General features: G+C 42.9%; 1 protein-coding gene across 6 annotated transcripts; it reads left to right on the forward strand.

The window, feature by feature from the left end:
• The first annotated feature begins 25,044 nt into the window (after window positions 1–25,044).
• On the forward strand, window positions 25,045–52,947 carry ZNF326 (zinc finger protein 326). 6 transcript variants are annotated; one of them, XM_038744563.1, is made up of 12 exons: window positions 25,045–25,159; window positions 34,884–34,919; window positions 35,018–35,129; window positions 35,463–35,549; window positions 37,422–37,827; window positions 40,175–40,370; window positions 43,961–44,072; window positions 47,376–47,523; window positions 47,771–47,870; window positions 48,593–48,723; window positions 51,412–51,507; window positions 52,236–52,947. In XM_038744563.1, exons 1-12 carry the CDS (start codon window positions 25,144–25,146, stop codon window positions 52,440–52,442), a joined length of 1,647 nt encoding a protein of 548 aa, XP_038600491.1. In that variant the 5' UTR covers window positions 25,045–25,143; the 3' UTR covers window positions 52,443–52,947. The 6 variants fall into 6 exon arrangements, with proteins under 6 accessions (XP_038600491.1, XP_038600494.1, XP_038600492.1 ...); XM_038744566.1 differs by lacking the exon at window positions 52,236–52,947 and adding an exon at window positions 49,821–49,864 and having other exon boundaries at window positions 51,412–51,502; XM_038744564.1 differs by lacking the exon at window positions 35,463–35,549.
• The last annotated feature ends 19,142 nt before the right edge of the window (window positions 52,948–72,089 follow it).

Below are 72,089 nucleotides of genomic sequence, written 5' to 3' on the forward strand. Positions count from 1 at the left end.
CTCATCTGTAAAATGGGAATTAAGACTGAGAGTCCCAAGCGGGACTGTAACTGTGTCCAACCCGATTTGCTTGTATCCACCCCAGCGCTTAGTACAGCAGCGTGGCTCAGTGAGAAGAGCACGGGCTTGGGAGTCAGAGGTCATGGGTTCTAATCCCGGCTCCACCACTTGTCAGCTGTGTGACTTTGAGCAAGTCACTTCACTTCTCTGTGCCTCAGTTACCTAATCAGTAAAATGGGGATTAAAAGTGTGAGACCCTCGTGGGACAACCTGATTACCTTGTATCCCCCCAGCACTTGGAACAGTGCTTAGCACATAGTTAGCGCTTAACAAGTGCCATCATCATTATTATTATTATTACAGTGCCTGACACATAGTAAACATTTAACAAATACTATTATTTCCCTTCTAGACTGTGAGCCCACTGTTGGGTAGGGACCGTCTCTATATGTTCCCAACTTGTACTTCCCAAGCACTTAGTACAGTGCTCTGCACACAGTAAACACTCAATAAATGCGACTGAATGAATTGAATGAATGAATGAATATTATTATTAATATTGTTGTTGTTGTTGTTATTATCGTAAACTGGGATGCACCCTGTCTTGTTAATAATAATAATAATAATGGCATTTATTAAGCGCTTACTATGTGCAAAGCACTGTTCTAAGCACTGGGGAGATTACAAGGTGAACAGGTTGTCCCACGTGGGGCTCACAGTCTTAATCCCCATTTTACAGATGAGGTAACTGAGCCACAGAGAAGTGAAGTGACTTGCCCAAAGTCACACAGCCGACAAGTGACGGAGCCAGGATTTGAACCCATGACCCCTGACTTCGAAGCCCGGGCTCTTTCCACGGAGCCACGCTGCTTCTTGTTATAACGCTGAATGTGACTTCCAGGCTGTAGATTCCTGTGGGCAGGGATCATGTCTACCCACTCTATTGTATTATACTTTTACAAGTGCTTAGTACAGTTCTCTGCATACAGAAAGTGCTCAATAAATACCACTGATTTATTGGCTGATTTGATTATCAACCTTAAAGAAAAAAGGGAATTTATTGAACAAAGGGAATGAAGATTTTTTTCTTAATTATATATACCACTTAGTAAATGTTAAATCCAACCAACCTGCACTGTAAATGTATGATTCATTATAATCTATGTACACAGATAATAGATGATTCTGCTTGGCTGAAGCCAGTGAAGGAAGCTGTGGAAGTGATTAAGCACTTAGTACAGTGCTCTGCACACAGTAAGTGCTGAATAAATACATCTGACTGACTGACTGAATGAATGAATAACACTCTCCCTCCTCATATCCAACAGACTACAGCGTGGCTCAGTGGAAAGAGCACGGGCTTTGCAGTCAGAGGTCATGGGTTCGAATTCCGGCTCCACTGCATGTCTGCTGTGTGACCTTGGGCAAGTCACTTAACTTCTCAGAGCCTCAGTTACCTCATCTGTAAAATGGGGGTGATGACTGTGAGCCCCGCGTGGGACAACCCGATCACTTTGTATCCCCCCCAGCGCTTAGAACAGTGCTTTGCACATAGTAAGCGCTTAACAAATGCCATTATTATTATTATTACAACAGCTCTCCCCTCTTTCAAAGCCAAGTTGAAGGCACATCTCCTCCAAGAGGCTTTCCCTGGCTAAACCCTCCTTTCCCCTTTCCCACTCCCTTCTGCCTGGCCCTGACTTGCTCCCTTTATTCATCCCCCTCACCCAGGCCCTCAGGATTTATGTACATATCTGTAATTTCATTTATTTATATTAACGCCCGTCTCCCCCTCTAGACTGTAAGCTTGTTATGGTCAGGGAATGTGTCTGTTTACTGTTATACTGTATTCTCCCAAGCACTTAGTATAGTGCTCTGCACATGGTAAGTGCTCAATAAATACATAAGACTGAGCCATTGACTGGAAGTGACTAGTTCACCTTGAAGATCAAAGTTTGCACAAGATAAAGGTTTCCGGTCCATATAATTTGCTCTTCCATTAGAGGAGAAGGGTAGCACAGCTATCTTTATTTTTATTGTTATATCGTACTCTCCCAAGCACTTAGTGCAGTAGAGAAGACGAGAGAGTAGAGAAGCGGCGTGGCTCAATGGAAAGAGCCCAGGCTTGGGAGTCAGAGGTCATGGGTTCAAATCCTGGCTCTGCCAATTGTCAGCTGTGTGACCTTGGGCAAGTCACTTAAATGATCTGGGCCTCAGTTACCTCATCTGTAAAATGGGGATTAAGACTGTGAGCCCCATGTGGGACAACCTGATCACCTTGTATCTACCCCAGTGCTTAGAATGTGAGATCTCCTCCCTCCTCTCAAGTGCTACTCCATCCACCTGTGCTTCAGACCCCATTGCCTCTCATCTTATCAAATCTCTCGCCCCTTCCCTCCTCTCCTCCTTCCATCTTCAACCACTTGCTCTCCACTGGTTCCTTCCCCTCTGCCTTCAAACATGCCCACATCTCCCCCATCCTGAAAAAACCCTCTCTTGACCCCACCTTCCCTTCTAGTTATAGCCCTATCTCCCTCCTACCATTCCTTTCCGAACTCCTAGGACGAGTTGTCTACACACGCTGCCTCGAATACCTCAACACCAACTCTCTCCTTGATCCCCTCCAATCTGGCTTCCATCCTCTGCACTCCACGGAAATTGCTTTCTCAAAGGTCACCAATGACCTCCTTTTTGCCAAATCCAACGGCTCCTACTCTATCCTAATCCTCCTCGACCTCTCAGCTGCCCTCGACACTTTGGACCACCCCCTTCTCCTCAATACGCTACCCAACCTTGGTCGCTATATGTTGCCAACTTGTACTTCCCAAGCACTAAGTACAGTGCTCTGCACACAGTAAGTGCTCAATAAATGTGATTGAATGAATGAATGAATGAACAGTGCTTTGCACATAGTAAGCACTTAGCAAATGCCATTATTATTATGATTATTATTATTACTTTGCACACAGTAAGCTCTCAATAAATACGATTGTACGAATGATTATGTTAAATTATAATTGTGACATTTGTTAAGTGCTTACTTTGTGCAAGCACTTTAACAAGCCCTGGGGTAGATTAAAGATAACCAGTTTGGTCACAGTCCCTGACCCAAGTGTAGCTCACAGTCTAAGGGGGAAGGAGAACAGGTATTTAATTTCCATTTCACAGATGAAGGCATTAGATTGTTAACTGCTTGAGGGCAGGAAACTGGTGTCTTGATTCTATTATTATTATTACTATTATTATTAATCGCATTTATTTAGCACTTACTGTGTGCAAAGCACTATACTAAGCACTTGGGAGAGTATAATACAACATCAGACACATTCCCTGCCTACAATGAGCTCACAGTCTAGACGGCGAGACAGACATTAACATAAATAAGTAAATTACAGATATATACAGATATATACATTTGTGCTTTGGGGAAGGGAGGGAGGATGAATGAAGGAGCAAGTATGAGCAGTGCAGAAGGGAGTGGGAAAAGAGGAGAGAAGGTCTCAGTCAGGGAAGGCTTCCTGGAGGAGATGGGCCTTCAATAGGGCTTTGAAGTAGGGGAGAGCAATTATCAGTCTAAAATGAGGAGGGAGGGCATTCCAGGCCAGAGGTAGGATGTGGGCGAGAGGTCGATGGTGAAACAGATGAGAATGAGGTTCAGTGAGAAGGTTAGCATCAGAGGGACAATATGTGTGGGCTGGGTTATTGTAGGAGAGCAGTGGGTTGAGTTGGAGAGGGTGTCCCAAGGTGACCCTGGGGAACCGGCCATCTAATAATTATAATAATAATAATAATAATAATAATAATAATAACATTTGTTAAGCACTTACTGTGTGCAAAGCACTGTTCTAAGTGCTGGGGAGGTTACAAGGTGATCAGGTTGTCCCACAGAGGGCTTACAGTCTTTATCCCCATTTTACAGACAAGGTAACTGAGGCCCAGAGAAGTGAAGTGACTTGCCCAAAATCACACAGCTGACAGTTGGAGGAGCCGGGATTTGAACCCACGACCTCTGACTCCAAAGCCCGGGCTCTTTCCATTGAGCCACGCTGCTTCTCAAGGTCAAGGTCTCAAGGTCTCAAGGTCAGATGCTATCTTGTGGCCGCCTGAGCCAGCAGGTGGAACTCAGAAGTGAGGGTCAGATACCGCCCCCCACAACCAAAACGGTTAGATTGACAGCCCAAGCTGGGAATACAGAAGGTGTCTCTTGCCCCCATGCCAATCAAATTAGGTATGGAGGAGTGGGGGAGGACAGAGATTGGACAAACTGAGGCCAGAAGCTGGAGTGGCCTAGGAGCACGGGTGATAAATACCTGCAGCCTCTGATACTCTGTGCAGAGGATTGAGACTTGCAGCAGGGTGCCTCTGTCCAGAGCATGAGAAACCCGCTCTGCCTGCACCAAGTGAGGAGCTGAGGGATGGACAGGTGAGGATCCCATCCCGCTGGACGCTCGTAGGGCTGGAAGCTAGGTGCTTTTCCCTGGGTATGGACTGTGTGAATGGATTCCTCTCAAGGGGAAAATACTCGTGGGTGGGAGCTAGGGGCTTCCCCATGGGGGTGTAACTTGAGTGGATTCCTCCCAAGTGGGAAGTTTACGTGGGTGAGACCTATGGGGGTGCCACCCCACCAGGTACAAACAAACTTTCAGGAAATTCCTGACAGTTCCCTCATCTGTAAAATAGGGATTAAGACTGTGAGCCCTACGTGGGACAACCTGATTACCTTGTAGCTACCCCAGTGCTTAGAACAGGGTTTGGCTCACTGTAAGCACTTAACAAATACCATTATTATTATGGGAAGCAGCATGGCTTAGCGGCAAGAGCCCGGGTTGGGAGTCAGAGGTCGTGGGTTCGAATCCCAAATCCGCCACATCAGCGGTGTGACTTTAGGCAAGTCACTTAACTTCCCTGGGCCTCAGTTACCTCATCTGTAAAACGGGGTTGAAGACTGTGAGACCCACATGGGACAATCTAATTACCTTGTATCTACACCAGTGCTTAGGACATTGCTTGGCACATAGTAAGCTCTTAACAAATACCAACATTATTATTATTATTGTTATTAACTCCGCATGGGTGGGACCTGGGGGTTCTGCCACATGCGACTAATGTATGAGTGTGATCCATTAGGAAAGCTCTAATATTACTAATTAATCACATTCCTCCCGAAAGTGGAGCTCAATTCACTGCACCTAAACAATTCAATAATTCAATCCGCAGGACTGTGAGCCCACTGTTGGGCAGGGACTGTTTCTATATGTTGCCAACTTGTACTTCCCAAGTGCTTAATACAGTGCTCTGCACACAGTAAGTGCTCAATAAATACGATTGATTGATTGATTGATTGATTTCACAACACTGGCCAATTCATTCAAACATAACTCATCCTAAACACACTTTCACACCGACGCAGGGGTAGAGCCAATTCCCCCGTATCAAGATGTTAATTTCCGCCCACCTTCAGGACAAATGCCTAAGTCTTTCTTCGTTTCTGCTCCCCCAGACTCTTTGTATAGGCATCAACTCAAATCTCAACTCTTTGGCGTTCCCAGAACGTCCTCCATTCTATGCACACAAAACCTAAGGGGGACGTGTTCCTGCAATCATTTCAACTCTTAAAGCAGAACACTCTTACTCGAAGAGGAGGGTGCACCCAACCCCACATTCACACAATGTTTTCAGTACTTTGAAACAGAACGGAGATGTTTTCTGGTCATCATCATCATCATCATCATCATCATCATCATCATCATCATCAATCGTATTTATTGAGCGCTTACTATGTGCAGAGCACTGTACTAAGCGCTTGGGAAGTACAAATTGGCAACATATAGAGACAGTCCCTACCCAACAGTGGGCTCACAGTCTAAAAGGGGGAGACAGAGAACGAAACCAAACATACTAACAAAATAAAATAAATAGAATAGATATGTACAAGTAAACGAAATAAATAAATAAATAAATAGAGTAATAAATATGTACAAACATATATACATATATATAGGTACTGTGGGGAAGGGAAGGAGGTAAGATGGGGGGATGGAGAGGGGGACGAGGGGGAGAGGAAGGAAGGGGCTCAGTCTGGGAAGGCCTCCTGGAGGAGGTGAGCTCTCAGCAGGGAGCATCATCAGGAACTTCTTTATTGGGGGCGTTAAAAATCAGCTTCCAGCACACACAGATCTCTCATGTAAGAATGGTTTGGTGCCTGCAACTTGAAACTAGATAACTTGGTTAGTGCTGGATTAATGGAGTGGGATTATTCCATAGGAAGGCACTAATCTCCTTCCCTGCAGGCTCCGGTGGATCGTCTGAGCCAAGTGCGCCACGAGGTCCAGAGGTCACGACCTTGACCATGAGTATGGGTCACGTCCACCCCTGGGCCCAAGTCTAGGTGGCTGCTTTCATGTGAACTCCCGCCCACCTGGCCGGCTGGCCCACCTCCATGCTTTCCACTCCTGATCCGCAAGGAGAGAAGCAGCATGGTTCAGTGGAAAGAGCATTGGCTTTGGAGTCAGAGGTCATGGGTTCAAGTCCTGGCTCTGCCAATTGTCAGCTGTGTGACTTTGGGCAAGTCACTTAACTTCTCTGTGCCTCAGCTACCTCATCTGTAAAATGGGAATTAAGACTGTGAGCCCCCCGTGGGACAACCTGATCACCTTGTAACCTCCCCAGTGCTTAGAACAGTGCTTTGCACGTAGTGAGCGCTGTGAGCCCACTGTTGGGTAGGGACTGTCTCTGTATGTTGCCAACTTGTACTTCCCAAGCGCTTAGTACAGTGCTCTGCACACAGTAAGCGCTCAATAAATACGATTGATTGATTGATTGATTGATTGATAAATGCCATAAAAAAGGAATGCAAACAGCCTCCCAGCTCTCTGTCAGAAAGCCTGAGTTTTATATAAAATGTATTCTGCGAGGCAAACTGAATTACTGAGGTGTTTAGGTGCAATGAATTGAACTCTCCCTTTTGGGAGGACTGTGATTAATAAATAATATCAGAACTTCCCTAATGGGAGGAACACACTCATATGCTACTGGCACGTGGCAGAACCCCCAGGTCCCACCCAGGTAGAATTCCCTGACAGCTTGTTTGTACGTGGTGGGGTGGCACCCCCATAGCTCTCACCCACGTGGACTTCCCACTTGGGAGGAATCCACTTGAGTTACACCTCCGTGGGGAAGCCCCTAGCTCCCATCCACAAGTATTTTCCCCTTAAGAGGAATCCATTCACACATTCCATACTCATGGCGAAGCACCTGGCTTCCAGCCCCATGAGCATCCAGCGGGACGGGACCTTCACTCCCCCATCTATCTCATGGCTCCCCACTTGGTGCAGGCAGAATGGACATCTCACACTCTGGACAGAGGCACCCTGCAGCTGTTTGCTGCAAGTCTCAATCCTCTGCACAGAGGGTCAGAGGCTGCAGGTATTTATCACCTGTGCTCCTAGGCCATTCCGGCTTCTGGCCTCAGTTTACCCAATCTCTGCTCTCCCCCAATTTGATTGGCAAGGGGGTGAGGAACACCTTCTGTATTCCCAGCTTGGGCTGTCAATCCAGCAGTTTTGGTTGTGAGGGGTGGTATCCCACCCTCACTTCCCAGTTCCGCCTGCTGGCTCAGGTGGTCACAAAATAGCATTTGACCTTGAGATGGCTGGGCGACGGGTGACAGGGGCAAGGTGGCTAACTGCTTTAAAGCCAATGGTGAGGAGTTTTTTGCTTGATGTGGAGGTAGATGGGCGACTACTAAGGAGTGAGGAAACGGTCTGAGCCTTTTTGAAGAAAAATGATTCAAGCAGCAGAATTCATTCATTCAATCATATTTATTGAGCGCTTACTGTGTGCAGAGCACTGTACTAAGCGCCTGGGAAGTACAAGTTGGCAACATATAGAGATGGTCCCTACCCAACAGCGGGCTCACAGTCTAGAAGAATGGAGTATGGATCGGAGTGGAAAGAGACAGGAGGCAGGGAGGTCAGCAAGGAGGCTGATACAGTAATCAAGGTGGGATAAGAAAAGTGCTTGCATTAATGTGGTAGCAGTTTGAATTGAGAAGAAGGGGCAGTTTTGGGCGATGTTGGGAAGATAGAACTGATAGGATTTAGTGATGGCATAAATATGTTTTACTCCCTTGTACCGCCCAGCAATTTGGTACAGTGCTACTCCAGAGGTGCTCAAATACCATTGATCGATTGGTTGATTGATAGAGAGGGACTTTGCTTCTGGGTTCCGAGGAGATAGTAAGCCTTTTGAAGCCATAGATCCTGTCCATTACATCTACTGAACTCTCCAAAGCATTCAATACAGTCTCCATATACAGTGATGCTCAATAAATCCTATTAATTGATGGATTGAGTGGGTTCCTTTCATGGGAAAAACAGGAGAGCCATGAGACTGTTTCAGTTCCTTGTACAGATGGGTAGAGTGGGCCCTGTCACTTACAAGTTTGGTCTGTGTTAGGGCTGTGTGGCAATAAAGTGTGTTTGAGGAATGGAAATAGTTTCTGGACTATAAGCTTGTTTTGGGCAGGGATTGTGTCATATTTTGTTATATTGTTGTGTTGTACTCGCCCAAGCACTTAGTGTCGTGCTCTGCACACGGTAATGATAATTATAATGTGGTATTTGTTAAGCACTTACTATGTGCCAGGCACTGTTCTAAGCAGTAAGCACTGTTCTAAATAGATATAAGATAATCGGGTTGGACATAGTCCCACATGGGGCTCACAGTTTCAATGCCCATTTTACAGATGAGGTAACTAAGGCCCAGAGAAGTTAAGGGCCTTGCCAAAGGTCACACAGCAGACAAGTGGTGGAGCCAGAACTAGGACCCAGGTCCTTCTGACTCCCAGCCTGGTGCTCTATCCACTAGACCACACTGCTTTGCTTAATAAATCCCATTGATTGATTGATTGATTGATTGGAATGAAGTACAGTAGTTCTGCACTTTCTTTTCCTTTCCTCCTCTGATCTCTGGGACAGACAGTTGAGTCAGTGGGTCCAGGATCTTGGCAGTAATCACTGACTTGGAATAAAATAAAAGCCCCTCCGTTTCTCTCCATCCAAACCACTACCACATTAACAAAATCACTCATCCTATCCCACCTGGATTTCTGCATCAGCCTCCTTGCTGATCTCCCAACCTCGTCTCTTGCCAATGTAGTCTATACTTCACCCTGCTGCTATCCGGAACATTTTTCTACAAAAATGTACAGGACATGTCACCCCCTCAAAAAGTTCCAGTGATTGCCATAGTAATAATAATGATGGTTTTTGTTAAGCGCTTACTATGTGCCAAGCACCGTTCTAAGCACTGGGGTAGATACATGGTAATCAGGTTGTCCCACGTGGGGCTCACAGTCTTAATCCCCAGATGAGGTAACTGAGGCACGGAGAATTTAAGTGACTTGCCCAAAGTCACACAGCTGACAAGTGGCAGAGGCGGGATTAGAACCTTAAACTCCTAAACCCATGTTCTTTCCACTGAGCCACACTGCTTCTCGTCCACCTCCATATCCAACAAAAACTCCTCACTCTTGGCTTTCTGTCACCATGCCCCCTCCTAACTCACTTCACTTCTCACCTTCTACAACCCAGCCCACACATTTCACTCCTCTAGTGCTAACCTTCTCACTGTGCCTCGAAATCGCCTGTCTTGCCACCAACCTCTAGCCCACGTCCTGCTTCTGGTCTGGAACACCCTCCCTCCTCTAATATGATAGACGATTACTCTCCCTGCCTTCAAAACCCTATGGAAGGCACATCTCCTCCAAGAGGCCTTCCCAGACTAAGCCCCACTTTTCCTCCTTTCCCACTCCCTTCTTTGCTCCCTTTGCTCTTCCCCCATCCCAGCCCATGACACCTATGTTTATATCTGTAATTTTATTTATTTGTATTGATATCTGTCTCCCCCTCTCTAGACCCTGAGCTCATTGTGGGCAGGGAATGTCACTGTTTATTTTTCTGTTGTGCTTTCCCAAGTGCACATACTAAGCACTCAATAAGTACGATTGAATGAATGAATACAAGTGTCTGAGGATTATATATATTTGTGCTTTGTATTAGAAGAAGATACCGCTAATAGCAAAGGTCACCCGTGAATGTGTGTATAGCTGATATTGCCAATGTGGGATTCACAGTCCCAACCACATCATGAATACATAAAGGTTGTCTCTTGTTGTGTTCGTCTGTTGAATATACTATCTGGCACAGTAGTCCTCTAGTCTGGAAGATCATTGCGGGCAGGGAATGTATCTGTTTATTGTTGTATTCTCCCAAGCACTTAGTGTTCTGGAGTGTGAGCCCGTTGTTGGGTAGGGACCGTCTCTATATGTTGCCGACTTGTACTTCCCCAGTGCTTAGTACAGTGCTCTGCACACAGTAAGTGCTCAATAAATACGACTGAATGAATGAATGAATGAATTCAAGTGTATTTATTCAGTAGGCGCTCAATAAATTCATTTGAATATTGTTCTCACTTTTGCTTCCTTGGCTTTCATTTCTTACAAAGTTTTTGGTCAAAAAGAGCTACTCCTTTCTTGAAGGTGGAACCCACGCTGGTCTCTCCTCAGCGATTGCTCAGCTGTGAGGCAGCATTATTTGATATTATTTTGGGTTTTTTTTCTTCACTTTGTCTTTACAACTACTACCTCCGCCCTCCTTGCTTTCACTTTCTCAATTTCAACTCTTCATAGTGCAGTTGGGTATCCGACTATTGTTCCTTGGCCACACGTGGGTCACCTATGGTAACTGTGTTGAGGTGAGCGTAACTTTGATGCTGGGAGAATGACTATGTCCTGGAAACAAGTTCGGCCCAGTGGATGGAGCACCAGGCCTGGGAAGCAGAACGACCTGGGTTCTATTCCCTGCTCCGCTATGTGTCTGCTGTGTGACCTTAGGCAAGTCACTTCACTTCTCTGGGCCTCATTTACCTCATCTGGAAAATGGGGATTAAGACTGTGAGCCCCATGTGGGACACGGACTGAGTCCAACCTGATTACTTTGCACTTACCCCAGCGCTTAGAAGAGTGCCTGCCACCTAGTAAGTGCCTAACAAATGTCATTAAAAAAACGGGAAAAAAACTTCACTGTTTGGGGCTTGTCTTGCCATTTGGTATTGCATATGGTCCACAAATAATAATAATAATGGCATTTATTAAGCGCTTTCTATGTGCAAAGCACTATTCTAAGCGCTGGAGAACTGCTGGAAGAGTCTGATGTGTCAGCATGGCTCAGTGCAAAGAGCACGGGCTATGGAGTCAGAGGTCATGGGTTCAAATCCCGGCTCCGCCAATTGTCAGCTGTGTGACTTTGGGCAAGTCACTTCACTTCTCTGGGCCTCAGTTCCAAGACTGTGAGTCCCACGGTGGGACAACCTGATGACCTTTTATCCCCCCCAGTGCTTGGAACAGTGCTTGGCACATAGTGAGTGCTTAACACATGCCATCATCATCATCATTATTACTATTATTAATAAATACGCTTGAATTCATTCATTCATTCATTCAATTGTATTTATTGTGCGCTAACTGTGTGCAGAGCACTGTACTAAGCTCTTGGGAAGTACAAGTCAGCAACATATAGAGATGGCACCTACCCAACAACGGGCTCACACTCTAGAACGAATGAATGAATGAATGGGCCTCAGTTCCCTCATCTGTAAAATGGGGATTAAGACTGTAAACCCCCCGTGGGGCAACCTGAGCAACTTGTAACCTCCCCAGTGCTTAGAACAGTGCTTTGCACATAGTAAGCACTTAATAAATGCCATTATTATTACTATGTGTCACCTTTGTGTGGTCCTGATCTCATAGCCATAGAGGAGGCTGGACAACAACTCACACCTAGTCCCATGCTCTAGCAACTACACCACACTGCTAGTTGTGTAGTTCCACATGGTGCCATTGCTGTGGACTCACACAAGGACACTACTGTTCTTGAGGAGCAGCGTGGCCTAGTGGAAAGAGCAAGGGCCTGAAAGAGGACTTGGGTTCTAATTCTGGCTCTGCCACAAATCTGCTGTGTGACCTTGGACAAGTCACTTATCTCTCTGTGCCTCACTTACCTCATCTGCAAAGTGGAGATCAAGACTGTGAACCTTAACTGTGAGCCCGTTGTTGGGTAGGGATTGTCTCTATTTGTTGCCAAATTGTACTTTCCAAGCTCTTAGTATAGTGCTTTGCACACAGTAAGTGCTCAATAAATATGATTGAATGAATGAATAAATGTGGGATAGGCACTATATCCAATCTAATTACCTTGTATCTACCTCAACACTTAGAACAGTGCTTGCCACATAGTAAGTGCTTAACAAATACCACAACTATTATTATTTTTATTACTACTGGGGTTCTATGAGGGGAGGAACTCCATGAAATGCTGATGCTCCCAGGGTTGTGCTAAGGGAGGGTTTCCAGAATCCAGTGCCATAGTGGACTTGCTATTTAGAGGAGAAGAGAGTAAGGGTGTCATTACTCTATTTATTTTACTTGTACCTATCTATTCTATTTATTTTATTTTGTTTATTTTATTTTATTTTATTTTGTTAGTATGTTTGGTTTAGTTCTCTGTCTCCCCCTTCTAGACTGTGAGCCCACGGTTGGGTAGGGACTGTCTCTATATGTTGCCAGCTTGTACTTCCCAAGCGCTTAGTGCAGTGCTCTGCACACACTAAGCGCTCAATAAATATGATTGATTGATTGATTGATTAATGCTGCCCTGCACCTGTGCCATGGACAGGGTCACATCAGATTGTGTCAGATGACTGGGTTGGGGGGAGAGGAATAGTGCCATATTGGATCAGTTCACTGTGGGCAGGGAACGTATCTAACAACTCTGTTATAGTGTGCTCTCCTATGCGCTTAGGACAGTGCTCTCTCTGCACTCAGTAGGTGCTCAATAAATACAATTGATTAATTGAATTCCACCTCTTTGCCTCAGGATTGGTAGGATTGATAAGATGTCCAGATAACTTCGTAAGTCAACCATCATCATCATCATCAATCGTATTTATTGAGCGCTTACTGTGTGCAGAGCACTGTACTAAGCGATTGGGAAGTACAAGTTGGTAACATGTAGAGACAGTCCCTACCCAGCAGTGGGCTCACAGTCTAAAAGGGGGAGACAGAGAACAAAACCAAACATATTAACAAAATAAAATAAATAGAATAGATATGTACAAGTAAAATAAATAAATAGAGTAATAAATATGTACAAACATATATACATATATACAGGACATATATACATATATACCACATTCATTCATTCAATCATATTTATTAAGCACTTACTGTGTGCAGAGCACTGTACTAAGCACTTGGGAACCGCATGCCTCTTATGCAAGTCACACCAGCATCACTTCTGTCTTGGACGTCCTACCAACACCTCAAACTTAACATGTCCAATACAGAGCTCCTTGTCTTCCCACCCAAACCCTGTCCTCCCCACAACTTTCCCCTCACTGTTGACAACACAACCATCTTCCTTGTTTCACAAGCCCGTAACCTTGGCATATGCTTGACTCATTTCTCTCTCATTCAACCCACATATTCAATCTGTCATGAAATCCTGTTGATTCTACCTTCACAACACCTCTAGTATCTGCCACATCCTCTCCATCCAAACTGCTACCCTGTGGTCCCAGCATTTATCGTGTTTCCCCTCTACTACTGCACCAGCCTTCTCGCTGACCTCCCTGCCTCCAGTCTCATTCCATTCCACTCCATACTAAATTCAATTGCATTTATTGAGCGCTTACTGTGTGCAGAGCACTGAACTAAGCTCTTGGGAGAGGACAATACAGCAATAAACAGATGCATTCCCTGCCCACAACAAGCTTGCCATCTTGATGCCAGATAATTTTTCTAAAAAACTGCTTTGTGCATGTTTCCCCCCTCTTTGAACATCTCCCGTGGTTGCCCATCTATCTCTGTATCAAACAGAAACTCCTTACCTTTGGTTTTAAGGCATTCAATCAGCTCTCCCCTTCGGATTTATGCATACTTTTGGAGCAGTTTATCTATTATTAGAACCGAGTCCACATGCTTTCATGTCTCTAACACCAACCTACTCACTGTACCTCAATCACATCTGTTTCATTCATGTCCTCCTTCTTGCCTGGAACTCCCTCCTTCATATCAGATAAAACACCTTTTTCCCCTCCTTCAAAACCCTACTTAACTCATATCTCTTCCCTGACTAACCTCATTTTGACATCCCTTATGCCTTCCCTCTTATTTTGTCTTACAATTGGGTCTTTACCCCTAAAGCAATTTGCTACTCACCTCACCCCCACAACGCTTATGTACATGTCTCTATACTCTGCAACTTCCTCTATGTGTAATTTATTTTAATGTCTGCCTCCCCCACTCTACTGTAAGCTCCTTGAGGGCAGAAATTATGTCCCTCAGCTCTTTTGTATTGTACTCTCCCAAGCACTTAGTACAGAGCTCTCCACACACCAAGCCTCAATAAATACCATCAACTAATTGATTGGGTAATTTTGAAGCAATTGTAAGGAGAGTTGGCTTAATGCAGGGAGAATTGAGTCGCCATTGGAGGGTTTAGAGGAGTTAGAGGTGAGTGCCAGATTCATTCATTCATTCATTCAGTTGTATTTATTGAGTGCTTACTGTGTGCAGAACATTGTACTAAGTGCTTGGGAAGTACAATTCGGCAACATATAGAGACAGTCCCTACCCAACAGTGGGCTCACAGTCTAGAAGGGGGAGACAGACAACAAAACAAAACATGTAGACAGGTGTCAAAATCGTCAGAATAAATAGCTAGATAATAATAGTAATGTTAGCATTTATTAAGCGCTTACTATGTGCAAAGCACTGTTCTAAGCACTGGGGAGGTTACAAGGTGATCAGGTTGTCCCACTGGGGGCTCACAGTCTTAATCCCCATTTTACAGATGAGGTAACTGAGGCCCAGAGAAGTTAAGTGACTTGCCCAAAGTCACACAGCTGGCTATTGGCAGAGCCGGGATTTGAACCCACGACCTCTGACTCCAAAGCCCGGGCTCTTTCCACTGAGCCACGCTGCTTCTCTTAAACTAGATGTTTAAGTTTAACATCTCAGCTAGATGTTTCAGAAAGTTGATGTTAGAGCCTTAAGGTACTAACATTTGGGTAAAAATAAGCTTATTTATTCGATGCATCCCTTTCCTCAAGAACCTAAGGGTTTAAGATGTAAAAAGTTCAAAGGAAGCAATGTAATCTAGTGGAAAGAGCAAAGTCTTGGTAAACAGAGGACCTGAATTCTAATCCCAGTTCTGCCACATCTGCTGTGTGAACTCAGGAAAGTCACTTCACTTCTCTGTTCTTCAGTTGCCTCACCTGTAAAATGGGGAATAATAATAATAATTATGATGGCATTTATTAAGCACTTACTATGTGCAAAGCACTGTTCTAAGTGCTGTGGAGGTTACAAGGTGATCAGGTTGTCTCACAGGGGGCTCACAGTCTTAATCCCCATTTTACAGATGAGGTAACTGAGGCACAGAGAAGTTAAGTGACTTGCCAAAAGTCACACAGCTGACAACTGACGGAGCTGGGATTTGAACCCATGACCTCTGACTCCAAAGCCTGTGCTCTTTCCAATGAGCCATGCTAAGACTGGAAGCCACAAGGTGGATATGGACATTGCCCAATCTGATTATCCTGTTTCTACCAAAGTGCTTTGTACAATGCTTGGCACATAATAAGTGCTTAACAAATATACTTACAAAAGTTACACAGTGAACTGCTTGAACAAAATCATGGGATAAGACTTTACAGTGAAAGGTGCTGGCAAGTGATTAACCATGATGCTATTTGTACTGCCCAGATCATGAGAGAAGCAGTGTGGCTTAATGAAAAGAGCACAGGCTTGGAAGTCAGAGGTTGTGAGTTTTAATTCTGGCTCTGCCACTTGTCAGCTGTGTGACTTTGGGCAAGTCATTTAACTTCTCTGTGCCTCAGTTGCCTCATCTGTAAAATGGGGATTAAGACTGTGAGCCCCACATGGGACAACCTGATTACCTTGCCCCAGCGCTTACAACAGTGCTTGGTACATAGTAAGCACTAACACATACCATCCTTATTATTATTATTGTGGGCATTTTTTTCCTTATTTTTTTTTAAAGTTACAATTTTTACTCATGTCCCCTGGCCAGGAACCGTATCACCCAAGGGCAATTCTGAGGGCTGTCCAAATAAACCAAAACCAAATCAAGCCCTTAGGCTAATTATCTACCTATCTATCTAATTATCTATCTATCTATCTATCTATCTATCTATCTATCTATCTATCTATCTATCTATATCATCTATCTATCTATCTATCTCTATCTATCATCTCTATCTATCTATCTATCTATCTATCTATCTATCTATCTATCTATCTATCTATATCTATCGATCTATCTATCTATCTATCTATCTATCTATCTATCTATCCATCCATCCATCTATCCACCTATTTCTCTATCGAGATATAGATGCTCCTTAGCCCCACTGAAGCTCATTAAAAGCACATCTCCTCTAAGAGGCCTTCCCCAACTGAGAACTCATTTCCTCTTCTCCCACTCCCTTCTGTATCGCCCTTGCATTTGGATTTGCACTCTTTATCCATCCATCAATCATATTATTGAGGACTTACTGTGTGCAGAGCACCATATTATGTATGTATATATATATGTACACTATCTACCTATATGTACATATATGTGTATTTTTTTTGTTAAGAACTTACTATGTACCAGGCACTGTGCTAAGCACTGGGTAGATATAAGATAATCAGGTGGGACACAGTCCACATCCCATGAGGGGCTCAAAGTCTTCCATGCTGACTTTTTTTCATTTTTCTTTTTGTAATTGTGATATTTGTTAAGTGCTTACTGTGTACCAGACACTGTACTAAGAGCTTGGGTGTATACAGACAAGTTGGGTTGGACACAGTCCCTGTCCCACATGGGGCTCCAAGTCTCAACCCCCATTTTACAGATGAGATAACTGGGGCACAGAGAAGTGAAGTGACTTGCTCGAGGTCACACAGCAGACAAGTGTGGCTTAGTAGACTCCTTCTGGGAATTAGAAGGACCTGGGTTATAATCCCAGTTCAACCATATGGCTGCTGAGTGACCTTGGGCAAGTCACTTCACTTCTCTAGGCCTCATTTATCTCATCTGTACAGTGGGGTAAGAGTGTGAGCCCCAGGTGGGACAGGGACTGTGTCCAACCTGATTAACTTGTATCTATCCCAGCGCTTAGAACAGTGCCTGGCACATAGTAAGTGCTCAACAAGTACCATAATTATTAATAAGTGCATGGCATGGTGGATAGAGCATGGGCCTGGGAATCAGAAGGTCATGAGTTCTAATCCTAGCTCTGCCACTTGTCTGCTGTGTGACCTTGGGTAAGCCACTTCACTTCTCTGTACCTCGGTTACCTCATCTGTAAAATGGAGATTGAGACAATGAACCCCATGTGGGACTGGGACTGTTTCTAACCCAATTTGCTTGTACCCACCCCAGTGCTTAGTACAGTGACTGGCACATTCATTCATTCATTCAATCATATTTATTGAGCACTTACTGTGTGCAGAGCACTGTACTAAGCACTTGGGAAGTACAAGTTGGCAACATATAGAGACGGTCACTACCCAACAGTGGGCTCACAGTCTAGAAGGGGGAGACAGACAACAAAACAAAACATATTAACAAAATAAAATAAATAGAATAAATATGTATAAATAAATAAATAGAGTAATAAATATGTACAAACATATATACATGTATACAGGTGCTGTGGGGAGGGGAAGGAGGTAAGGCGGAGGGGATGGAGAGGGGATATGTTTTGTTTTGTTCTCTGTCTCTCCCTTCTAGACTGTGAGCCCGCTGTTGGGTAGGGACTGTCTCTATATGTTGCCAACTTGGACTTCCCAAGCACTTAGTACAGTGCTCTGCACACAGTAAGTGCTCAATAAATACGATTAAATGAATGAATGAATGTATATATGTTTGTACATATTTATTACTCTACCTATTTTATTTGTACATATTTATTCTATTTTATTTTGTTAATATGTTTTGTTTTGTTCTCTGTCTTCCCCTTCTAGACTGTGAGCCCACTGTTGGGTAGGGACCATCTCTATATGTTGCCAACTTGTACTTCCCAAGCGCTTAATACAGTGCTCTGCACACAGTAAGCGCTCAATAAATATGATTGAATGAATGAATGAATGAAAGGAGGGGGAGAGGAAGGAGGGGGCTCAGTCTGGGAGGAGGGGGCTCAGTCTGGGACACTAACATAGTAAGTGCTTAACAAATACCATTATTATTATTATTATTATTATTATTATTATTATTATTATTATTATAAGTGGTGGAGCCGGTATTAGAACTCCCAGGTTCATGATCTATCATCACGCCACACTGCTTGTCTGTTCACCCCATATTAGAAACGTCCTCGTTAATAGATTAGTACAGTGCTCTGCATTCATTCATTAAATTCATTCAATCGTATTTATTGAGCACTTACTGTGTGCAGAGCACTGTTCTAAGCACTTGGAAGGTACAATTTGGCAACAGATAGAGACAATCCCTATGCAACAGCGGGCTTACATTCTAGAAGGGGGAGACAGACAACAAAACAAAACAAGTAGATAATGATGGCATTTAAGTGCTTACTATGTGCCAAGCACTGTTCTAAGAGCTGGGATAGATACAAAATAATCAGGTTGTCCGACTTGGGGTTCACAGTCTCAATCTCCATTTTCCAGATGAGGTAACTGAGGCACAGAGAAGTTAAATGGCTTGCCCAAAGTTACACAGCTGACAACTGGTGGAGCTAGGATTAGAACCCACGACCTCTGACTCCCAAGCCCATACTTTTCCCACTAAAACACGAAAGCGCTCAATAAATATGATTGAATGAATGAATGAAATCCGGTTTAGGCCCCGGCTTGTGGGTCACAAAATGAGGAGTCATCATCATCATCATCATCAATCGTATTTATTGAGCGCTTACTATGTGCAGAGCACTGTACTAAGCACTTGGGAAGTACAAATTGGCAACATATAGAGACAGTCCCTACCCAACACTGGGCTCACAGTCTAAAAGGGGGAGACAGAGAAAAAACCAAACACACTAACAAAATAAAATAAATAGAATAGATATGTACAAGTAAAATAAATAAATAAATAGAGTAATAAATATGTACAAACATATATACATATATACAGGTGCTGTGGGGAAGGGAAGGAGGTAAGATGGGGGGGATAGAGAGGGGGTCGAGGGGGAGAGGAAGGAAGGGGCTCAGTCTGGGAAGGCCTCCTGGAGGAGGTGAGCTCTCAGTAGGGCCTTGAAGGGAGGAAGAGAGCTAGCTAGGCGGATGTTGGGAGGGAGGGCATTCCAGGCCCGGGGGTTGATGGCGGGACAGGCAAGAACGAGGTATGGTGAGGAGATTAGCGGCAGAGGAGCGGAGGGTGAGGGCTGGGCTGGAGAAGGAGAGAAGGGAGGTGAGGTAGGAGGGGGCGAGGTGATGGACAGCCTTGAAGCCCAGGGTGAGGAGTTTCTGCCTGATACGCAGATTGATTGGTAGCCACTGGAGATTATTGAGGAGGGGAGTAATATGCCCAGAGCGTTTCTGGACAAAGATAATCCGGGCAGCAGCACGAAGTACGGATTGAAGTGGAGAGAGACACGAGGATGGGAGATCAGAGAGAAGGCTGATGCAGTAGTCAGAGTCAAAGGCGGCCAACCATTTAGGCCTCGATAAGTGGGCTGGTTCTCCATCTCCTCCCTCTGCCCTACTCCCTTCCCGTCCCCAAAGCACTTGTGTATATTTGTACATATTATTACTCTATTTATTTTATTAATGATGTGTATATATCTATAATTCTACTTATCTATTTTGATGGTATTGACACCTGTCTATGTGTTTTGTTTTGTTGTCTGTCTCCCCCTTTTGACTGTGAGCCCTTTGTTGGGCAGGGACTGTCTCTGTTGCCAAATTGTACTTTCCAAGTGCTTAGTCCCGTGTTCTGCAAACAGGAAGCGCCCAATAAATATGATTGAATGAATAAATACGATTGAATGAATAAATACGATTGAATGAATAAATATGATTGAATGGGAAGCAGTGTGGCTTAGTGGAAAGAGCATGGACTTGGGAGTCAGAGGTTGTGGGTTCTAATCCCGCCTCTGCCACTTAAGCGCTTAGTACGTGCTCTGCACACAGTAAGCGCTCAATAAATGCGATTGAATGAATGAATGCCACTTGTCAGCTGTGTGACCTTGGGCATCTCTTAACTTTTCTGTGCCTCAGTTACCTCATCTGTAAAATGGGGATGAAGACTGTGAGCCCCACGTGGGACAACCTGATCACCCTGTATCCCCCTAGCACTTAGAACAGTGCTTGACACATAGTAAGCACTTAATAATAATAATGGTCTTTGTTAAGCGCTTACTATGTGCAAAGCACTGTTCTAAACACTGGGGAGGTTACAAGGTGATCAGGTTGTCCCACGGGGGACTCACAGTTTTAATCCCAATTTTACAGATGAGAGAACTGAGGCCCAGAGAAGTGAAGTGACTTGCCCAAAGTCACACAGCTGACTGTTGGTGGAGGCAGGATTTGAACCCATGACCTCTGACTCCAAAGCCCGGGCTCTTTCCACTGAGCCACGCTGCTTCTCACTTAACAAATACCAGCAGTGTGTCTCAGTGGAAAGAGCCCAGGCTTAGGAGTCAGAGGTCATGGGTTCTAATCCCAGCTCCACCACTTGTCAGCTGTGTGATTTTGGGCAAGTCACTTAACTTCTCTGTTGGGTAAGGATCATCCCTGTATGTTGCTGACTTGTACTTCCCAAGTGCTTACAGTGCTCTGCACACAGGTTAAGCACTCAATAAATATAGCTGAATGAATGAAAGAATGGGCCTCAGTTATCTCATCTGTAAAGTGGGGATCAAGACTATGAGCCCCATGTGGGACAACCTGATGACATTGTATCCCCCCAAGCAATTGGAACAGTGCTTGGCACACAGCACCTAACAAATGTCATCATTATTGTTATTATTACAATTATTAATAAATACGGTTGAATGAATAAATACTCTTGAATGATTGAATGAATGGGCCTCAGTTCCCTCATTTGTAAAATGGGGATGAAGCCTGTGAGCCCCATGTGGGACAACCTGATGACCTTGTATTCCCCCCCCCAGTGCTTGGAACAGTGCTTGCTTGGCACATAGTAAGCACTTAATAAATGCCATCATCATCATTATTATTATTATTATTAATAATAATAAATACGATTGAATGAATAAATACTCTTGAATGAATGAATGGGCCTCAGTTCCCTAATCTGTCAAATGGGGATAAAGACTGTGAGCCCCCCATGGGACAACCTGATCACCTTGTATCTACCCCAGCACTTAGAACAGTACTTGGCACATAGTAAGTGCTTAACAAGTGCCATCATTATTATTATTGTTATCATTATTATTAATAAATTCGATTGAATGAATAAATATGCTTGAATGAATGAATGAATGGGCCTCAGTTCCCTCATCTGTCAAATGGGTCTGAAGCCTGTGAGCCCCATGTGGGACAACCCGATGACCTTGTATCCCCCCCAGAGCTTGGAACAGTGCTTGGCCCAGAGTAAGCGCTTAAGAAATGCCATTATTAGTGTTATTATTATTAATAAATATGGTTGAATGAATAAATATGCTTGAATGAATGAATGAATAGACCTCAGTTCCCTCAACTATAAAATGGGGATGAAGCCTGCGAGCCCCACATGGAACAACCTGATCACCATGTATACCCCCCAGCACTTGGAACAGTGCTTCACACATAGTAAGAGCTTAAGAAATGCCATTATTAGTGTTATTATTATTAATGAATACAGTTGAATGAATGAATGGACCTTAGTTCCCTCATCTGTCAAATGGGGATGAAGCCTGTGAGCCCCACGTGGGACAACCTGATCACCTTGTATCCCCCCCAGCACTTAGAACAGTGCTTCACACATAGTAAGAGTTTAAGAAATGCCATTATTAGTGTTATTATTATTAATGAATATGGTTGAATGAATGAATGAATGAATGGACCTTAGTTCCCTCATCTGTCAAATGGGGATGAAGCCTGTGAGCCCCACATGAGACAACCTGATCACCTTATATCCCCCCCAGCGCTTGGAACAGTGCTTGGTACATAGTAAGAGCTTAAGAAATGCCATTATTAGTGTTATTATTAGTAGTAAATACGGTTGACTGACTGAATGAATGAATGGACCTCAGTTCCCTCATCTGTCAAATAGGGCTGAAGCCTGTGAGCCCCACGTGGGACAACCTGATCACCTTGTATCCCCCCCAGTGCTTGGAACAGTGCTTGGCACATAGTAAGAGCTTAAGAAATGCCATTATTAGTGTTATTATTATTAATAATTACGGTTGAATGAATGAATGAATGGACCACAGTTCCCTCATCTGTCAAATAGGGCTGAAGCCTGTGAGCCCCATGTGGGACAACCCGATGACCTTGTGTCCCCCTCAGAGCTCGAAACAGTGCTTGGCCCAGAGTAAGCGCTTAAGAAATGCCATTATTAGTGTTATTATTATTAATAAATACGGTTGAATGAATAAATAGGCTTGAATGAATGAGTGAATGACAGTTCTGAGGTGAGGCGAATGAATGAATGGACCTCCGTACCCTCATTTGTCAAATGGGGATGAAGCCTGTGAGCCCCATGTGGGACAACCCGATGACCTTGTGTCCCCCCCCAGAGCTTGGAACAGTGCTTGGCCCAGAGTAAACACTTAAGAAATGCCATTTTAGTGTTATTATCATTAATAAATACGGTTGAATGAATGAATGAATGAATGAATGTACCTTAGTTCCCTCATCTGTCAAATGGGGATGAAGCCTGTGAGCCCCATGTTGGACAACCCGATGACTTTGTGTGTCCCCCGCCCCCAGAGCTTGGAACAGTGCTTGACCCAAAGTAAGCACTTAAGAAATGCCATTATTAGTGTTATTATTATTAATAAATATGGTTGAATGAATAGCTTTATTTCTATTTGTTCTGACGACTTGACAACTGTCCACATGTTTTGTTTTGTTGTCTGTCTCACCCTTCTAGACTGTGAGCCCGTTGTTGGGTAGGGACCGTCTCTATATGTTGCCAACTTGTACTTCCCAAGCGCTTAGTACAGTACTCTGCGCACAGTAAGCGCTCAATAAATACGATTGAATGAATGAATGAATAAATATGCTTGAAAGAATGAATGGACCTCAGTTCCCTCATCTGTCAAATGAGGCTGAAGTCTGTGAGCCCCATGTGGGACAACCTGATCACCTTGTGTCCCCCCCAGAGCTTGGAACAGTGCTTGGCCCAGAGTAAGCGCTTAAGAAATGCCATTATTAGTGTTATTATTATTAATAAATACGGTTGAATGAATGAATGAATGAATAGACCTCAGTTCCCTCATCTGTCAAATAGAACTGAAGCCTGTGAGCCCCATGTGGGACAACCCGATGACCTTGTGTCCCCTCCCGCCCCAAGCGTGGAACAGTGCTTGGCCCAGAGTAAGCGCTTAAGAAATTCCATTATTAGTGTTATTATTATTAATAAATACGGTTGAATGAATAAATAGGCTTGAATGAATGAGTGAATGACAGTTCTGAGGTGAGGCGATTGAATGAATGGACCTCAGTTCCCTCATCTGTCAAATGGGGATGAAGCCTGTGAGCCCCATGTGGGACAACCCGATGACCTTGTGTCCCCCCCAGAGCTTGGAGCAGTGCTTGGTGCAGAGTAAGCGCTTAAGAAATGCCATTATTAGTGTTATTATCGTTAATAAATACGGTTGAATGAATGAAAGAATGAATGTACCTTAGTTCCCTCATCTGTCAAATGGGGAGGAAGACTGTGAGCCCTAAGTGGGAAACCCTGATCACCTTGTATCCCCCCCCGCAGCCAATCGTATTTGGCACATAGTAAACGCTTAAGAAATGCCATTATTAGTGTTATTATTATTAATGAATACGGTTGAATGAATGAATGAATGGACCTCAGTTCCCTCATCTGTCAATTGGGGCTGAAGCCTGTGAGCCCCATGTGGAACAACCCGATGACATTGTGTCCCCCCCCAGAGCTTGGAACAGTGCTTGGCACATAGTAAGAGCTTAAGAAATGCCATTATTAGTGTTATTACCATTAATAAATACAGTTGAATGAATAAATAGGCTTGAATGAATGAGTGAATGACAGGTCTGAGGCGAGGCGAATAAATGAATGGACCTCAGTTCCCTCATCTGTCAAATCGGGCTGAAGCCTGTGAGCCCCATGTGGGACAACCCGATGACCTTGTGCCACCCCCCCAGAGCTTGGAACAGTGCTTGGCACATAGTAAGAGCTTAATAAATGTCATTGTTAGTGTTATTATTATTAATGAATACGGTTGAATGAATGGACCTCAGTTCCCTCATCTGTCAATTGGGGCTGAAGCCTGTGAGGCCCATGTGGGTCAACCCGATGACATTGTGTCCCCCCCAGAGCTTAGAACAGTGCTTGGAACATAGTAAGAGCTTAAGAAATGCCATTATTAGTGTTATTATTATTAATGAATACGGTTGAATGAATGGACCTCAGTTCCCTCATCTGTCAATTGGGGCTGAAGCCTGTGAGGCCCATGTGGGTCAACCCGATGACCTTGTGTCCCCCCCCAGAGCTTAGAACAGTGCTTGGCACATAGTAAGAGCTTAAGAAATGCCATTATTAGTGTTATTATTATTAATAAATACGGTTGAATGAATAAATAGGCTTGAATGAATGACGTTCTGAGGGGAGCCGGGGAGGGGGCGGGGCCTGTCCTTGGGGCGCCCGATGATTGGCCCTCCGCCCGACACCGCCCCCTCCCCCTCCGCGTGGTGCCCTCCTCCTCGGGGTGGAGCCGGGCCGGGGCACGTGACCGCCGCTTCGTGCCAATCACGGGGCACGTTCCGGCGGGGGCGCGCACGCAGACGGCGGGCCGCGTGAGGGGGAGAGGAGGACGACGACCGCCGCCTCAGACGCCTCAGACGCCGCCATTGCCGTGGCTTGGCGGGGAGCCCGTCCCCTCAGGCCGCCGGCCCTCTCCCCTCTCCCCAAAATGGACTACGAGGAAGGTGAGCGCGGTGGGCGGGGGTTCGCGGCCCGCCCCCGGGCCCCCGCTTCATTACCGACCCAAAATGGCCGAGCCCTGCTTTTGTTCCTCCCCGGGGCCCACCCTCCTTTGCCCGCTCTAATAATAATAATAATGATGGCATTTATCAAGCGCTTACTGTGTGCAAAGCACTGTTCTAAGCGCTGGGGAGGTTACAAGGTGATCAGGTTGTCCCACATGGGGCTCACAGTCTTAATCCCCATTTTACAGATGAGAGAACTGAGGCACAGAAAAGTGAAGTGACTTGCCCAAAGTCACACGTGTGACAATTGGTGGAGCCGGGATTCGAACCCATGACCTCTGACTCCAAAGCCCGTGCTCTTTCCACTGAGTCACGCTGCTTCTGTAATAATAATAGTGATGGTATCTGTTAAGCGCTTACTGTGCGCCAAACACTGCGGTAGAAGAGAAGCAGCGTGGCTCAGTGGTAGGGACTGTCTCTGTATGTTGCCAATTTATAATAATAATAATAATGGCGTTTGTTAAGCGCTTACTATGTGCAAAGTACTGTTCTAAGCGCTGGGGAGATACAGGGTGATCAGGTTGTCCCACGGGGGGCTCACAGTCTTAATCCCCATTTTACAGATGAGGTAACTGAGGCACAGAGAAGTTAAGTGACTTGCCCAAAGTCACACGTGTGACAATTGGTGGAGCCGGGATTCGAACCCATGACCTCTGACTCCAAAGCCCGTGCTCTTTCCACTGAGTCACGCTGCTTCTGTAATAATAATAATAATAATAATGGTGATGGTATCTGTTAAGCGCTTACTATGCGCCAAACACAGTGGTAGAAGAGAAGCAGCGTGGCTCAGTGGTACGGATCGTCTCTGTATGTTGCCAACTTGTAATAATAATAATAGTAATAATAATGGCATTTGTTAAGCGCTTACTATGTGCAAAGCACTGTTCTAAGCGCTGGGGAGATACAAGGTGATCAGGTTGTCCCGTGGGAGGCTCACAGTCTTAATCCCCATTTTACAGATGAGGGAACTGAGGCCCAGAGAAGTGAAGTGACTTGCCTAAGGTCACACAGCTGACAAGTGGTGGAGCCGGGATTTGAACCCATGACCTCTGACTCCAAAGCCCAGGCTCTTTCCACTGAGCCATGCTGCTTCTCTAATTCAGTCTTGTACTTCCCAAGCACTTCGTACAGTGCTCTGCACACAGTGAGCGCTCAATAAATACCACGCTGCACCGAACGTACTCATCGATTCACTGGACAGAGGCAGGCCTCCTTCCTCAAGTGCCTCACTTCCTACCAGAGAATAGTAATAATGTTGGTATTTGTTAAGCGCTTACTATGGGCCAAGCACTGTTCTAAGCTCTGGAGTATATACACCTGCCCAAAGATACACTTGCCCACAGCCACACAGCTGACAATTGGCAGAGTCGGGATTTGAACCCACGACCTCTGACTCCAAAGCCCATGCTCTATTCCACTGAGTCACACTGCTTCCCTACTGTGTGCAGAGCACTGTACTAAGCGCTTGGGAAGTACAAGTTGGCAACATATTGAGATGGTCCCTACCCAACAGCGGGTTCACAGTCCAAAAGACACTTACTATGTGCAAAACACTGTTCTAAGTGCAGGGGAGGTTACAAGGTGATCAGGTTGTCCCATGGGGGGCTCACAGTCTTAATCCCCATTTTACAGATGAGGTAACTGAGGCACAGAGAAGTTGAGTTGCCCAAAGGCACACAACTGACAATTGGCGGAGCTGGGATTTGAACCCATGACCTCTGACTCCAAATCCCGGGCTCTTTCCACTAAGCCGCGCTGCCACTTGTCAGCTGTGTGACTTTGGGCAAGTCACTTCACTTCTCTGGGCCTCAGTTATCTCACCTGTAAAATGGGGATTAAGACTGTGAGCCCCCCGTGGGACAATCTGATCACCTTGTAACCTCCCCAGCGCTTAGAACAGTGCTCCGCACATAGTAAGCACTTATTAAATGCCATCATCGTTATTATCATTATTACAAGGTGATCAGGTTGTCCCACGGGGGGCTCATGGTCTTAATCCCCATTTTACAGACAAGGGAACTGAGGCCCAGAGAAGTGAAGTGACTTGCCCAAAGTCTCACAGCTGACAAGTGGCAGAGCCAGGATTAGATTGTGTGTCTCACCCTTCTATTCATTCATGGATTCAATTGTATTTATTGAGCGTTTACTGTGTGCAGAACACTGGACTAAGTGCTTGGAAAGTACAATTCGGCACACATATTCGTTCATTCAGTCGTATTTACTGAGCGCTTACTTCACTCTAGACTGTGAGCCCACTCTTCTAGACTGTGAGCCCACTCTTCTAGACTGTGAGCCCACTGTTGGGTAGGGACTGTCTCTATATGTTGCCATCTTGTACTTCCCAAGCACTTAGTACAGTGCTCTGCACACAGTAAGCACTCAATAAATATGATTGATTGATTCTCTGTGCTTCAGTTACCTTGTCTGTAAAATGGGGGTTAAGGCTGAGCCCCACGTGGGACAACCTGATCACCTTGTATCCACCCCAGTACTTAGAACGGTGCTTTGCACATAGTAAGCGTGGCTCAATGGAAAGAGCACGGCTGTGGAGTCAGAGGTCATGGGTTCAAAATCCTGGCTCCGCCAATTGTCAGCTGTGTGACTTTGGGCAAGTCACTTAAATTCTCTGTGCCTCAGTTACCTCGTCTGCAAAATGGGGATTAAGACTGAGCCCCACATGGGACAACCTGATCACCTTGTATCCACCTCAGCACTTAAAACAGTGTTTTGCACATAATAAGCGTGGCTCAATGGAAAGAGCCCGGGCTTGGGAGTCAGCGGTCATGGGTTCTAATCCCGGCCCTGCCACTTGTCAGATGTGTGACTCTGGGCAAGTCACTTAACTTCTCTGTGCCTCAATTCCCTCATCTGGAAAATGGGGATGAAGACTGTGAGCCCCAGGTGGGACAACCTGATGACCTTGTATCTACCCCAGCACTTAGAACAGTGCTTGGTACATAGTAAGTGCTTAACAAATACCATCATCAGTTGTCATCACTGTTCTAAGTGCTGAGGGGGTGGGGGGAATACAAGATAATCAGGTTGCCCCATGTGGGGCTCACTGTTTTAATTCCAGTTTTACAGATGAAGTCAGAGGCACAGAGAAGTTGTGACTTTGCCAAAGTCACACAGCTGACAAGAGGCGAAGCCAGGATTAGATCCCATGACCTCTGATTCCCAAGCCTGTGCTCTTTACACTGAGCCATGCTGCTTCTCTAAAGCTTAGTACAGTGCTCTGCACGCAGTAAGCACTCAATAATTACGATTGAATGAATGAATCTTCTGTTTCCCAGGGCCGGGGTCCTCCTTTGCCTTGGCAACACTTCCTGAAAAGCCCTTCTCCTCCAAGAGGACTTCCCCTCTTTAAGCCCCCTTTTTCCCTTCTCCCACTCCCTTTTGCATCATTCATTTAGTCGTATTTATTAGGTGCTAATTGTGTGTAGAGTGCTGTACTATACTTGTGTAAAATACAGCCATAAACAGTGATATACCCTGCCCAAAAGGAGCTCATGGATTTGCACCCTTTATTCACCCATCAATCCCATTTATTGAGTGCTTACTCTGGACAGAGCACCGTACTAAGCGCTTGGGAAAGTACAGTGCAGGCATAAACAGTGACATTTCCTGCCCACAACGAGCTCATGGATTTGCACACTTTACTTACCCGTCAATCATATTTATTGAGTACTTACTGTGTGCAGAGTACTGTACTAAGTGCTTGGGAAAGTACAATACAATAATAAACAGTAACATTTCCTGCCCATAACAAGCTCATGGATTTGCACCCTTTAGTCTCCCATCAATCATATTTATTGAGCACTTACTAAGTGCAGAACACTACTAAGTGCTTGGGAGAGTCCAGCGTGACAGAGTTGGTAGTCAGTTGTCCTGCCCACGGCGAGTTTACAGTCTAGAGGTCTGTCAGCCTCTCCCTCATCCCCACAGCACTTATGTATGTATCTGTAATTTATTTATATTAATGTCTGTTTCCCCTTCTAGACTGTAACCTCGTTGTGGTCAGGGAACCTGTCTACCAACTCTTTTATGTTGTACTCTCCCAAGCACTTGCTAAATACAAAGTAAACTCTTAAGATTCCCCCCCCCCCCCCCCCCCCCAGCCCCAAACCTCCCAATCCCTGAGCCCTTTCCCCTAATTTGGCCTCCAGCACTAGCATTGAGGGCAGGGCTTGGGTCCCCCCTGTTGCCAGCTCTCTGCAGAGGACAAGCCCTACCTGTTAAGTTCCTGCAGGTGATTATCATCCCGTTGGTGTACTGCTTTCCAGAAGCTTTTCCAAACTAAGAGTTCTGGGAGCCCCAGGCTTAGAAGGGGGGAAAACAGAATCCCAAGATAGCAAGATAAAGAATAGTAAGGCATGGTTATAAATCTGTCACTAATTTGTAATCATTTGCATACATCAGGGGAACCTTCATTGGTCCTGGTTGCTTATCTCAGTCCGATCTCCAGTCGAATTGCTGTCCAGGAAGGGTGAAATGTCCTTCAAAACTAGATTTGCCTGCAGATATGCCACTACAGTCCTGATAGGTGGAGTGTGATACAAACAACTCTGATGTAACCAGCCAGTGGAGGACATGGAACTTCACCCAAATCTCATTTTTAGCCCCACTTTTCCCTCCAAATGTCCTACTAGAATAGCTAAAAACTAGCAGCATTGGTAGGCTTGAGTTTTACTCTGTTTAGCTCAGTTGAAGGGGCAAAGAGGCTTTAAACCATTTGAGTGTGCCCATGTGGGGCAGAAACTCTTAAGATCATCATGTATTGCATCAACCCTGGGGTTTGGCAGAATGGTTGGCATATTCTATGTGCTTAAAAAATGCCATTATTATAAATAATGAAAGGCCACATGTCCCGACCCCTAGAGGTTGTGTATATAAACTCTATGGGGACAGATCCTGTTGTTTACTTGTATGTTCCCAAACACACCTCTACACGGCCCTTCTACTGGTGTCTAATAAATACTCTTGATTGGAAGAGGAAGAATAACTAGGTGATCTGACCCAGAATATTGGTAGCTGTACTTTTTTAGAAATAAGATTTCTGGAGTAGCTAGTTGGATCTGTTAAGATAGGCAAATTCATTTTCTGAATATACCACTAAATGATGAGGCACAGAACCATATTTATTGTTATTTAAATGCTTATAATGTATTTGTTAAGCGGTTACTAAGTGCCAAGCACTGTTCTAAGTGCTTATTCATTCAATCGTATTGAGCTCTCACTGTGTGCAGAGCACTGTATTAAGCGCTTATGTGCTAAGCCTTGGGGTAGTCAGCTCAGAGTCCCTGTCTCACCTGGAGCTCATAGTTTAAATGGGAAGGGAGAATAGATATTTAGTGCCCATTATGTGGATGAGGAAGCCAGAAATTTGGGCACTTACCCCAAGATACATTACAGGAAATTGGCAGAGCTGGGACTAGATCCCAGGCTTCTCAAAGTTCTGTCCAGTACCTTATCCACTAGACTGTGCTATTTCTCCCAAGGGATACAAGGTGTGTTCTTAGCAGTCAGCAATCATCAGTCAACCTTTGTTCCTTAGAAGAAGAAAAATGCTTTAAAGTGGTATAAATCCAAGTCTTAAGGGATATGGATTTGCTAACAATGCAGCAAATTACTCAAACCAATTTTGAGGGCCAGTTTTTTAGTTGATTCCATGTTCCTCTTTTAGATGTAGGATATCACATGTTTGTTAATGGCACAGCTCATGATTGGATTTGTGTATTAAGACCTGTCTTGATATATCATGAAAGAGGTGGGTAGAGATACACATTCATTCATTCAGTTGCACTGAGTGCTTACTGTGTGCAGAGCACTGTACTGAGCACTTGGGAAAGCACAATGCAACAATAAAACTGACGTGTTCCCTGCCCACAAGGAGCTTACAGTTTGGGGGTGGAGGCAGACATCAATACAAATAAATAAATTACAAATATGATTGATTGATTGATAAGTGCTGTTGGGCTGGGAGGGGGAAAAACAAAGGGAGCAAGTCAGGGGTTTGCAGAAGGGGCTGGGAGAAGAGGAAAGGGGGGCCTAATCTGGGAAGGCCTCTTGGAGCTGTGCCTTCAATAAAGCTTTGAAGTTGGAGAGAGTAATTGTCAGTTGGGCGGGAGAATGTTTCAGGCCAGAGGCAGGATATGGGCTATGGGTCAGGGGTGAGATAGAGGAGAGATTGAGTTACTGTGAGAAGGTTAACATTGGAGTAGAGAAGTGTGTGGGCTGGGTTATAAAATCTTACACAGCAGCAGATACAGGAAGCAACAGCTAATGATTTAATATACCTTTCACACAATTCTGACTTTAGAATGTATTTTTGCAGAGCCTGCATCCCATCTAGTTGTTGAATTTTGCCCGTTGCTTATCTATAGGACCCCGTATTATAATTTTAGACTTTTAGACTGTGAGCCCACTGTTGGGTAGGGACTGTCTCTATATGTTGCCAATTTGTACTTCCCAAGCGCTTAGTACAGTGCTCTGCACATAGTAAGTGCTCAATAAATACGATTGATGATGATGATGATAATGGCCCTTCAAATTAAAAGAAGATACAAACAGTTGGGAAAGAAAAGGTATATTTGCAACTGGAGCAGATTTCATCAGCCAGATGGCATCCTAGCTTTGATTTATAAACTATGCAGATTTCGAATCCTGGCTCCACCACATGTCTGCTGTGTGACCTTGGCAAGTCACTTAACTTCCCTGAACCTCAGTTACCTCATCTGTAAAATGGGGATTAAGACTGTGAGCCCCAGGTGGGACAACCTGATCACCTTGTATCCCCCAGTGCTTAGAACAGTGCTTTGCACATAGTAAGCACTTAACAAATGTCATCATCGTTATTATTATTATATAACATGGTGTTAGAATATGGATTAGCTATGCAAGGTGTTCTTTTAAGGTTGTGGCATAGACTACAGTCTGGGGCTCATACTCCACAATCCACACATTGCTTCTAAGTATGGACGTGTGCATAAAGCATGTAATGTCAAAATCAATCAGTCAGTCATATTTATTGAGCACTTAATGTGTGCAGAGCACTGTACTAAATGCTAGGGAGAGTATAACAGCATTGGTAAACAGGTTCCCTGTGCTTCATGATCTTTTAAGAAACTAAATATTCAGACTTTTCTAAGTGCAGACTGTTGATATCAACATTACATGTAAGAATGTGAAGACACATCCTTTTTTATGGGGTTTCTGCAGGAATATGTAAGATTAGGACTATAATGCTAATTGCCTCCTCTTTTCCTTTCTAGCCTTGTGTATAGAAGAAATCTTTTCCAGCCCATCTTCTTTGCAGTCACTGAAAATCACACTGCTATAGATCTGTCCCATCCTGTCCCATTTAAGTGGAGCTCTTGAAACCTCACTCAACCCTGTTATTTTAGGACTTAGTACCAAATCGAAGATCAGCTAGTCCAAAAAATCAGCTCTGTTTACTATGCAAGGCAGGGTGTGGCAGCATAACTATGTAATGTGTTTGGCAGTTGCATTTTAGAAGTGTTTGTTATATTTCAAGTAGTAAAACGGCTGAGGATTATTGGTATCCAATGCACAGAAAATTGTAGGGTAGTTTGAAAGTTGCAGGGGATTGTTAAAGGAAATCTGGTATAGCAGGAGACCTTTCTTGATTTTTTTATACCCTGGAATCATAATGGAATGATAGAGTTGAATAATAATAATAATAATAATTATGGCATTTGTTAAGTGCTTATTATGTGCCAAGCACTGTTCTAAGCGCTGGGGGGATACAAGGTGATCAGGTTGTCCCATGTGGGGCTCACAGTCGTAATCCCCATTTTACAGATGAGGGAACTGAGGCTCAGAGAAGTGAAGTGACTTGCCCAAGGTCACACAGCAGGCATGTGGCGGAGCTGGGGTTCGAACCCATGACCTCTGACTCCAAAGCCTGTCCTCTTTCCACTAAGCCACGCTGCTTCTAATTTAGGTTCCAAAGAGTGGTTTCCAGGAGCATTCTCTCCTCAGGGCCACAGCCAACAGTTAGTTGCATGTAATTTGTATTTCTCACATGAATGCTGTGTAAAGGTCATGGGTTCTAATCCTGCCTTCGCCACTTGTCTGCTGTGTGACCTTGGGCAAGTCATTTCACTTCTCTGTGCCTGTTACCTCATCTGTAAAACGGGGATTGAAACTGTGAGCCCCATGTCGGGCAGGGACTGTGTCCAACCTGATTACCTTGTGTCTACTCCGGCGTTTAGAACAGTGCTTGACACATAGTGAGTGCTTAACAAGTACCATAATTAAAGTAATTTTCAAGTTAAAATTTAATTATTGGTAATATTTAAACTGATTCTCCCACCACCACCTTTTTTATTCCTCATTCACCCATTCATACCAATCCAAATTTCTGAAACCAGAAATATATGGTAGAATATAAAGTGAAGAAAGTCATGGTGAGGATTTTTAGAAGACTGTTGGGCTTTAGCTTGGAGAACACTACCAAAAAGAAACCAGTTCCAGGCCCAGAGTTGGGAGACCATATTGGGCTGATATTTCCATTGTAGGAAAAAACACATGCCAGAGAATTATTGTAATAATCAGTGGAGGGTTAGATGGAATGTTCAGGAAATGAATAGGGTCTTCAAAAGAGCAAGCAATGGTGACTAATATTTGGTCTAGAACAGAGGAAACATAATAAAACCTGTTAAAATTAACAGTTGCCATAGCAGAGAGTTTAAGGAGCAGGAGCTCCAACTTCAACATGGACTTAGGGTATGGACCCTGTTGCAAAAGGCACTGAGAAGTGCAAGCATTAAATAAAGTATGATGGGGTGTATTTAAGAGATTTTTCTGAGAGAGAATTGAAGGAGAGCTATAAATGGTAATGTGGTCATAGTTGGTGTAGGATAGTCTTTGCATGTTTGTGGAAAATGGGAGGCATTTTAAATAAATTCACTTGCTGTAAACTGATGCAAAATCCTGCTGAAATAAAAAAAATTGTAGGCAGGAGTACTCAATTACGATAGTCTGAGTGTTCCTATGAAGAAATAGTGGGCTATGAGAGCACAGTTTAAATATCCCATTGAAATGAATAGTTAAATGCTTTCCATTTTTTAATAAACAGCTGGCAAATAAATTTTAATGGCTATCTTCAGAGGGCTAGTACAATTTTTTTCACTGGGTAATTTTTGATTGCAATGAGGTTTTGGCTTGAGTGGCTAACAGTTATAACCTTGGATGACTGATTTAACTGTTTGCTTCTTGGGAAAGGTTCTGGAGACTGGAAGGAAACTTATTTTTTGGGAGGTAAACCAGGACCCATCATGTCATTTTAGTTTTACCTGTAAAAGTCTGCAGAGTATTGATTTCCAAGTAAAAATTGGATTGTCTCATTGTGAGTAGTGTTTGGAAGACATTATTTGTAATGTAGTGCTTTGCCTTCAAAATTTTGTTATGTTTCTCTTATCCATTGGGTAAGGTGGCCTTGTAAGTGAATATTAAAAATCTTGCACACTTCTCTGTTAAATGCAGTGAAATCCTCATTTTCTGCCTACCTGACATTGAGTGCTACCCTGAATAGATGGGTGATCTGGAGTGAGGGTCACTATCTCTGCTAATTAACTTAACACAACACGTTAGAACTTGTGAATATGGCCCTTCCTGACATTTTTTTTTCTTTCTCTTCTAGGAATGGATCGTGATTATGGCCATGGATCCTATGGAGGTCTGACATTCATAGATACACAACTTGAAAAAACAGTTTTTGAGTAGTCGTAGAGGTGAACTCCATTTAATTTTTTCTTCTTTTTTTTCTTTTTATAGGAATGGATCGTGACTATGGCCATGGGTCCTATGGGGGTCCAAGATCCATGGACTCCTACATGAACCAGTCCTATGGAATGGATAGTCACAGTGGAGGTGGTGGAGGTAGCAGGTAAATCATTCAGACACTTGTCCAAAGAGTTCACCAGCTACTTTTGAGATTCAGAATGCATCTTTTAACTTGTGTTCCTTGGGCATGTTGTGTGATATAGGAAACCTGCAATTTTGGGTTGAATAGGTTATAAAGTCACCGGCAAACGTTATGCTGCTCATTCTTGTTTCTGAAGAAGATGAGATGACAGATGTTGGTATTCAGACAGTACAGTAACACTTTGTACCTTAATGATTTTACTGTTTTCTGCCTTTTAGACCATCAGCGAAACTTTTTGCTCACCTGTAATGTGTCAGCTTTATTGTGTTTTTAAATTTCTCTCATCTACTCCAGTGTGAGTGGCAGCAAAGCAGTTTGTAATTGGGGTGGCTTTAACAACCAGTCGAACAGCATTCCAATTCCAAGGAACATTTACGATAGGTATTTAATATTCTTTTAGTTTTCATGTAAACTATAGTAGAATTCCGTGTTGTTTTATGAAACACTTTTTTTCTTTAAATCATGTCCAGGTTATTTTATTGGCAGGTACTGCTTACATCAAACCCACACAAATTCTAGGGAATATGTAAATAGCTGGCATTGTTTGTTTTGCTGCGTGCGATCTTTAGAATTTTGTTTGAATAGTCATGATGTTGGGCTTGCAGTAGAGGACATGCAGACCAGGTTGACCTTCAAATACAGGGTATGCAGGGGGCAAGAAGTCCCACTGAACAAAATTTCAACTATAGGCTAAATTTGAAGCAGTCCTCATGCATAAATAGAAGGTTCTGGGTTTCTCAGTGTTGGAATGAACTCTGCTAGGTGGCTTCTACTTAACACCCTCCTGCTGCTCCAGATGTTCTTTTTGTATGGAAAAAAAATAGATGGGGAAGCTAAAGCCAAGCAGTTATAAATCGCTGTGAAACCTTGAGTAAAATGCGACTCAATAGTACTTATTAAGTGCTTACTTTGTGCAGAGCACTGTACTAACTGTTTGGGGTAGTAAAATCAATCAGTATATATTGAGGACTTACTCTGTGGAGAGTGCTGTTCTAAGCACACGATTCCTGCTCTCAAGGATCCTAGAATCTCATGGGGAGAAATAATTTATTATATGGTTAGTGGAATGCAGAAGTAAATAGTACCTTCCATTTAGTAATCTGTAAATGATTGACTCAAATGTAACATCTTTGGCTGTATTGAAATGACTGTTATTGCATTTTAAATTGTAATTATGCATGGATTGTTTCTGTAGACTTAACCTGTTACTGTGTAATGTGGTGGACCTATTATGAAGCTAAGTACTGAAGGAATAGGAGTCAGTAATTGTAGCTCATGTCTCTAAAACAGCATCTTGGCAAATCAGTTTTACTGTATAAAAATGTCTAATTTGTAAGTTTGGATTTGTATGACGAAAAATAGTTTGAAAATAGTTTGTTTCTCTCAATTTCTGTTGATTCTCCCTGTATTAAAACTCAGAGGAGACAAATGTGCTCCTTCCCCTAAGGCAGTTTCAGGGAACAAGGACTTTTTTTAAGAAAATATTTTTCAAGAATCTAAAGGCATGCATGATTTGTCAGTTATACGGTAAAGCCTTGTCATCTGCCCTGAAATTCCACACACAGAGTTCATGTGTTGTTGAGCGATTATACTGTGCAGTCCTCTTTGTGTCTATCCTTTGCTAGACTTTATAGTCTGCAAGTGAAAAATTCCCAAGGATTTGTAACTAACGTTGACTTTGAAGAATGGCAGATACTTACGTTTTATAAGCAGGGATGCAACAGTTGCAGTTCAGTTGTTTGGTTGTGTAGACTTATGGGGGTGTATAAGAATCACCTCTGGGTCAGAAATACCCACATCCAGGTGTTTTGGGATATTTTCCCAATTGGAAATTAAGCCATTAAAAATGCTGTGTGTAATTTCAATGCTAGGATAATTTGAAAGAAGAAGTAATTACTTGACTAGTCCATGAGCTGTGGAAGGTGACTTTCGTAGACTAGGGCTGGGCTTAAAAAATGGAAGAAAATCTTTTCTTTTAAACAACAGAAGAGCTTCTGAGAAACTGAATTTACAAAAGCTAAGGCTCACTAAACTTGGCTTTTCCTTGTTTAAAAATTGGCTCAGATAGCTTTCTATCTGGTCCCAAGTCGTGTTGCCCAGCCCTAATCAAACTAAAACAAAAACTAGAACTGTACAAACCAGATTAGTGTAAATGAATTTTAGTTGATAAATGTCAACTGATAATTTGTCTTTGAAATGTCTAACATTAGTAAGCTTACTTTTTTTTTTTCCCTCATTGTGCAATTTTTCCAGGTTTGGACCTTATGAGTCTTACGACTCCGGGTCTTCTCTGGGTGGGCGAGATCTGTACAGATCTGGCTATGGTTTTAATGAACCCGAACAAAGCCGCTTCGGAGGTAGTTATGGTGGTCGATTTGAGAGCTCCTACCGGAATAGCCTTGACTCTTTCGGAGGTAGAAACCAGGGCGGGTCTAGCTGGGATGCACCTTACTCCCGTTCAAAATTGAGGCCTGGGTTTATGGAGGACAGAGGAAGAGAGAGTTACTCTTCCTACAGCAGTTTTTCTTCACCCCATATGAAGCCTGCACCTGTAGGCTCTCGGGGGAGAGGAACGCCTGCTTATCCCGAAAATACGTTTGGAAGCAGAAACTATGATGCTTTTGGAGGACCATCAACAGGCAGAGGCCGAGGCCGAGGAGTAAGTACAGAATCTTTTCAGATTCTTTTCGCTAGTCACTCTTTTAAACCCTTTCAAGACCACAGCTTTAAAATGGACCTCACTGGGTATCACCGGGTACCTTTGGCTAAGCAAACAACTGAGTTGTGACTCTAACGGAAGTTGATTGGTGGTAGTTTCTAGTACCTCTTTGGAAAATAAGTGGCAATGTCAGACGTTTGACGAGATAAAGCTTTTTTTTTTAATCAACTCTCTCCTTTTATTGTAAAGGTGAGGAAAATGCAGGTTTGGTCTAAAAGGGGTTAAATGGAGTTGCGTTTTTCCTTGTCCACACTAGCATTCTTGCTAGTGGCACAATTCTGGGATTACTGTAAAAGGTTATTTTGAAACCTTTTGGGGGTCTTAGTAGGTTAAAGGTGCAATGTATGACATAAGCTTTTGCCTTGCTGCTGCACTCTGGCAAGTACAATGAAAATCTGCAGACTTAACATTAAGTAGCAAAGGGAAAAAGTGAAGGTTTTCAGTTTCAGCCTTGTGTACATATGGCGGGGTGTGTGTGTGTGGGAAGACATAAGGTAGGTCGTAGGATGTTGTTTTGTGGTCAGTTTATTTTCATTAACCCAACTTATTGTATGTCCTATTGGTTTTTCTTCTATAGCTAGTTCTATTGAGGAATAATTTTCTTCCAGTAGGTAGTATGCACTTATGCTTAAACCTGCCCTGTTTCTTTCTCATATTTTATAATGCCTTGTTTATAAACTAATGTTGAAAGGAGAATATTTTTATGGGGTTTCCTCAAGCACTTAGTTTCAGAAAGTTTAAGTTGAAATAATTATTTATGCCTTATGTTCTTAAGTAACTCGAATGACACAAAATAGGTTCATCTGTGCATGAATCTTATCTAATAAATTTGTAGATTTTAGCGGTTAACAGATCTTGTAAAGCATCTTTTTTCTAACTGCTTACTATTTGTCATACTGTTACTTAAGGGAAGGTTGAAAGTCTCAGTTCTGTTTTCAGAAGAAAATAGTACTGGGCACACTTTGAACTGTTAAGTAATAAATGGTGTATGGCACACTAGTTTACTAGTTGGTAGAAATTTCTCATTTTTACAGTTAATTTTTACCATATATAAAATGCATTGCACCTTTAATGTATATTTATTGAAAAGAGTTTTTACTTGTGGACTTAAGTCACCTGGAAACACTGATTGTTCAAGTGTACAAAGATCTAGTCAGATGCATAGCCAAGTAAGATACGTTATACTATTACTAGTTAAGGTGTAATGGAAAGTACTTGGGCATTGCAAACTGTAGGCATTAAAGACTGCAAATCAGTAACCCTGCTCTAGTTTTGACTTCAAAAATTCTTAAAATGTGAAAACACTTTTCACATGGTTAGGATTATGTTAATGGGTTTTGAAACATCAGTTTTGTTTTCATGGCAGTAAAACAGATATTTTTACTCTTTGGATTCACCAGTCCAGTATGAAAGACTCTTCTTTTTTCTTGTCGTTTTTTTCCCTTTCCCTCCTGTTAATGTAGATAAGCCAATAGGACTTTGATTTTTTTTTTTTGCACTTGTACAATTCCCATTGCTTCCTTCACTTCAGATCCTCCATTTTCTTATTCTTTAAGAGGTTAGTTGCCTAAATTGACTTCAGCTACGTGCCTTATGAATTTTTGTTAGAAAGATTTCACATGATTAGTTGGTTACATGCAGAAAGCTACCTGCAAGTTCTTTTTTACAATTTTTGGCAGGTAAAAATTCAAATGTAATAGAATGTCAGATTTTATTTTAGTTAAAATTGAATCAGGAAATCAACTCTTCCTTTCCACCTAGTTTGTCAGTGTAACAGCTCAACTTCTGACCTCCCTTCTTTCTAAAAGGGGAAAGTTTCGATGACTTGGATTTTCTGTAGCAACAAAAGTGTAGATTTTTGTCCTGTTAGCCAATTTTTGAAGCGCTTTGTTGCATCTTCCAGGATTTTTATTTGAGAATTTATATTGATAGGGAAATCTGAAGAGAAGTTATCAGAGAGAGTTGAACAAGTGTTAACGTATTGACAGACATGTTCTTTGTTTGGATTAATTATTTTTAATTACAGAAATTGGATGGGTAGGTAGGAAATATCCATATTTGTTCTACTGGTAATGAAACTATATACTGATACTCTGAGATTTCATTTTACATAGATTCTTGTAAAATTCAGTGTTTTTTTCCAGAGGGCATATGTCACGTTAAATTACGTTCTGGGGACTTTCAAGTGTAAATTAATGTATAGGTAACACATGTAGTTTTTGCATGAATTCTTATCTTTGTGACTGGTTCATAGTAGCATAATACTTCTGATCTCATAAATTTACAGCATATGGGAGATTTTGGTGGCATGCATAGACCCGGAATTGTTGTAGACTATCATAACAAACCCAGTAATGCAGCAGTTGCTGCAAGAGGAATAAAAAGAAAAATGATGCAACCGTTTAATAAGCCTGGAGGAACATTTATCAAGAAACCCAAGCTGACGAAACCTATTGAGAAGATAAACCAAAAAAAATCACCTAGTAAGTATTGGAATGAAGTCATTGCCTACTTTACATTTTATTTTGGCACCTGAAAATTGAACACTTTTTTTTTTCAGTTAGAGCACAAAAATTATTATTGCATTTTACCAAAAGATGCACCTATCTTATATTGCTTTCTAAAGAATTTTGTTGTACTGATTAAATTGGAAGGGCAGTATGACTTTTTTGGTTCCTTATGTTTTGTGAAGCAAATTCTTTGTCTGCAGTTATTAATATTTCTGGGGTGGTTGTACCTCCAGCCCCAGGATGTAGTAATTGTTCCCTCAATGAACTTGCTGTTGCATAATCACACAGAGTGAGGGATTTGGAGGAACAAGTTTAACACTTTCAGGTAAAGCAGCGGGAAGCAGCGTGGTTTAGTGAATAAAGCACATGCCTGGTCACCAAAACCTGCCGGTCTCAGCTCCGCAACATTGCCAAGATCCTGCCCTTTCCTCTCCATCCAAACCGCTACCCTGCTCGTTCAAGCTCTCATCCTATCCTGTCTGGACTACTGTATCAGCCTCCTCTCCGATCTCCCATCCTCTTGTCTCTCCCCACTTCAATCCATACTTCCTGCCGCTACCCGGATTGTCTTTGTCCAGAAGCGCTCTGGGCGTGTTTCTCCCCTCCTCAAAAATCTCCAGTGGCTACCAATCAACCTACGCATCAGGCAGAAACTCCTCACCCTGGGCTTCAAGGCTGTCCATCCCCTCGCCCCCGCCTACCTCACCTCCCTTCTCTCCTTCTCCAGCCCAGCCCGCACCCTCCGCTCCTCTGCTGCTAATCTCACCGTGCCTCGTTCTCGCCTGTCCCGCCATCGACCCCCGGCCCACGTCATCCCCCTGGCCTGGAATGCCCTCCCTCCCCACATCCACCAAGTTAGCTCTCTTCCCCCCTTCCAGGCCCTACTGAGAGCTCACCTCCTCCAGGAGGCCTTCCCAGACTGAGCCCCCTCCTTCCTCTCCCCGTCGTCCCCCTCTCCATTCCCCACGTCTTACCTCCTTCCCTTCCCCACAGCACCTGTATATATGTATATATGTTTGTACATATTTATTACTCTATCTTGTACATATCTATTCTATTTATTTTATTTTGTTAATATGTTTGGTTTTGTTCTCTGTCTCCTCCTTCTAGACTGTGAGCCCACTGTTGGGTAGGGACTGTCTCTATATGTTGCCAATTTGTACTTCCCAAGCGCTTAGTCCAGTGCTCTGCACATAGTAAGTGCTCAATAAGTACGATTGATGATGATATGAATCTAAAGGCAAATATGAGCTTTACATAGTGTAGCAAACTTGCTGCTATGTGCTTTGTCCATTTTTATCGCCACCATTCCTGTTTCATATCAGGGGAGAAAATTAAATGAATTGCTGTTTTGGGGAGAGCTCATTCAGCAAGTACAGTAAACTATCTCCACACCTTTTCCTTTTGGTTCCCATTTCCATGTAGCATCGGTGGCCAAGAGGATAGAAGGTTGGAACTGAATGGTTGGATATAGAAAGCAGCTTTGAATGCTACTAAATGAAGAAGGGAGGCCTGGGGAAAAATGGATTTAAGTGGAGGAAGAAGAGTGATCACAGAAGGAAGACTAGTTGTGGGGTAGAGCAGAAGCTGAAAAGTAAATTCTGCTACAATTTTTAGGAAAGCAGCTTGGAATTTCTAACTTGGCGGTAAGGAATAATTTGGGGAACGTAGCTTTCTGTTCAAAGGAATATTATTCTCCTACAGTTTAACCGAAGAGCAGACAGCTAAGCCTGTTTTTATAAGTTTTAACGGTGAGATTCTGTTTGGAATGTTGTGTGACTGCGTTCATCAGGAATGTCAAGTTGACAAATATATGTGAAAGTATATTTCACTACAAGAATAGGATGCCATCATGTACAGAGTGAGAGATTAGGGTGCATGTATAGGCTCAGAATTTTGCTCTCCTGGTCTGGATTAAAGTGAATAGATTTAAAGTTATCTGGGCAATTTTAAAAGGACGAGATCAAGGCTATTGCTGGTCTCTCCCAAGCGCTTAATACAGTGCTATGCACTTGTATTGAGTAAGGGTTCAATACAGTCGATTGACATGTTCTGTAGTGAGTTAAAGGTTTGGCTGTGGAGAGTCCATCTTGGAGAGAATAATAGGAGGTGTAACTAAAAGGTAAAACCTACATGTCAAATAAAGAGCTACTGTATAAAAACATACAATATTTTAATATGGTAGGGTGTTTTTCTTGATGACAACTAATCTAGCAAGCACACCAAAATACTAGCATTTTAAAAGTTAATATTAATGATGGCATGTTAAAAGAACCACATGGCAAGCGCTGTCAAGTGGGGGGTAGATGAAATATAATCAGATTGGACACAACCACTGTATCAGTTGTATTTATTGAGGAAGCAGCTTGGTTCAGTGGAAAGAGCTTGGACTTTGGAGTCAGAGGTCATGGGTTCAAATCCCAGCTCTGTCACTTATCAGCTGGGTGACTTTGGGCAAGTCACTTAACTTCTCTGGGCCTCAGTTACCACATCTTTAAAATGGGGATTAAGACTGTGAGCCCCCCGTGGGACAACCTGATCACCTTGTGACCTCCCCAGCACAGTGCTTTGCACATAGTAAGTGCTTAATAAATGCCATCATTATTATTATTTATTGAGCACTTACTGTGTGCAGAGCTCTGTACTAAGCGCTTGGGAGAGTACAATAGAACAGTATAACAGACTTTCCCTGCCCACAACGAGCTTACCGTACAGGATCCATAATCTAAGGGAGGGAGACCAGGTATTTTCCATTTTACCAATGGAAATCAATTCATGGTATTGTGTAAGGACCATTGAACTGAGTCATAGTAGTTAAGTGCCTTGCCTAAAGTTACACAGCAGGCTAATGGCTGGAAATGAGGAGTAGAACCTGGACCATCTAAGACCCAGCCCTTTTGCACTAATCATGTTTGTGCTTGAATTTTGAGGTGGGCAGAGCAGGGATATTAGGGCATTAGAAAGGCTCAGGTCATCAGCTGATAAGAACTAAATAAATACTAAATACTAAGAACTATGGGTACTTCCCTCCCTTTCCCCCCTTTGGCTTTTCTCTTCTGAACTCTTCAAAGTATGCCAGTCAACTGGCAGGTCCCCATTTGGTTGACATTGGCAGTGCGTTGGGTTTCTGAAACTACCGTAGGTTAGTCCTCTCTGCTGCTGACGTGAGTACAGTAGAGCAGGGGTCTCAGGAAAAGTCAAAAGTTCTGCCCACCCTTCCTTAGTAATGCAGTAATGCATCTTTGGAAATTGGGAGATACATTTTTAAAATGGTCTCCCTAGTGTCCCTGTTGGGTGGGGAAGGAGGATTTGTATTTGGAAATGCCTATCAAATAATAATAATAATAATAATAATGATGATGGGATTTGTTAAGCGCCTACTATGTGCAAAGCACTATCATATCTAGGCAGGATGGGATTGGTTAGCTCTGACTCCAAATATTCTTTAAATGTTCAGATCTCAACTTCTAAAGGGGCTGAAGGAGCTATTACTGTCCCTCTTAGAATCTCTAAATCGTGGTTGCAAAACCTGTACTGTCTGGTAACCTTATGTAATGCATTAGCCAAAACAGATGCCAAAAGCGAAGAGGAAGAGAAACGGCGTATTGAGGCAAGAAGAGAGAAACAACGACGTAGAAGAGAGAAAAACAGTGAGAAGTATGGGGATGGATACAGGTTTGTACTGCTAATGGAATCGGTCAGTCAGTGGTATATAAGTACTTACTGTGTGCAGAGCACTAAATAATAATAATTGTGGTATTTAAATTTTTACTTTGTACTGGGCACTGTACTGAGTAGATTCAAGGTAATCAGGTTGGACACAATCTCTGTCCCCCTCCTTCCTCTGCCCCTCCCCCCGCCTTACCTCCTTCCCCTCCCCACAGCACCTGTATATATGTTTGTACATATTTATTACTGTATTTTACTTGTACATATTTACTATTCTATTTATTTTATTTTGTTAATATGTTTTGTTGTCTGTCTCCCCCATTCTAGACTGTGAGCCCGCTGTTGGGTAGGGACCGTCTCTATATGTTGCCGACTTATACTTCCCAAGCGCTTAGTACAGTGCTCTGCACACAGTAAGCGCTCAATAAATACAATTGATTGAATGAATGGGGCTGACCGTTTTAATCCCCATTTTATAGTTGAGGTCACTGAGGCACAGAGAAGTTAAGTGCCTTACCTGGGATTAGAACCCAGGTCCTCTGACGCCCAGGCCTGTGCTCTTGCCAGTAGGCTACTCTGCTTCAGGCAGAATGCTGTTTTCAGCTAAATAAGAATTAATCCTTTTTTTTCCCCCCATGGCCAAGGGAAAATAGGAATAGAGTCCTGATTTTTGAATTGACTTTGAGTCCATGTTATGGTAAAAATGAATAACTCATTTTATACTTTTGTACTCTGAAGAGTGTTCATTTTAAGTGGACTTGAGACCTTTAGTAATGTATGTCAGTCGTTTGATTTGGATATGATGTACTCATCCCGTCCTATAAGAACTATTTTGTGACTTGAATGGAAACGTGAAGGAATTTTCAAAGACTAGATCTTGTAAAACTTTCTGGCTTCCTAAAATGAATGCCTTGAACTTACTGGAAGAGTGCTTTCACAAATCTGGGTGGTCATTGGCGTGAACAAGAAGGAAGAAAATTTGAGAGAAAATCGAAGCAATTTTGTGTTATAGTTAGTATGAGGACTAAAATAATGTTCAGCGTATTTTGGAGAACACCGTACACGTAATGTGTACCTTGGTATGTATGCAAATTGAAATGTTGTGTAATCATGTTTTGCCTAAATGTGCAAACACTCAGGAAAAAAAAGATAGTCAATTCGCTTTGAGAGGTATCTCTTTTTTCTGTTCAGCTCAATATGAACATCCAACTGTTGACTTATAGTTAAATATTAGGTCAGACCTTTCTACCAACTGTCCAGCTTCCCAGCAATGCAGGCAACAATCAAATCAGCGATATTTTTTTAGCATCTACTGTGTGCAGAGCATTGGACTTTATACTCTAGAATAATTTGATGATGATAATGAAGCTGGTATAGGATAAGCGCTCACTATATGCCCCACACTGTACTAATTGCTGGGGTGGATACAAGCCAGATGGGTTGGACTCACAACCAATCTTAATCCTCCTTTTACAGATGAGGTAACTGAGACACAGGGAAGTGAAGTGACTTGTCCAAGGTCACGCAGCAGACAAGGGATGGAGCCTCTGACTCGCAGGCCTGTGCTCTATCCACTAGGCCATGCTGCTTCTCTAAGGAAGAAAATTCTGGGGAATCAGACAAATTAGAACAGGAAGGAGAGCACTGCAGTTGTAGGAGTCTGAAAGCGTGAATTGTTTTTTTAAAAAAAGAAGTTAAAGCAGATTTAGATGTACCTAAGTGTGATAGGCATATAAGCCTAAATGCTAATCGTGCTTGCCTCAGTTTGGTTTTTGTGGTTCATTTTTGTAAAATCAAATGCACCAGTGTTTTGGGTTTTTTTTTAAATATTGGGTTAAATTTGTAATTTTGCATATTTTTTTAGAATGGCAGTCACATGCTCATTTTGTAAATTTTGGACATTTGAGGAAAAAGGTTAAATTGAAATTTAAAATTGAATGATCCAATCTGGGAAGGGCAAGATGAAATGGCTCTCAGAGAAGGTGCATTTTCAGGAAAGCTTTGAAGATGGGGAAAACTGCAGACTAGCCAGATTTGAAGAGGAGAGGAAAGGGTGAGCGAGTGGAGATGAAGATGAAGCGTGAGACACTGAGATGGATAATTTGGGAGGAGTGGAGCATCTGAACTGTAGCATAGCTGGTGAAGAAAACTGTTTAGACGAAGGGCAATGCCTTGAAGCTAGTAGTTTCAAATTTCTGCTTAGCATCAGAGAAATGAAAGAAAGAATTAAAGTGGAAAAATGTGAGCTGAGTAGGGTTTTAGTAAGGTAATCTGGGCCACAGGGCATAGTATGGAAAGGAGAGGGGAGAGTCTTGGGTAGGGAAACCGGTGAGAAGAGTGAAGAAATGGTCCATTTGGGGATATATATGAGCACCTCTATCAAGGTGGTAGCCATTATGGTTTGGTTAGGAAGGGGCAGATCTGGAAAATCCTCATGGAGGGAAAACTGGCAAGATTTAGTGATAGAGGGAGTGTGAGACCTAAAAGAGAACAAGGAATCAAAGATGTTACCAAGGATGTGGACATCTGGGAATGTTGGCAGTCAGGGGAGAGAAGTGAGAAGAATTGCTTTAAACGTACTGAGCTGAAGTTGTTAGTGCATCCATAAGACATATACTGGTCCATATATACCATTATCCTCATTGTTCATAGGCAGTCATTTGCTAAATTTTGCTAGTCCTGTCCCCACCCAAATCATGTTTAGTTTCAATCGTCAGCATCTTGTCTTTGGTTCCTAGTCACCTCAACTGTTACACTTGCGTTTTTCAAACATTCTTGCCTTTGGTTTGGTTCCCTTGAGGTATATTTAAAGGGTGCATGCACAGTTGTTCTTAGACATCACCTAAAATACTCTGATAAGGTCATTCCAAGAATACATTTGTATAATAATGCTCTCAAAAACACTGATACATATTGAATCCTGTAAGCTGAAAGCATGTTCTCCTCCTCAAGCAGTTTGCATTTCTGGGATAAATTCAACAGAGATAAACACTTCACTAAGCCCACTTTCCAGAATATGTTCCAGTTTGCCAGCTTCCTGAGGAATTTTTAGGACAAAATTCAGACTTTGCTTGTGGTTGGACTGGCATCCTGGCTGTCCTAGAGTAAGTGCTATGTTAAGTAAATTAGGGTTAATCTGCAAGGGTCACATCCATCTTAAGGAAATATTTTTACAGTCGAGATTGGAACACTAATTGTGCTTGCCTCAGTTTGGTTTTTGTGGTCCGTTTTTGTAAAATCAAATGCACCAGTGTGGTTTCTTTTAAAAAAAATATTGGGTTAAATTTGTAACTTTGCATATCTTTTTAGAATGGCATTCACATGCTCGTTTTGTAAATTTCGGACATTTGAGGAAAAAGACATTGAAGTTCATCTTGAAAGTCCATCACACCAGGAAACACTAGATCATATTCAGAAACAAACAAAATTTGATAAAGTAGTCATGGAATTCTTGCATGTGAGTACAGTGAAGCTATGCTTTATAGTGGGGCCATATGGCCTCAATGGAATTAATTATAATTACTTGAAATTATATGCTCTAAAACCATTATTGCATTGTTTCCCTTTTAAAAAAGCTTTGTTTAGTTGAATGAAATTTGGGAAGAATATTCTTTGGTAACCACAAAAATTTTTATGTAGGGCAGCATACAGTCAGTGAGATTTGTGTGGAGGGGATATAGAAATAATCATATACCATTCTCTAGGAATGTATGGTGAATAAATTCAAGAAAACATCAATGCGCAAGCAGCAAACAAATAATCAAGCTGAAGCGGTTAAAGTTGTTGAAAAAGATGTAATGGAAGGCAAGTATCAATTCTCAACATTAGGCATTGAGAACGTTTTAGTCACTAATTTTTTGAGTTGGTTCTGTTTAGGCAATATTTCAAGTACAAAAGTTATGAATTAAACTTTTACCACTTCCAGGGAAGATTCAGAATCTTTCGACTTACTGTGATTTTTAGCTTGAAATCTTAGAGGCACCAGCCTCCTTAACAGAATGTCTTTCATTGTCAAATCTTCACACTCTGAAATTTCCCTGGGTAATTTTGGGATTGGATGAATTTGAGATTTCATAATAATAGTTATATTTAAATGGTACGTACAGTGCCAAGCACTGGATTAGGTCCAATATAATACATTCATGGGCCCTATCCTTCATAGCTCAAAGTCATATATGGGAGGGAGAGCAAGTATATATGCATGTTTACTTGTTTTGATGTCTGTCTCCCCCCTTATAGACTGTGAGCTGTTTATGGGCAGGGATTGTCTCTATTTCTTGCTGAATTGTACTTTCCAAGCGCTTAATACAGTGCTCTGCACACAGAAAGCGCTCAATGCAATTGAATGAATGAGTGAATTTGACCCCTGCTTTACCAGTGAGGAAACAGGCACTAAGAAGGGCCAAGGTCACACGGCAGCAAGGGGCAGAGCCAGGATTAGAACCCAGGTCTTCTGACTCCCAGGCGTCTGCTCCTTCCTTTAGGCCACACTGCTGCTGCTTTCAGTGGCTTGATTTATTTTTCAGGTGTCACAGCAGATGACCACATGATGAAAGTTGAGACTGTACATTGCAGTGCTTGCAGTGTATATGTTCCTGCCTTACACAGTTCTGTTCAACAGCACTTAAAGTCTCCCGATCATGTCAAAGGAAAGCAAGTAAGTCTTCAATAACTAAGATATGGAACTGGCAAATTAGTATACACATGGCTGATTACTGAAAAGGTATGTTTGTTACAAATTTAGGCGTCATATTTTTTCCAGATTAATTCCCATTTGTATGAATCCAAAAAAGATGCTAAGGATTATAATACTTTAATGTATAAACTGTCAGTTTTTGTTTTCTTTTAAAGGGAAGACTCTTAGTATTACTGCTGTGAGTTGTAAGGTCAGTAGAAAGCATAAATTGTAATCTCACACTCCATGCATCTATAATTAAAAGGATTTTTTAAAATGTACTGATTTTGAGACAGGCAAGGTTTTTTGTTGTTGTTTTTTTGCCAATAGGTAGGAAAAAAGTGAAAGAAAGTTCAGGGTTAGAAACTTCATAACCCTTTCCAAACTTAAATTTGAGAGATGAGCGTAGTTTAAAACAAACACTGACATTCTGAAGCAGGTGCTCTTTTTCTTGTTCATTGAGTTGGGTCGCTGCTTGAAGCCAATTTGTTTAGTGCCATGGTGACTTTAGACAGAGAAAAAAACCCAACTCTCCAGCTTTTAATATTGGCAGTATAGAGTGCTGAAACTAGGAAGATGTGGGAAGGTGGTGGGACTAAATTGGGGTTGTAATGTATTTATGTACTTTGAGAAATCATTCGAATAAATTGTAGACTACTAAGTCATTCATTAGACTCATAAAGGCATAATGTTTGAAGCCTACCTAAATGATATATCCAGGGCCTGACTAGTCCTGTGAATTCATCTGCATGTTCTGAGACTTCATTGAATCTCACATTTTGACTTTGGGATACCAATCTAGGATTTCGTTTCTTTGTAATTTGGTTGATGAATTTTAGAATCCTAATTGGAAACCCCCCACCCCGGGTTTTTGGGTTTTTTTTCCTTAATTAAATGGGAAGCTGAAGGTGCCAATGACAAAGTATATAGAATTTTGTCCTTGAAAATAACCTGATTTGAAGAATCACAAGGTCCAGAAATGGAAAAAAATTACATTTCATCATGTTTTACAATGTAATCTGATTCTACTTATTTGCCTAATGCAGTTTTCCAATTGCTGTTTTATCAAATTCTCACAGGACAAAATCTTTGTGTTCAGTCTAAGTGGTTTTATCTTATTAAGGTAAGAAGACTGGAAGACTTATGTTCAACTCATACCCAAACATCAGAGTGCCACTTCCTGCTTAAGGTCCTTTTAATAGCTCACTAATTTCCTTAGGAAAAACACTTACCTCTTAAAGACCAGTAATATGTTGGGGGAAATGGGCCTGATAGCTGTACAGGTAAAGTAATCAGATGCAGTGGTCCCACTTCTCTGTATACTCCCAAGTGCTTAGTGCAATGCTTTGCACACAGTAAGTGATCTATAAATATGATTGATCGAATGCCAGCCTATCAATCAGTTATTGGTATTTATTGAACTCACAGTTTGTTCAGAGTACTCTAGTAATGACATGGGAGAGTACAGAATGGCAAAACTGGTAGATGCATTCCCTGCAGTCTAGATGGGAAGGCAGACATAAAAATAAATTATGGATATAAGGGTTCTGGGGCTGAGGTTGGGGTGAATATCCAGTGATTAGAGGGTACTTCAAGTGCAAGGATGATGCAGAAGACCATTGACAGACCCTGTTTTTCAGCCAGGGTGCTGTGGCCAGATTTTGCAGTCACTACAGTATCGTATCGTATCTTGGAAAATCACTTCCCCCGCCCATCTCTTGAACCCCCTTTATCTAGATTGCGACTTTCTCATTGCCTGGCCATCTAGTCCCTTCTAGTTTCCTTCGTGGGCCTCTGGTATGTGAGCAGGTGTCACTCAGGCTTCCCCCTTTGCTCTGTTTCATCTCAAATCTAAGGTTGCTGAAGTCACTGTTATAAGAGACACAGCTGCCTTGCCTTCTTCTGACTGATCCCAGTCATTGATCAGAAAACAGATTTGGCTTTCCAATCAAAGATACAAGAGGCAACAGTTGCTCATAATAATAACTATGATAATAATTGGGGTATTAAGTGCTTCCTATGTGCCGAGCAGTGAACTAGGTGTTTGGAGTAGTTACATTACAATTAGATCAGAGACAGTCCCTAACCCGCAAAGGGCTCCCTAGACTGTGAGATCGTTGTGGGCAGGGAACGTGTTTGATGTTATATTGTACCCTCCCAAGCACTTAGTACAGTGCTTTGCACACAGTAAGTGCTCAAATACAATTATTATTAATAGTAAATAATAATAATAACAGGGCTTAAAGTCTAAGGGAAGGAGAACAGGTATTCCCTTGGTACAGATGAAGAAACGAGCGTTGAAAAATTAGGTGACTCATCCAAGGTCACACAGACAAGTGGCGGAGCTAGAATTAGGACTCAGATCCCCTGACTTCGAGGCCCATGCTCTTTTACTGGGCCATGATGCTTTTCTTCTGAGGGCTGAGGGATCAGTCAAGCAGTCATATTAATTGAAAGCTTATTGGGTGCAGAGCACTGTACTAAGCACTTAGGGAAGTAGAATTGGTAGATGTGTTTCCTGCCCACAGGTACAGCTGTTCTGGTGGCTGATTTTGAGAGAGACACCAAAGCACAAGTTCAGTGATGGTAAAAAGGAACATCCTGAATGTGTTCAGTTATGTGGCTTTGGAGAACGAATTTCAAGAACTCACCATTTGGTTTTCCTCATAGGCCTATAGGGAGCAAATAAAAAGGGAGAGCGTACTGACTGCTACTAGCATCTTGAATAATCCAATTGTGAAGGCACGATATGAACTTTATGTTAAGGTAAGATGCCACAATCTAAGGGTAGGAGATTGTATATGTAATGTGTAATGCAGGAATCTAGGACTAATTTTTGAAGTTGCAATAAAGCATCAGACTGAGATTTGCCTTATGTCGATGGAATCCTTAAATGAGTTTGTAGTTTGCTCATACCTAAAGAATAAGGTGAGAGTTAGACTATCACATTAGATGTAGTTAGAACTTCTTAGCTTTGACTAGTAATCCTGAACAGTTAAATACTGAAGCAGTGAAGTAGTAATGGATCTTGGTACGCCTAGGTACCCTGTGGTTTTGACAGTTCGTCAGCTTATGCACCTGCCAATGCTTCTCTTTTTTGAGTACTAACTTGAGATCCTGATCTTTGTGTAAATTTTTATTCATAGTCCATTATGAAACTGTTCATATAAATTTAAGGATGAAAATTTCCAGAAACTACTCAAAAAAAATTGGGGGTCATATTTCTGACCCTTGCCTTTTCCAGGACTGTCCCATAGCTTTGTGATAAGCTCCTATCTGCTTTTGTGACCCTAATCTATGATGGCTTCGCAGGACCCGTTAGGAAGAGAAGGAGGACTGTAAATGAGCCATTTGAAACGTCCCTTTATGACGTTGGAATAAGTGACTTCAGAGTCATATAAGGTTCTTTGTTACGCAGCTTTGAAAGTTGAATTTCAATTACATACCATTAAAATATCCCGTACTGTGAATTAAACCTGCTTTTGTGGTGCCAGGGTGAAAATCCTTTTGACGCTCCAGATCAGTCTCAGGAGCAGCAGACGGAGGGAGATGAGGAAGAAGAAAAGGCTGAAGAACCAGTTGAAGAGGAGGAGGAGGAGGAAGAGGAAGAAGAGGAAGAGGAAGAAGAAGGGGTAGAGGGGGTGGAAGAAGGGGTGGAAGAGCAAACTGACTTCACTGTAGATCAGACTGATGAAAACTGAAGAATTAGTCAATTAATGAGTTTTAACAGCCTTTAATTTCTATCATCAAGTGTAAGACTCCCTAAGAGCTTGAATCACGAGTGTTTAACACCCCTGTGCATGCATTCCATTATGTTAAAAAAAAGTTTATAATTTCTAAATGTTTTGCTTTCATTTAAAAAGAAGAATGAAGGTAATTCTATTTTAGTTGAGCTTTTATAGCAACCAAACTTAGATTTGATTAGAAATTGTAAAATTTTTAAGCTTACTTTTTACTTGGTGTTGAGAATAACGGATGTGTAGCATCAGTGTGTCAACTTTAATCATTTGAATTAAAACATAGCTCATGGGGGTAAATATTCTGTGTGTGAGCTTTTTGAATAATAGTTACTTATGAATATTAGAATGATGAAGAACTTTGTGCTGTAAGTCTGGCTTTTTTGACTGCATCGCACATTGTATAGTTTGTGTTATGACCTGCTCATAGCTATTCGTGACTATGTACCAATAAAACTTTTTTTAGTAAGAAGTTTTTCATTGAAGCGCCAATTTTAAATCACACTATTTCAGTAGTTCATATTTAAAATGTCTCCTTAATATGTGGTTTTTATTTCTACTTAAAGAAATTAGGAAATACCTTCGGTAGTTCTAGATTTATTATCACAAAGCCATGCCCTTGATTAGAAGAAATTTAAAGCAGCTAAACTGCAACGCAAAACTGCATGCTCCCTCTGGGCAGGGAATGTGTCTCTGTTGTTATATTGTACTCTCCCTAGGGCTTAGTACAGTGTTCTGCACACAGTGCTCAATTAATACTCTCCCTGGTGATATTCTTAGCCCTCCCTATCTCTGTTGACTGGACACTGGAGCCAGCCCTTCACTCAGCATTAAGGCTAGAGGAAGTGATCATGGAGATCATGTGAATTCCCTTTGCCACCTTTCCCCTCCCTATGGGAGGCTTGTTAAAAGGCTTAAACTAATCCCTCAGAGTTCTTCCAGGTGGATTTAAAATCTTGGAGATGCCATATATCCCTTTTTTACATATCCTAGTTGGGAAGAGAGAAGCGTGGTCATTGGACAAGGAGATGAGAGTAATATATAAGGATCCCCTTGGATCCTTTCTCTTTGGCCTGATTTACATTGGACTCCACTAGGCAAGCTGGCTTATTTCTCTGAAGAACTTCAAGGACTGTAACTAGCCTTGCCCAACCCAGTGTTAAAACTCAGGGACAAGGATCAGGGCCAAAAACATTCCTGGGAACCTTATTGTCACACCATAGTGGGCCTTGGGAGTCAGGGGTCGTGGGTTCTAATCCCAACTCTGTCACTCGTCAGCTGTGTGACTGGACAACTCACTCAACTTCTCTGTGCCTCAGTTACTTCATCTGTAAAATGGGGGTTAAGACTGTGAGCCCCCACCATGGACAACCTGATTACCTCATATCTACCCCAGTGCCTAGAACAGCTCTTGGCACATAGCACTTAACAAATGCCATTATTATTACAAGTGCTTAGTACAGTGCTCTGCACAGAAAGTGCTCAGTAAATATGATTGGATGAATGAATATTGGACTCAGACTGAGCCTAGTTGGTTGATTGAATGGTTAAAAGGACTGTAGGATAGCAGCCACAACACCCACCCCTCTGCCAAAGCCCAGGGAGGGTAAAGATACAGGACCATTCATCATCATCATCATCATCAATTGTATTTATTGAGCGCTTACTGTGTGCAGAGCACTGTACTAAGCGCTTGGGAAGTACAAGTTGGCAACATATAGAGATGGTAGGAGCAGTGTGGCCTGCTGGATAGAGCACAGGCCTGCAAGTCAGAGAGACCTGAGTTCTAATCCCAGCTCCTCAACTTGTTTGCTTTATGACATTAGGCATGTCCCTGCACTTCTTTGCACTTCTCTAGGCCTCAGTTATCTGTAAAATTAGGAATTAAGAATGTGAATCCCATGTGGGACATGAACTCTGTTTAACTGGATTAACTTGTATCTACCCAAGCACTTAGAACAGTGCTTAACACATAGTAGGTGCTAAATGAGTACTGTGATTATTATTATTAGGAAGGGAACTTCTTGGTGAGAGCAGAACAGACTGAAAAGTGGCCTGGAGTTCATCAGAAAGTTGAGGGAGGTGGCAAGCCATTAACCTTTCAAAGCACCAACCATTTAGCCCATTGTTGGGTAGGGATTGTTTCTAGCTGTTGCCAAATTGAACTTTCCATGTGCTTAGTACATTGCCCTGCACACAGTAAACGCTCAATAGAAGTAAAGGCTCAGAGAAGCAGCGTGGCTCAGTGGAAAGAGCATGGGCTCTGGAGTCAGAGGTCATAGGTTCAAATCTCGGTTCCACCAATTGTCAGCTGTGTGACTTCGGGCAAGTCACTTAACTTCTCTGTGCCTGTTACCTCATCTGTAAAATGGGGATTAAAACTGTGAGCCCCCCATGGGACAACCTGATCACCTTGTAACCTCCCCAGCGCTAGAACAGTGCTTTGCACATAGTAAGCACCTAATAAATGCTTAATAAATAAATAAATAATAACTGCATTATTAAATACAGTTGAATGAGTGGAAGGAAGATTGTGGGATTCATGTCTCAAAGGACTGTAAGGTAATCCCTGCCCAGCCTTCCTAACCCATTTGGCACTTTTAGACTGTGAGCCCACTGTTGGGTAGGGACTGTCTCTATATGTTGCCAACTTGTACTTCCCAAGCGCTTAGTACAGTGCTCTGCACACAGTAAGCGCTCAATAAATACAATTGATGATGATTTGGCACTGTCCCCAGTTTGGCACTATCCCCAGTGTGAGTAACTTGCAGTAAATTTCAGGTGTAAGCTGGGCTTCACCACCTGGGGCCCTTTGGTTGGTAAAGACTCACAGCCAGGTCTTGGTGAAAGGTCAGCAACAAGCCACTTAGTTAAACGCTTAGTACAGTGCTCTGCACACAGTAAGCGCTCAATAAATACGATTGAATTGAATGAAAGCCACGCTCCCCACAGTGAACACCAAAGCCAGAACAGATTCACGAGTTCCCTAAGCAGCTGAAGGGACACGGAAGGTGAGGTAATAATAATAATAGTGATGGTATTTGTTAAGCGCTTACTATGTGCCGAGCATTGTTCTAAGCACTGGGGTAGATGCAAGGTAATCAGGTTGTCCCATGTGGGGCTCACAGTCTTAATCTCCATTTTACAGATGAGGTAACTGTGGCTCAGAGAAGCTAAGTGACTTGCCTAAAGTCACACAGCTGAGAAGTGGCAGAGTCAGGATTAGAACCCATGACCTCTGTCTCCCAAGCCTGTGCTCTTTCCCTAAGCCATGTGGGAGTAAGTGCCTGGTTTACCATCGAAGTGGAGCTAGTCCTGTTGAGCCAGAAGGATCAACTGGGGTCCAGGTCCTCTGGGTCTGTGCTCTGCACACAGTAAGTGCTCAATAAATATGATTGAATGAATGAATGAAGGTGAATGATCAAAATGCATCCAAGTGGATTCCAGTAGACTCATTGACGGTGGGTAGAGTGCAAGCTCCTAGAGAAGTAGCGTGACCCAGTAGATAGAGCATGGGCTTGGGAGTCAGAAGGTCCTGGGTTCTAATCCTGCTCCACCACTTGTCTGCTGGGTAACCTTGGGTAAGTCAGTTCACTTCTCTGTACCTCAGTTACCTCATGCCACTATTACTATTATTAAGGGCAGGAATATGACACTATTCTGACCTTCCCACAGGTCTAGAACAGTGCACTGCATCAATCAGTATTTACTGAGTGCCTAGTGGGTGCCAATCACTGTACTAATGATGATGGCATTTTTATTAAGCACTTACTATGTGCAAAGCACTGTTCTAAGTGCTGGGGAGGTTACAAGGTGATCAGGTTGTCCCACGTGGGGCTCACAGTCTTAATCCCCTTTTTACAGATGAGGGAACTGAGGCCCAGAGAAGTGAAGTGACTTGCCCAAAGTGACACACCTGACAAGTGGCGGAGTCAGGATTTGAACCCATGACCTCCGACTCCAAAGCCCGGGCTCTTTCCACTGAACCACGCTGCTTCTCTAGCACTATACTAAACTATACACTATAAGCATTATACACATAGTATATATACTATACACTATAAGCACTTGGGAGAGTTATGATGTCACCAAGTTGAGAAGCAGTGTGGCCTGGTGGATAGAGCATGGGTTTGGGAGTCAGAAGGACCTGGGTTCTAATCCCAGCTCTCTCATTTGTCTGCTGTGTGACCTTGGGCAAATCACTGAGCCTCAGTTACCTCATCTGTATAATGGGGATTAAGATCCTGAGCTCTATGTGAGACAGGGGTTGGGCTCAACCTGATTAGCTTGTATCCACCCCACTGCCTGGTACATAGTAAGCACAACAAGTACCATAAAAAGAAAAAAAAGCCCACAAGGAGCTTGCAGACTGGGGGAAGAAGTGGATATTCAATAAGTGTGGCTGTTACTACTGCTGTAAAGATGGTGGGAAAGGACTGGAGAAGGGCTTCTCTTGTCTGCCAATCAATCACTGATATTTATTGAGTACTTATGTGCAGAGCCTTGTACTAAGCACTTGGGAGAGTACAGTGAAAGAGAATTAGCTGACACGTTCCCTGCCCGTAACGAGTATACAGTCTAGGGGAATTTACAATCAAGGGCGTGGGGATATTGATGCCTATTAATCCTGCATTAACTTCATATGTTAATGTGCCTAAAGAGCTTTAACAGGGCTATGAAGGCAGACTCATAGGTCTCCCCTGTAACAGCAAGACCACCTTTGCGGGGAAAATCCTGGCCCTTCTGGTAGACTTTAATGTGAGGCCTTTAAATGCCAGGGCCTAGTTTCTTCAAGAGATTGAGAGGCATTTTATCTTACTATTATTTTGAAGCCTACTTTGTCCATTTAATAGATAGGGCATGAGTTATGTCACCTGCAGATTGACTAGTCACAAATACTCCCTGCGACTCTGACGCTGAGCCCAAAAGATTTCCTTGAACGATAAGAAGTAGCAAATTCTACAGGCTTAACGTCAGAGTTCCCAATTTGTCCTGCGCCAAAGGGTTAAATCACTCCCCTCGTCTGGGATTTGAATTGCTTGTCAGGACTGAGGTCACTGTCACTGCTAAATGACAGATGTCTTCGTGAAAATCCCTTGCATCTCTTCTTGTGATGTGGAGTTCAGTGACTGCAATAACAGGGTGTTGTTCTTTAATAACCGTTAAATTTATTCTTTAGAGAATTGACAAAGATGTCCTATTGCTCCTGAAGGGGTCCCCCGACACCAAACGCTGCATTTTCTTTTTGCATAATGCCTACAGATTTAGAGTCACTGTATTCCCAGTTGGACGGCTTCTGTATCTCTTGTTTCAGTACAGCTGAAATACTCGTAAATCTCCTTTCTTCTAGTGGCTTTGTGCAGCAGCTGGGGTCTGACAATGAGGTCCCAGATCTACAATTCCAGACAGCCCCTGAGGGTAAGCGCGTTGGCCAATCCCGAGTCCCTACGTCAGGTGAAGTGATGAAGCCTGCAGAACTTGGTATCCTCATGAGGTAGTCCCGCAATGCTTTCCTATTTATATTCTGCCGGAAAACCCTTTCTTTCGCTGTTGTGCCATTTGCAATAGAAGTTACAAACATCCAGGAGGGAACGGACATGTCCAACTGCAGAAGGAAGGCACAGCGTGTGTCTCTCTAACATGAGCCAAAAAGGCCAGACAGCCCAGACGGTGCAAGCGATAACGTCACAGCATTCGTCAAAGCGTGATGTTCATATGTTGTGGGAACTCGTCGTCTAAGACTTCTAATTCCGGTGTTTCCGGTTAAACACGGGGCTCCATTCTAACTTTTTAAAGGTAGACATTGGAGATTGAATTAAGAAAAATATAATTGAGAAAAGTTTTGTTCGTTATCGCATCCTTTTGTTAGAAAACTTCATTGAAGTTGACTTTGGGCTGTATTTTAGAGAAACCTCAATATTTTAGTTTTTGTCCCTTTTGAGAGAGCTGTTTTCTCCTCGTGCCTTCTTACCGAGTTTCTTAGCGTTGCAAAATAATAAAAATGAGAGATCAGCAATTTGCCTATGCAATATGTATTTGTGTTTTACCAGCTCTAGGGAGAAAGTACTGATCGTAATCAATGTAATACTTCGAAGAGTGATTCCCACAACAAAAGACAAAGGGAAAATTGAGGAAATCATCCAGATATATAGCCAAAAAAAACCCCTTCTCAGTAGAATTTTCTTATTTTGCACTGCAGACCTGACTAGAGAGGTGAGAATGATGAATAATTTGATGCCATTTTAATGGATGAGAAACTCTGCCGAGGAGAGAACAACTAGTTCACGTCACTCTGCCTGTCTGAGAGAACAAGGAATAGAAAGACGCTCCTGACCCCCTTCCTCATGGCCTCAGTGAACGTTCTCATTCCAAGCATGCCTCTTGGCTTAACTCTGTGAGCCAATGTTCAAATGCTTAAAATAATTTCCTGGCGTCTACATGAGATTGATTTATAATTTTAAAGGTTATATTTCAAAACAATTCTGCATTCTGAACTAAATGTGTTGTTTTTTAAAGTGGAAAAATGTCAACTCTGTGTCAGAATAACGGTCCTTCCAGTCGCGTATTCTGTTGCTGATGGGCAACAAAGAATTCTCGTAATTGAGTAATTCAGTATAAAAATCCCAGCCTCTACTCTTTATGTAGCAGTGAGATGTTGACATCACTTCCTTAGGCTTGTTTAAGAACCGATGTCATTTCTTTGCCACATATTTTTTTGATTAGTTCTGCGTTTTCTCATTTTGTTCACTCAGGCACAATATAATGCAGACTCAAGAGAACAAACAAAAGGAAATTCAAACAGACATTTTTGCCCTGTTTTTCGGTCTCTTATGTTAAAGATAACTTATATTCATAGCCTCCAGTCTGTGTTCTATTCTACAAAGGGAAGGATGAAGAGCAAAAATCGCATGTAAGACTTAGAAGGAGAATCCATGTACCCTGCTGTCTCCTTCTATTCAGGAAAAAAATACAGCATGTCCTAAATTTAAGAAGAAGGTAAACATTAGTTTTCACTGTGAAGAGCTTAGGAAACTTTTTTTCTGGTAGAAGCGATGTACGCTGCACTACATCAAAGAATGCATTCCATAGTTCAGCATAGTGACATAGATGGTAATAATAATAAGGGTGTTTGTTAAGTGCTTACTACATGCCAAACACTTGTGCCAAAGCTAGGTGCCCAGTGTAACAGGGAGAGTGAACAGGTATTTAATCCCCATAGTGCAGATGAGGAAACTGAGATAAAGATAAGTGACTTGTCCAAGGTCTCACAGCATGCAAGCGTCAGAGTTGGGATTAGAACCTTCGTCTCCTGACTCCCAGTCCACACTGTTTTATAAAGAAGATTACTGCAAGATTAGAACTACCCCAGAATGTGAATCTCCTGCCGTTAAGTAAATGAACCTTCCACCAGACTTAGATTCAAAAATACGTTCAATCGTGAATTTAACTTTTATAGTACTAATTCAATCAGCAAAGCAAATGGTCACCCAGCCTGATCATTTGCTCAGAGAAACAGTTCTAATTCACACATTATAACCAAAGTTCGACTATTACACTTTTTGAGAATGTGTGGAAAGCCTTGAATTTTTATTCCTCACCCCAAAACCTTCCCTTTTGGTTTGCGCAGGCTCCTTTCCTGGAATGTTGTGAAAAGCTTTCTGGGAGGTCCTGAACTGGTCAGGGTGACTGAATTCTTCAGTGTAGGGATTGACTTAGGTTTCCTCTAAATTGCCCTAATTTGACAATCTCTGCAGAGAGTGGTCCTGCAGCGTTTAATCAGAGGCCTAAGGAGAGCCAGGAGGAGGAGAGTAATAGATGACCCCCTGGGCAGTGCCTACCCCTGTCAAGGGCTGCCTTTGGACATATTGTTGCCAGTCTTGAAACCCTTGCCTTCCCTCCCACCCTGCCAAGGTCTTCCCCTCCAAAAGAAACTGATCACAGCCCTCCCTGTTTCAAAGCCCACTTTCTCCACCTTGCCTTCTCTGATTCATTCATTCATTCAATCGTATTTATTGAGCGCTTACTGTGTGCAGAGCAATTCCCAGCATCCCAAGTCATAGAAACCCATCATCATCATCAATCGTATTTATTGAGTGCTTACTATGTGCAGAGCACTGTACTAAGCACTTGGGAAGTACAAATTGGCAACATATAGAGACAGTCCCTACCCAACAGTGGGCTCACAGTCTAAAAAGGGGAGACAGAGAACAAGACCAAACATACTAACAAAATAAAATAAATAGAATAGATATGTACCAATAAAATAAATAAATAGAGTAATAAATATGTACAAACATATATACATATATACAGGTGCTGTGGGGAAGGGAAGGAGGTAAGATGGGGGGATGGAGAAGGGGACGAGGGGGAGAGGAAGGCCATCATCCAATTCTAACACTTGTGTTCCTATTTACATGCATCCTCGGCACTTATTAGATGCGCTTTTCAATTGCAGATTCAACAATTTCTATTATTTACTCAACTTGCAAATGCTTTTATGTCCTCTCATCCATTAGGGTGTAAGTTCCTTGTAGTAGTAATAATAATTGCGGTATTTGTTAAGCACTTACAAATTATTGTAATAATTACTACAAATTGTTAGCACTATTGTACTAAGTGCTGGGATGGATACAAGTGAATCGGGTTGGACACAGTCCTTGTCCCTCTTTGAGGCTCACAGTCTTAATCCCCATTTTACAGATGGGTTAACTGAGGCCCAGAGAAGTGAAATGACTTGCCCAAGGCCACTTAGCAGACAAGTAGTGGAGCTGGGTTTAGAACTCATGGCCTTCTGACTTCTAGGCCCGTGTTCTAACCGCTATTCCGTGTAGTAAAAGTATTAGTAGTTATTGAGATATTACTTGGTGCATTGCAGTCTTAGGCACTTGGAAAGTACAGAACAAAGATGTGACCTGCTCCCAGCCCACAAGGAGCTTACACGCTAACATTCATTCATTCAGTCATATTTATTGAGCGCTTACTGTGTGTAAAGCACTGTACTAAGCACTTGGGAGGATGCAATACAACAACAAACAGACATTCCTGCCCACAGTGAGCTCGCAGGAAAGACCAACAAAAAGATTCATAACTAAAATGGTCAAAATAAATAATTGAACACATGTATGAGAACTGAGGAATGATATCAATCAATCAATCAATCGTATTTATTGAGCGCTTACTGTGTGCAGAGCACTGTACTAAGCGCTTGGGAAGTACAAGTTGGCAACATATAGAGACAGTCCCTACCCAACAGTGGGCTCACAGTCTAAAAGTCTTATATCAATAAGTTCATCCCTCTAGACTGTAAGGTCATTTTTTTATAATGGCATTTGTTAAGTGCTAACTTAACAAATCATCATCCTATTTAATCATCCTAGGTACAATCCCTGTCCCACATGAGGCTCAGAGTGAAAGTAGGAGGGAGAGCAGGTATTGAATCCCCATTTCACAGTTGAAACGGAGGAACAGAGAAGTTAAATGACTTGCCCAAGGTCACACAGCTGGCACGTGGAGGAGCCAGCACTAGAACCTAGATCTTCTGGCTCCCAGGCCTGTAGTTTATCCACTATGCCATACTGCTTCCCTCACTGTGGCCAGGGAACACATCTACCAACTCTGTTATGCTCTACTCTTCCAAGCGCTCAGTACAGTGCTTTATTGAGTAAGGACTCAAGAAAGACGATTGATAGTGCTGGAGTTGGCTATTTAGTTTGTATGGCTTAGGGTGCTGGGGAATTAGTCGAGAAAATCTTGTGAGGAGGGACTTGTCATTTGCTTGTTTTGTAGTTTCCAAGGGTTTAGTACAGAACATTGCATCCAGTGAGTGCTTTAATAAATGCTGTTGTTGTTGCTACCAGTACTATCCAGGAAGAAAAAAAATGCTGGCCCCTCCCTAAAATTTGAATACAAACTGAAAAGTAAATCTGCATGCATTTCCCCCAGGCATGAATGTAAAGCACCCGTGTCAAACAATGTTTTGTGGAAGCGTTTCTGGACTGAGGGCAGGAAGGAGATTCCTCATAACCTCTCATGACTTCAGGGTCTTTGAGTTCTCCTCCAGGTCACCATGGGCATGGGTTATGCTTCCAAAAGGAGAGAAGATGTATAATCAATCAATCAATCGTATTTATTGAGTGCTTACTGTGTGCAGAGCACTGTACTAAGCGCTTGGGAAGTACAAGTTGGCAACATATATCAAAAATCTATATGACTACGTGTCAAGACTGCAATAACAGTAAAAACAAATGATAAAAGCCAGCAATCAATCAATCAGTGGAATTTATTGGGTGCCTACTGTGTGCAGGGCACTGTGTTTAAAGCTCCTGGGAGAGAGTACAATATAAGAGTTGGTAGACGCATTCCCTGCCCACAGTGAGGCAATTTTAATATGGAGATGGTCCTAGGCGTGGGGTGGCTCTGTACTCTGAAAGGAGATGGGGTGGCTCCGTACTGGAGCCTTCTCTCTGATCTCCCATCCTCGTGTCTCTCTCCACTTCAATCCATACTTCATGCTGCTGCCCGGATTATCTTTGTCCAGAAACGCTCTGGGCATATTACTCCCCTCCTCAAAAATCTCCAGTGGCTACCAATCAATCTGCGCATCAGGCAGAAACTCCTCACCCTGGGCTTCCAGGCTGTCCATCCCCTCGTCCCCTCCTACCTCACCTCCCTTCTCTCCTTCTCCAGCCCAGCCCGCACCCTCCACTCCTCCGCCGCTAATCTCCTCACCGTACATCGCTCTCGCCTGTCCTGCCATCGACCCCCGGCCCACGTCATCCCCTGGGCCTGGAATGCCCTCCCTCTGCCCATCTGCCAAGCTAGCTCTCTTCCTCCCTTCAAGGCCCTGCTGAGAGCTCACCTCCTCCAGGAGGCCTTCCCAGACTGAGCCCCTTCCTTCCTCTCCCCCTCGTCCCCCTCTCCATCCCCCCCATCTTCCCTCCTTCCCTTCCCCACAGCACCTGTATATATGTATATATGTTTGTACCTATTTATTACTCTATTTATTTATTTTATTTGTACATATCTATTCTATTTAGTTTATTTTGTTAGTATGTTTGGTTTTGTTCTCTGTCTCCCCCTTTTAGACTGTGAGCCCACTGTTGGGTAGAGACTGTCTCTATATGTTTCCAATTTGTACTTCCCAAGCGCTTAGTACAGTGCTCTGCACATAGTAAGCGCTCAATAAATACGATTGATGATGATGATGATGGAGGGAGCCTGGTTAGATATAATAATAATAACAATAATAATAATTGGCATTTGTTAAGTGCTTACTATGTGCAAAGCACTGTTCTAAGCGCTGGGGAGGATACAGGGTGATCAGGTTGTCCCACACGGGGTTCACAGTCTTAATCCCCATTTTACAGATGAGGTAACTGAGGCCCAGAGAAGTTAAGTGACTTGCCCAAGATCACACAGCAGAGATGTGGCGGAGTCGGGATTTGAACCCATGACCTCTGACTCCAAATCCCGTGCTCTTTCCACTGAGCCAAACTCTCCATTAACTGAACTCAACCTTCTTATCTTGGACCTACTGCAGCATGTACTGTTGCAATATTTTACAGTTTAATAGGAGTTTCAAAATGTTAAACACTTAACAGTCCTCAAAACGTATCTGTATTTTAAAATTATTTCCAGCAGTCCCATTCCCTAAGGTAACTAACATGTAAAGTTTGCATCTACCATACATAATATGGATCTCAGGGAGCAGGTTTTAGGGTCCCTTCCCCCAAGCAGTGGATCTTCAGACCAGCGCAAGAAGCAGCATGGCCTAGTGGATAGAGTACGGACCCTGGAGTCAAAAGGACCTGGGTTCTAATCCCGGCTCTGCCACTTTGCTGTGTGACCTGGGGTAAGCCACTTCACTTCTCTGTGCCTCAGTTCTCTTATCGATAAAATGGAGGTTAAGACTGTCAGCCCCATGTGGGTCACCAACTGTGTCCAACCTGTGTAGCTTGTATCTACCCCAGCACTTAGTAAAGTGTCTGCTACATAGTAAGCACTTAACAAATACTAATAAAAAAGAAAGAAAAAGGGTGGACCAAACCCTAGTGTGCCCATGGATTGGAGCAGGTCTTGGCCCACCCTAGGGGTGATATTGGGGCCTCTAAAATCACCCTATGGATCAGGGGAAGGCAGTTGGAAGTTCCCGGGAGCCTAATCATGGCTCCCAGGCAGTTAGCAGGTGGCAGACAGACACTCCTGAGCAGCATTGCATTGCAGTATCTCCCGAGGGGCTGGGAAAATTGATTCCTTGGTTTGACAAGAACTCTAACCTGCTGGTAGAGTTGGGCTTCAAATTTCAAAATTTTATCTCTCAGAGCTCTAGCTCGTCTAGCTCATCATAGGACATTCTTTAAGGTCACTGGGTAGGCATAAAAACTAGCAAGATTCTGGAAAAAAAGAGAAGACAATTTTTTCTGGGCACTTAACTGTCAGGTCTCTAATAGATCTTTTGTGTACATTGCCCCATTTTCATTTCCCGGAGGAAGCACGGATATCTTGCTATCATCTCGATTGCTCGGAGGTAACCCAATTGTCTTTAAGACGTGATGCTCAAGGCTTGAAGTGGGCCAGATCTTCTGATTTTAAGACCAGGGAACGGCTTATTAAGAGGCTTCAAGATCTGAAATTGATAGCCTGAGAAGCAACATGGCCTAGGGGAAACAGCACGTGCCTAGGAGTCCAAAAACCTGGATTCTAATCCCAGCTCTGCCACTTGACTGCTGTGTGACTTTAGGCAAGTCACTTCATTTCTCTGTGTTTCAGTTACCTCATGTGTTGGAACTAAATCATACTCCCTCCTACTTAGGCAGTGAGCCCCATGTGGGACAAGGACTGTGTCCAACCAGGTTATGTTGTATCTACCCGAGCACTTAGTACAGTGCTTCACACATAGTAAGTGTTTAACAAGTACTGTAAAAAAATATGGTGGCTGAGGTGGGGTCAGAATACACAGTCTGGTCCGTTATGTTTAATGGACCTTTAGCAGGTGGGTGCTTTCTGTCTCTCTCCTCAACCCTGAAGAGAGGAATCAGGTTGGCACGATTACAACCTAAGCTGGGAAGTCTGAGCTCAATCAATTAATGATATTTATTGAACACTTGTGTATATATTGAGCATTTAACTGAGTTGTAGAGTTGCTTCTTTCTAATACTTGGATCCTTACAAATCACTTAGTTTTCGGTGCTTCAGTCTTGGGGTCAAAAACTTTCAACTGGCCTATCCAAAGGTTAACTGGTAAGTAATCACGGTGTTTTTTTTCAGATATAAAACACCATGGAATTGCTATAAAATCCCAGCTAACCCCACCAACTTAGAGCCTATCTCTTCCTGAAGCAAAACCCATGTATTTTAGGGGGGAAAAAAACCAACCTAACACAGCCCTAACCTTTGTGTCTTCTTTTTCAATTCAATAAAAAGGGGAATTTCAAGCAGCAGTTTTGCCATAAATCACCCAGAATGATAACTGACAATTTTAAGATGTAATTTTTTTTCCTGGAAGATTGCATCTTTCAATGGCCTGATTGCTCATTTTGATTGGCCGTTGCTACTAGAGGTAGAGATTCTAATTTTTCACCCAATCAAAGGTATTTATTGAGCATTTACTGAGTGCAGAACAATATGCTAAGCATTTGAGAGAGTACAATAAGGTAGATAGACATCATCCCTTCCCTTAAAGAGCTTATAAATTATAGGTAGGGAAAGCAACAACTATATAGCAATGTACAAAAAATGCTGTGTGTGTGTGTGTGTGTATGGTGGGTATCTAAGTGCTTAGGGGGTATGGACTAAATTGTGCTGATGATCCAGGAGGGAGAGAAAATAAGATTTGTGGTTTGTCAGTTTTGAAGGGAGAGAGATGTCCAGGCAGGAAGAAGCGGGTGATCAAGGAATTGGTGGCGAGACAGACGAGATCCAGATACAATAAGTAGTTTGGTGTTAAACGAATGAGGTTTGTGGGCTGGGTTGTAGTGGGAGAGCAGTAAAGTTAAGTAGGAGGGAGAGAGCTGATTGAGTTTCTTAAAGCCTATGGTTAGGAGATTCTGTTTGGTGCAAAGATAGATGGGCAACCATTGGAGGTTTATGAGATGTGAGGGGATATGCTTAGAACATTTTTTTTAATAATAATAATAATGATGGCATTTATTAAGTGCTTACTATGTGCAAAACACTGTTCTAAGCATTGGGGAGGTTACAAGAGAAGCAGCGTGGCTCAATGGAAAGAGCACGGGCTTTGGAGTCAGAGGTCTTGGGTTCAAATCCCGGCTCCGCCAGTTGTCAGCTGTGTGACTTTGGGCAAGTCACTTAACTTCTCTGTGCCTCAGTGACCTCATCTGTAAAATGGGGATTAAGACTGTGAGCCCCCCGTGGGACAACCTGATCACCTTGTAACCTCCCCAGTGCTTAGAACAGTGCTTTGCACATAGTAAGTGCTTAATAAATGCCATTATTATTATTATTTATTACAAGGTGATCAGGTTGTCCCACGGGGGGCTCACAGTCAATCCCCATTTTACAGATGAGGTAACTGAGGCGCAGAGAAGTTAAGTGACTTGCCCAAAGTCACACAGCTGACAATTGGTGGAGCTGGGATTTGAACCTATGACCACTGATTCCAAAGCCTGTGCTCTTTCCACTGAGCCATGCTGCTTCTCTAGAAAAATGATATGGGCAATGAAGTGAAAGATGCATTGGAGAGAGGAGAGGCAGGAGGCATGGAGGTCAGCAGAGGAGGCTGATGAAGTAATCGAAACGAGATAGGAGAAGGACTTGGACCAGTGAGGTAGCAGTTTGGAAGGAGAGGACGGGCCAGATTCTAGAGATGTGGTGAGGGAAAGATTGATAGGATTTGGCAACTGACTAAATGTGAGGGTTGAAGGAGAGACAGATGAGTCAAGGATAATGCCAACATTGTAGACTTACTTGAGAGACAGGGCATATGGTACAGGGACAACAATGACAAGAAAGTTGTGGGGAGGAAAGGGTTTGGGTGGGAAGAAAGCTTCCATTTTGGACATTCTGAATTTGTAGTGGTGGTGAGACATCCAGGTGGAGAGTCCACAGTGTCAAACGTTGCTGAGAGATCAAGGGGAATTAAGATGGAACAGGGTCTAGTTTCATTTTTGATCCTATCTTCTAAATGATGATAATGATGATGATGGTATTTGTTAAGCACTTACTATGTGCCAAGCACTGTTTTAAGCGCTGAGGTAGATACAAGGTAATCAGGTTGACCCACATGGAGCTCACAGTCTTAATCCCCGTTTTACAGACAAGGTAACTGAGGCCCAGAGAAGTTAAGTGACTTGCCCAGAGAGAGTCACACAGCTGACAAGTGGTGGAGCTGGGATTAGAACCCATGACCCCCGACTCCCAAGCCCGTGCTCTTTCCACTAAGCCGTGCTGCTTCTCTAAATATTCATGAAGATTTGCACTTTTACTTTGCACTCTTTCAAACCCAGGCCAGAACAGAATATACATTTTTTCTTTCTTTCTGGTGACGAAGCAATCCATCACTGCACCCTATCCGTTCAGCTTTCGCAATGGGGTGGCTCAGTCTGGGAAGGCCTCCTGGAGGAGGTGAGCTCTCAGTAGGGCTTTGAAGGGAGGAAGAGAGCTAGTTTGGTGGATGTGTGGAATCCCACAGCCAGACAGTGTTGTCCCAGGAGGCGCTGGCAAGGATGCACTTCATTGGGTTGAAGCAGAGGCTGCTGATGGGGCCTTCATGCCCTGATAAGATGCCTAGGAGTCTCCCTGTCTGCATGGACCACAGGAAGATTTCAAAGGAGTCCTGGGACCCAGCCGCCACCATTTCACTGCTCTAGTCCACTCCTCCTCCTCCTCCCTGCCACCGCCCTGCCCTACCCCATTCATTCATTCATTCATTCAATCATATTTATTGAGAGCTTACTGTGTGCAGAGCACTGTACTAAGCACTTGGGAAGGACAAGTTGGCAACATATAGAGATGGTCCCTACCCAACAACGGGCTCACAGTCTAGAAGGGGGAGACAGACAACAAAACAAAACATGTAGACAAGTGTCAAGTCATCAGAACAAATAGAATTAAAGCTAAATGCACATCATTAACAAAATGAATAGAATAGTAAATATGTACAAGTAAAATAAATAGAATAATAAATCTGTACAAACATATATACAGGTGCTATGGGGAGGGGAAGGAGGTAGGTCGGGGGGGATGGGGAGGAGGAGAGGAAAAAGGGAGCTTTCCCCTTCCCACAGCACTTGTGTATATTTGTACATAGTTCATTCATTCATTCATTCAATCATATTTATTGAGCGCTTACTGTGTGCAGAGCACTGTACTAAGCACTTGCGAAGTACAAGTTGGCAACATATAGAGACGGTCCCTACCCAACAGTGGGCTCACAGTCTAGAAGGGGAAGACAGAGAACAAAACCAAACATATTAACAAAATAAAATAAATAGAATAGATATGTACAAGTAAAATAAATAAATAGAGTAATAAATATGTACAAACATATATACATATATACAGGTGCTGTGGGGAGGGGAAGGAGGTAAGATGGAGGGGATGGAGAGGGGGGCGAGGGGGAGAGGAAGGAAGGGGCTCAGTCTGGGAAGGCCTCCTGGAGGAGGTGAGCTCTCAGTAGGGCCTTGAAGGGAGGAAGAGAGCTAGCTTGGGGGATGTGGGGAGGGAGGGCATTCCCGGCCAGGGGAAGGACATGGACCGGGGGTCGACAGCGGGACAGGTGAGAACGAGGCACGGTGAGGAGATTAGAGGCAGAGGAGCGGAGGGTGCGGGCTGGGCTGGAGAAGGAGAGAAGGGAGGTGAAGTAGGAGGGGGCGAGGAGATGGACAGCCTTGAAGCCCAGGGTGAGGAGTTTCTGCCTGATGTGTAGGTTAACTGGTAGCCACTGGAGATTTTTGAGGAGGGGAGTAACATGCCCAGAGCGTTTCTGGACAAAGACAATCTGGGCAGCGGCGCGAAGTACGGATTGAAGTGGGGAGAGACAGGAGGATGGGAGATCGGAGAGGAGGCTGATACAGTAATTCAGACGGGATAAGATGAGAGCTTGAACGAGCAGGGTAGCGGTTTGGATGGAGAGGAATGGGCAGATCTTGGCGATGTTACGGAACTGAGACCGGCAGGTTTTGGTGATGGCTTGGATGTGAGGGGTGAACGAGAGAGCGGAGTCGAGGATGACACCAAGGTTGTGGGCGTGTGAGATGGGATAGGATGGTAGTGCCGTCAACAGTGAAGGGAAAGTCAGGGAGAGGGCAGGGTTTGGGAGGGAAGACAAGGAGTTCAGTCTTGGACATGTTGAGTTTTAGGTGGCGGGCAGACTTCCAGATGGAGATGTCCTGAAGGCAGGAGGAGATGCGAGCCTGGAGGGAGGGGGAGAGAGCAGGGGCAGAGATGTAGATTTGGGTGTCATCAGCGTAGAGATTATAGTTGAAGCCGTGGGAGCGAATGAGGTCACCAAGGGAGTGAGTGTAGATCGAGAACAGAAGGGGACCAAGAACTTAGATATTACTCTATTTTATGAATGATGTATACATAGCTATAATTTTATTTATTCTGATAATAATAATGATGGTATTTGTATGATGGTATGATATGATGGTATTCTGATGGTATAGACAGCTGCCTACTTGTTTTGTTTTGTTGTCTGTCTCCCCCTTCTAGACTGTGAGCCCATAGTTGGGTAGGGACCATCCCGATTTGTTGCTGATTTGTACTTCCCAAGCACTTAGTATAATGCACTACACACAGTAAGCGCTCAATAAATACAACTGAATGAATGAATGAACAACAGTGCAAAAATTCATTTACTTATTCATTCAATCATTTACTGAGAGCTTACTGTGTGCAGAGTACTGTACTAAGCGTTTGGAAAGTACAATTAGGCAATAGAGACAATCATCATCATCATCAATCGTATTCATTGAGCGCTTACTGTGTGCAGAGCACTGTACTAAGCGCTTGGGAAGTACAAGTTGGCAACATATAGAGACAGTCCATACCCAACAATGGGCTCACAGTCTAGAAGGGGGGGAGACAGACAACAAAACAAAACAAGTAGACAGGCATCAATAAAAATAGAATTATAGATATATACACATCATTTAGAAAATAAATGGAATAATAAGTATGTACATATAGACACAAGGGTTGTGGGGCGGGGAGAAGGGTAGAGCAGAGGGAGGTATTTGGGGTGATAAAATCCTCCCTTTCCTCTCCATTCAAACTGCTACCACATTAGTCCAATCACTTATCCTATCCCCTCCTTGATTACTGTATCATCTTCCTTGCTGACCTTCCAGCCTCCTGTCTCTCCTGACTCCAGTCCATTCTTCACTCTGCTGCCCTAATCATTTTTCTACAGAAACGTTCAGGCCATGGTTCCCTACTCCTCAAAAACCTCCAGTGGTGGCCCATCCAGCTCCACATCAAACCAAACTGCTCACCATTAGCTTTAAATCACCTTGCCCTGTCCCACCTCACCTGGCTACTCTCTTACTACAACTTAACCCACACACTTTTCTTCTCTAATGCTAACCTTCTCACTATACCTCAGTCTCGCCTATCTTGCCGCCAACCTCTCATCCACATCCTGCCTCTGTCCTGGAATGCCCTCTCTCCTCATGTTTGACAGAGAATTACTCTCCCCCACTTCAAAGCCTTATTGCAAGCATATCTCCTCCAAAGGGCCTTCCCTGAATAAGCTCTCTTTTCTTTTTCTTCCATTTTTTTTCTGTATTGCCCTGACTTGCTCCCTTTATTCATTCATTCATTCAATTGTGTTTATTGAGCACTTACCGTGTGCAGAGCACTGTACTAAGTGCTTTGGAAGTACAAGTTGGCAACATATAGAGACGGTCCCTACCCAACAATGGGCTCACAGTCTAGAAGGGGGAGACAGACAACAAAACAAACATGTGGACAGGTGTCAAGTCATCACAATAAATAGAAATAGAGCTAGATGCACATCATTAACAAAATAAACAGAATAGTAAATATGTATATTCATCCCCTCCGCCAGCCCCACAGCACTTATGTACCTGTCATTTATAATGACATATATATGTCATTTATATTAACACTTGTCTCCCCCTCTAGACTATAAGCTCACTGTGGGCAGGGGATGTGTCTGTTATGTTGTTATATTGTACTCTCCCAAGCGCTTAGTACAGTGCTGTGCAGACAGTAAGCGCTCAATAAGTACGACTGACTGACTGACTAATGGTATTGATGAAGCGCTGACAGTTTAATGCACCCTACTAAACACTTGAGACGATTCTTCTTTCAGATGCATGTTATAGTCTTTCAGTTCTTTATCATTAAGATTAATTGATTGGTTGATGATAAGGTTTTTTTCTTTATAGTTTTTTTAATGGTATTTGTTAATACCATAATTCCAGGCACTGTACTAAGTGTTGGGGCAGATACAAGCTAATCAGGTTGGACACACTCCCTATCCTACATGGTGCTCATAGTCTCAGTCCCCATTTTACAGATGAGGTAACCGAGGCACAGAGAAGTGGAGTGACTTGTCCAAGGTCACACAACAGACAAGTGGTGGAGCCAAGATTAGAATGCATGGAGTGCTTACAGAACCACTCA

Source organism: Tachyglossus aculeatus, chromosome 4, assembly GCF_015852505.1.
Source record: "Tachyglossus aculeatus isolate mTacAcu1 chromosome 4, mTacAcu1.pri, whole genome shotgun sequence".
Classification (NCBI taxonomy): domain Eukaryota; kingdom Metazoa; phylum Chordata; class Mammalia; order Monotremata; family Tachyglossidae; genus Tachyglossus; species Tachyglossus aculeatus.

Bases quoted from the DNA above. Each gene is read 5' to 3' on its own strand.
- ZNF326 (XM_038744563.1), top strand. The intron at 34,920-35,017 runs GTCTGACATTCA...TTCTTTTTATAG, and splicing joins TGGCCATGGATCCTATGGAG to GAATGGATCGTGACTATGGC. The intron at 44,073-47,375 runs GTTTGTACTGCT...ATATCTTTTTAG, and splicing joins AAGTATGGGGATGGATACAG to AATGGCATTCACATGCTCGT.